This window comes from Cupressus sempervirens, chromosome 1, assembly GCF_028749045.1.
Source record: "Cupressus sempervirens isolate cs-2001-9-10 chromosome 1, ASM2874904v1, whole genome shotgun sequence".
Taxonomy (NCBI): Eukaryota; Viridiplantae; Streptophyta; class Pinopsida; order Cupressales; family Cupressaceae; genus Cupressus; species Cupressus sempervirens.
The window spans coordinates 838412637-838484725 of record NC_143118.1 but is presented as its reverse complement, the minus strand read 5'-3'; positions in this window follow the sequence as shown (position 1 = coordinate 838484725).

The window sequence follows — 72089 nt, the reverse complement described above, 5'->3', positions numbered from 1 at the left end:
AATCTAGAAATGCCACCTTGTTAAAGGATTTGGAAAATAGCTGTTAAGCTAACTCTATTAGGAGATTTGATTCACTACTACAATTATTAGAGAGTAAAAATGATATGACTCGATTGCTGATGCAACTATATTTTCTAATTTTAGCTCAGTATTCTGGCTTGAACACTTGATCCTTCTCGATCAGAATGTTCTTTGTAGTTCAGCCAACTCCTAATTCACTTCCTTGATTTATCTTTTCAATCTTCTACAATGCAATCCTCAACTTTAACTTATGCTTATAAGTTTTACCTTGTCAATTTGTATTGAATACAATTTCAAATAAATGAAATTCATCCCATGAATCGGCTAGAACTAACCAACAAAATCGATACAAGAAAATCCTTCGTTAGGCAACCCAACTTGGTCAAAACTAAGTTAGAAATAATTTCCTTTAGACTTCCTTTGGTAACCAAGTGAGATCGATTAAAACTCATTCCATGCCAACTTTTCTTTGGTAACCGAGTGAACTCTGTAGACATTTTCTTTTGAAAACTCCATTTGGTAGCCGAGTGAGCTCAGTTAGCATTGGCACTAAACTTGGTTAATACTAAAACACTCATCATACACTACAACTTCCTTTAACTCTCAAATGAGCTTGGAATACACTAATTTCTCATTATATACTTGACATTTGTGTAACATCAAAGAAAACATATAATTGAATTATTATTTCCAACAATCTCACTCTTTGGAATTCATGGCAACACAACATGTCATGATACATAGAAATTCCATAAAAAAATAGAAGGATAATATCCTTAGTTTCATTCTAATTGTTATCCATGAGAAATCCCTCTATTAGTATGAACTCCCTCTATCATCAATCTCTAATTCTAATGACTTTAATAGAAAACTCTTCCTCTTTGATATCAACTCAAAATTTATGATATGACAAATTCTCCCTCTTTGACATCTCTAACATTCAAAAAAATTTCTCTGATGTATGATAGAAAACTCTCCCTCTTTGAAATCTTATGCCAAATACAAAAATCAATGTAGTTTCCATGTACTTGATGTATAGTTTCATATGCAATCTACTCTGACAATACTGCATCAATTTGTTTGATCTTCAACATGCTTTATTGATGCATCACTAAAATCTAATTAGTGAGCTTGAGATAGGGGAATGATCCTTAGCTCACCTCTTAGATACAAAAATGAATCCTTAGGAAATGGCTTAGTCAATACATCTACAATATGTTCTTTTGTATTCACATATTCCAATCTCACCTCTTTGTCTTACACCAATTCTCTCAAGAAATGATATTTTATTGCAATGTGCTTGGTCTTGGTATGCATCACTAGATTCTTGGATATGTTGATTGCAATAGTGTTATCATAGAAGATAACAACTAGGTCCTTGATCTCCTCCTTCATACATGACAACAATTTCTTGAACCAAAAAATGTTGGAATAATTGACTACTATAGCAACACATTATGCTTTTGCTATAGATTGAGAGATACAATTATGCTTCTTTCTTGTCCAAGATACTAGCCTCTTTCCAAGAAAAAGTACTTCACCACTAGTGCTCTTCCTATCATCAACACTTCCTGCCCAATCTGCATCAGTGAATGCCTTCAATTCAAATTTTCCTCCTTTTGTATACCACAAACCATAATCTTTAGTACCTTTTAGATACCTCATGATTCTTTTGATTTCCATCATATTATTTTCTTGTAGGATTAGCAGAGAATCTAACGACCATACCAACTCCTAATGCTATATTAGGTTTTGTGTGTACTACATACTAAAGTTTTCCAATCATTGATCTTTATGTAGTCTAATCCACCTCTTTGGAATCATCATTTTTGGAAAGCTTATGTCCAGTAGACATAGGTGTTACTTCTGGTCTAAAATCCTCCATTCCAAATTTCTTTAGTATCTCCTTGATGTATTTTGATTGAGTAATGTAGATACCATCCTTCATCTGTTGAATTTGTAAGCCAACAAAGAATTTGATTTCCCCAAACATTGACATTTCAAATTCCTTACTCATTTCCACAAAAAATATTTTCACAAATCACCATTTCCAATAAATAATGTATCATCCACAAAGATTTATGTCAATACAATCTTCTTATCTATTCCTTCTTTGATGTATAGGCTGATGTTATCATTAGTTCTTTGAAAACAAATCTTTATGACATAATTATGTAACCTTTCATACTAGGTTATAGGGGCTTGTTTGAGACCATACAAATCTTTGTGTAGTCTGCAAACCATGTCCCTTTTGCTAGGATGAATAAAACCTTGTGGTTGTTCAATGTAGACTTCCTCTTCTAAGATTCCATTCAAGAATGCTGATTTCACATCTATCTGATATACTTTGAATCCTTTTTCTAGTCTAGCAATAGGAGCAAAAGTTTCTCCATAGTCAATAACTTCTTCTTGTGCATAACCCTTGAAAACTAATCTTGCCTTGTTTCTTGAAACTTCTCCATTCTCATTTAGCTTATTTTTGAATACCCATTTTGTGCCAATTACATTCTTGTCCTTGGGTCTAGGAACAAGAGTCCAAGTTTTATTCCTTTCAATTTGTTCAATCTCTTCATTCATTAACTCTATCCAACTTTCATTTTCTAATGTATCTTTGACATTTCTAGGTTTAAACTCAGTAAGTAAACATGCACTTTTTAATTTGTTCCTTGTCATTATATCATCTGTTTGATCTCTAATGATTTTCTTGAGTGCACGATTCCTTCTAACATATCCAACAAGTTTTGGATCCTTCTTTTTGAATTCACTAGGTTCACCATGATCTTATGAATCATGCTCAAGTCCCACTGTCTATGACTTGTGTCCATTAGATGACTCAGTTTGCACTTGCTAAAAGTTAGGTCCTTTTGACTATGACTCAGGTCCTTCAAAATGTGACTCGGGTTGCATTGGCTAACACTCAGGTTGAACTAGGGATTTTGAGGATTCAAGTGGTGAAGAATATTGATTGCCATTTTCTTGAACTTCTGATAAAGTATTAGGCTCGTAGAAATTTTTTTTTCTATAGTCTTTAGGTTCTTTTCCTACTTTTTTCTTCAAACTCTTTTGCAAACTCATCAATCTTTACATGTGCACTTTTTATAACTTTGTGAGTAGATAGATTCAAACATTTGTATGCTTTACTCTTATTGGGGTATCCCAAGAATATTACTTCATCACTTTTCACATCAAATTTTCCTTTTCTTGACTCCTTCAGAATATAATATTTGCTTCCAAATATTTTGAAACAACACACGTAAGGTTTATAGCTATACCATAACTCAAAAGGTGTTTGATTTGAGTTCTTCTTCAACTAAACTTAGTTCAAGGTATGAACTGCAATGTTGATTTCTACCTTCTAGTATTTGATAGCAACACTCTTCTCTATTGTAAATGCTCTTGCACAATCCATGATTGATCTATTCCTTCTCTCAACAATGCTATTCTATTGAGGTGTACTAGGTGTAGATACCTATCTTTTAATCCCTCTCTCATTGCATAGGGATGAATTCTCCTATGTTTGATCTAACATTTTCATTGATTTCTTGTTTCTTTCTCAACTCTAGCCAGATACCATTTGAACTTTTGAAAAGCTTATGATTTATCCTTTAAATACATAACTATCATCATCTTAGAATAGCCATAAAAAATAAATAAAGTACTTATCTCCAGTGTAGCTTTGTATGCCAATAGGTCCATAAAGGTCTATATGAACCAACTCCTAGACTTCTTTAGAATGATAGTTCTTTCTTTTAAAACTTGTCTTTCCCATCTTTCCAATTTGACAATTCTTGCACATCCCCATATCAGGTTTCTTCTAGCTTGGAATGCCTCTAACCCTTTTATTCTGGCTTATGTTGACCAAGTTATCAAAATTCACATGACACAACCTTTTATGTCATAACCAACTTTCTTCTACTTGAGCTATGAAACATGAGTTTACACTTAGATCTAGGTAGAATATATTACCTCTTGTTTGATTACCAGTCCCAACTAGATTTCCATCTCCATCCAACAAATTATCTTTTCTATTCATGAATTCTACCTTAAATCCAATGTTATTCAATTGTGCCACACTAAGTAAATTATTCTTCAATCCTTCAACCTAATAAGCATTGTCACATCTAAGATCACTGGTTAGTGCAATACAACATTTTCTCTTCACATAACAAGGTTCATCATTTCCAAATCTAACACTCCCACCATCATAGTGTTCCAAGTGATCAAATTTATATTTATCACCAATCAAAAGGTAAGAACAACCATTATTAGTAATCTATGTATCATTCTTACTAACATGAGAAATTAGAGACATCTTATCATTCTCATCATCTAATTCATCTTTAACAACAATGAAAACCATTTCATCTTCTTCATTACTATCAGAATCTTTTTCCATGTGATAATATTTCTTACCTTTATCCTTGTAGTCTTTGTAGATTTCTAAATCCTTCTCTTTCCTTTGTACTTGTCATGCTTCTTTTCTTCTTTTCCTTCTTTGTTTGGACACCTTGCAACAATGCGACCAACTTCTTCATAAGAAAAGCAGAGCAAAGGAATTTTTCCTTTTTACTTTCCTTTTCCTTTGGGAAATATTCTTGAAAGAAATACTTCAATGACTTCAAGATAATCATTAGAACCATCTTCATCTTCACTATTAGACTTGTTTCTTTTAGACTTTGCAAATTTCTTCTTGAGTGATAGCTTGGCTTGGAATGCTGACTGAAGGTTATCGGAGTTAGGAACATAATTATCAAAATTATCTAACTCAAATGCTGTCAACCTTCCCACTAGTGCATCCAAGGTTATATCATTCTTAGGATCACATCTCATTTCTTGAATAACTGACACTTTGATTGCATAAATAGGAAGAAGGGTTCTGAGTACCTTTCTTACCACTATTACATGATCAATTTTCCTACTTGAGGCTCTAATTGCACACACACTAGCTTTGATTATTTCACTATACTATGCAACATTCTCATCATCTCTTCTCTTCATCTGATCAAATTGACCACTAAGAATGTAGGAGTACAAACTAAAAGGAATATTAGAGCAAGTAAATATTTCATTTTTGAATTTCAGCTTAGAATGGTGAAAGAAGCTTTTGTTGACAATTGGCTAATAGTGATATGTAATTATTGTCATTAATGGAAACACATGATGTACATGTTGATAGGAAACCTAGGAAATAAAGATATTGAGTCTTTGGCTATCAGAAAATTGTCTAAGTATAGAATTTGGTTTACAACAATGTATTATTTTGTTTATAACATGTTGCAGACATCATATTATGTCAAGAAAAGTTACATGGAGATAGTATACATGTTGGCGATGACATGTATAACCTCAAAAGTTTGTATAGACTATATAGAAAAAAGTTAATCATGTTTTAATGAAGCAGGATATCAAAATTGAAGGAAAGAATTATTTTGATTACAAAAAAATTACTTGTCCAATTAGGGCCAACATCCTAGATGTTTACTCTAACTTGGAAAAGTGAATTCTAGTCTGATCTGAGCAAGCAATATTTTATGTAAGGGCATGGTATTTATGCAAAGGACTTCTTGCAATAAGTATGCAATCTTAGTGTATTAGTGCTATCTTGTAAGATTGTGAAGTGAGCAAACTTTTGTGAAAGTGATATATGTGAAGTTTTATCAAGTGATTTGAGATTGAGTTAAAGATCAGAGATTAGATAAAGAAGGAAAATAATAGTAAATTACTTGTTTAAGTAGTGAGCTCTTCTTGTAGTTGAAATTGCATGTTTGTGTAGTGGGATTTTCTTGCATACATTATACTACAACTCCTAATAGGGTTAGAATCTTCTAACATGGATTCAAAGTCTCGTAACAGGATCTGGTTATACTGAATTTTCTCATTGGCTCCTAACATGGTCCATCCTCTAATAAGGAACATATATATCAGTATATTATTTAGTGGGTATCATCCCTAATTGGGTTTTTCCTTGGCTAGGGTTTCCCTAGTTAAAAAAATATGGTGTCATGAGTTATCTTTGTGTATTGTTACTATTACTATTCAACATTACTTTATTGCTTTGTTATGCATGGTTTAAAGTAAGTAATAATATCTAGTTGGCAACTAAAGTTTGTAGATTACTGATTCACCCTCCCCTCTCAGTAATCCTTATTTCTAACAATTGGTATCATAACACAGTTACTTTGAAGAGGCTTAACAACTTAATTAAGATCCCTATGGATATAGAACAATTGATGTACCTCAAATAAGCTCTTGAAAAAATTGATCTCCTTATTGAAGAAAGAGACAAGCTAAAAGGATAAATATGAAGACTCCAAAGTATACATTGGTTAGTTGAAGGAAAATATTGAACATCTAACATCAAAGCCTGAATCTACTGAATCTAGAACTATTGATGATGACTATTCAAAGTTGAAGATAGATTACAAGATCTTGAAGCATGAATTGGAGATTACAAATCTGAAGTTGACTTTGAGAAATGATTCTAGCAAAGTTGAATCTAATTTGAAGATTGAAAATATAGATCTGAGAGCAAGTCAGTAGAGAAAACATCTGAGTTTGAAGCATTGAAAGAAGATCATGAACAACTCCATAAGTACAATACTATTGTGAAAGGTGAATTGACATAGTGCAAAAAACAACTTGGGATGCTTTATTCTATCAGAGAAAAACTCGATGATTCTATGTCTATACAAAGACCTTCTTATGACAAGATTGGTCTTGGTTATTTGATTAACATGTTTACAAAGAAACTTGAGATTAGATTAGATTCAAAAGAAAAAGACAAATCTAATGATAAGACCGAATCTAGTTAATCTTATGAGAAACCTAAAGAAATTGAGCAAATCAATGAAGTTGAAATCTTGGATGAACCAAAGCAAGTGGAGAAAACTAAGACAACTAGGTATGAATTTAGAGGTAAGTGCTTTTTATGTAATGAAATAGGTCATATGAAAAGAGATTGTACTAATAAGTCATTTAATCATTTTAAGGACTTTTATTGTCATAATTGTCATGGTATGGGTCATAATGAAATTGATTGTAGGAAACCTAAGTATGATAATGATAGAAGAAGTAGTAGAATGTCTAGAAATACTAACCCTATAGATAGAAGAAGATCTAATGAAAGGACATCGAGAAAAAGAAGATCTTATGATGACAAAAAATAGATCATGTGTTATAAGTGTAACAACTTAGAACATTAGTCAAAGACTGAATTAGAGGTAGTGAAGTTGGGAAAAGGTGTATTCACTCATGCTTAGATGGTACCTAATCTCACTTGTGACTTGGAGCTCATCTAAACAAGTTATGATGAAATTTAGAGTTACTAGTACTTTGGTAAAAGTTGATTCTGTAATAGAAGATGAAAAGTATATTTTTGTAGAGAATTTCATGATGCAAAGTTTTAAGAAGGTTCAGTCAATCATGAAGAAGGAATTATCTAAGGCTAGAATGATAGAAAGTGAATTTGAGGCCATGAGATAGACAATGAAACAAGGTATATTGAACATACAACCCTTGTCATTTTTAGTTGCTAAGATAACTTTGGGATAGAGAATTCCTTATGCAGTAGTATCCAATATTCAGCTTAGTGAATACAAGAGAAAATCAAAGAGATTGGTTGAAGTAGTGTCAACAAAGACTAAGAGAGTTAAACAGATGGCTATAGGATATAGCAAGAAGTAGAAAGTATTGTTGACAATTGAATGTAGTGATGATGAAGAGGTTGAGGAATAGGAAAACAAGCAAGCTGAAAAGGTGACTCCACCTAAACAAGCAACAGGAAAATCTTGGCAACCATGGAAGCCGCAATTGAAAATGAGGAAAAATTTGTTTAGATGAGCAAGTTTTATGATCTATGCAATAATTTTGAGAAATATCAAATTGATATATCTATTGTGAGACATATCATTGAAAATGATCTAAGTATGAAGGATATCAAAGGAGTAGTGAACCTAAAAGTCTATGAGAGACTCATAGAAAAGAAGACTTCAACAAGAGAAGAAGACCTTGAACTTTAGAAGTCTATTCCAAGAACAATTTGCAAGACTGACGATGAAGATGAGATTAAGAGATTGCTGAATAACCTCACACCATAGCTAAGGAATAAGTTGAAGCCATTCTTATTTATGGTTGGTGAGAAGGACAAGTTGAGAAAGGAGACTACAAAAACTATTAGCAAGATATTACTAGAGTCACAGGCAACATCTCCTCCAACTCCTAGAAACTTAGAGGTGTCAGTTAGTGGTGACACTATGAAGATTGATCAAACCAATGTTACTCTTAACATTGATGACACCAATCCATTTGGTGGTTCCAAAACAAATGTAATAGACACCAAATATGTTGAGGAAAATTTGAAACAAATTAAGGAAGAGAAGAGGCTAATAGAAGTTAAAAAGTAGAAGATAGAGGACGCCAAGCAAAAATTTCTTGAGGAAGATAGAAAAAGGAAGGAAGATGAAGATAAGAGAAGGATTGTAGAAGAAATAAAGAAAAAGAAAACAGAGGAGGAAGAAAGAAAAAGCTCAGAGGAGAATAAAGAAAGAGAGGAAAAGGAAAATAAAGAAGAGGAAGAGAAGAAAGCTAAGGAAGCGAAAAAAAAAAGGAGGATGAGACTAAACCATCTAGTTCATCTACTCCACTCTCTCTTGCAAGTTTGGCTACTGATGATGATGATCAGACTAATCTGATTTCATCCTTATCCAAAATTTTAAAAAAGAATAAGATAGTTAAGAGTTTGCAAAGATCACTAATGGAAGTAATTGATAGATTGCATAGTACTTTGATAGCACAAAATGATGAGCTAGATCCCAAACTGAGAGCACAGGCAGTGCTAAAGCGTTTTGATGAAAAATTTGCTAATTTTCTAAATGTTGCAGAGGTGAAGGCTCAAATTTCCCATGATGCTAGCCTATTTAGCACCATCTACCAAAACATCAAGAATGACTTAGTCAATCTTGATACATGCATAAAAGAACTTCAAAAATGTTAGAAGGAAGGGAAAACTTTGTATGTTAAGTGTGCTTTATCATACAAAATCGACTAAGGATTTGGATAGTCAGATAGAGGCAAAAATGAATGAGCTAGAGGCTTTATCTAGCTTAATCTAGCATACATCTAGCAAAGTTGATGATATTGAGAGTCAATTTGTGAGTGTTCACAGTAGTATCAAGAAATTGGAACTTCAGAAAGAGTAGATATTAAGAAGAACATCTAATTTTAGAGAATCCATTTCTTTGAAGTTATCATTTGTTGAGAAGCAGCTAGAAGAATGTGTCAAGGTCAAGGACACATATAAAAACTTTTTGTATTCAGATATCAATGCAGTTGAGATTGCATCATATGCATTATGTGCAATTCTCACATCAGTAGAGTCTACCAAAGAGACATGGAACAAAGGTATGGATAGCCTAAAGATTATTTTTGATGATTTTATGAAGATAATATCAACATAAAGGAAGACAATAGTTTCAATAGTTTTTGATAGTTTTGGATTGAATCTTGACATTTTGACCTTTGTCATTGATGTCAAAGGGGGAGAGATTCATGTGAAAATTATATACATGTCATTATTGGGAAAGATACAAAGGGGAGAGATACATGTGGAGATTGTAAAAGTGTATAGTATATTTTAAGGGGGAGCATATGTAAAAACTTAACTATTAGATGTAAGGTGGTGTTTACTTTTGTTTTTTTCACTTAGCCAATTTTTCTTATTTTGTTGCCATTAATGCCAAAGGGGGAGATTGTTGAAAATTAGCTAATAGTGATATGTGATTATTGTCATTAATGGCAACACATGATGTACATGTTGATAGGAAGCCTCAAAAATAAAGATACTTACTATTTGGCTATCAAAAAATTGTCTAAGTATAGAATTTGGTTTACAACAACTACTTACTATTTGGCTATCAAAAAATTGTCTAAGTATAGAATTTGGTTTACAACAGTGTATTGTTTTGTTTATAACATGTTGTAGACATCATATTATGTCAAGTAAAGTTACATGGAGATAGTATACATGTTGTTGATGATGTGTATAACCTTAAAATTTTGTATGGACTATACTAAATAGAGATAATCATGTTTTGATGAAGTATGAAAGTGGAATTTAAGGGAAAAATTGTTTTGATTGCAAAACAATTACTTGTCCAATTAGGGCCAATATTCTATATGTTTACTCTAACTTGAAAAAATGAATTGTGGTCTTAGCCAAACTAGTAGTATTTTATGTAAAGGCATGGTATATATGAAAAAGACTTCTTGCCATAATAAGTATTCAATCTTGGTGTATTAGTGCTATCTTGTAAGATTACGAAGTGAGAAAACTTTTGTGAAAGTGATATATGCAAAGTTTTATCTGGTGATCCAAGATCAAGATGAAGATAAGAGATCAAATAAGGAAGGAAAATAATAGTAAATTACTTGTTTGAGAAGTGAGCTCTTCTTGTAGTCATGTTTGGGCAGTGGGCTCTTCTTGCATACATTATACTACAACTCCTAATAGGGTTGGAATCTCCTAACAAGGATTCAAAGTCTTCTAACAGGGACTAGCTATACTTAATTTTCTCATTGACTCCTAATAGGGTCCATCCTCTAACAAGGAACATACATATCAATATATTATCTAGTGGGTATCATCCCCACTGGGGTTTTCCCTTGGCTAGGGTTTCCCTAGTTAACAAAATATGGTGTCATGAGTTATGTTTGTGTATTGTTACTATTACTATTCAACACCACCTTATTGCTTTGTTATGCATGGTTTAAAGTAAGTAATAATATCCAATTGGTGACTAAAGTTTGTAGATTGTTGATTCACCCCCGCCCCCCCTCGCCCCCCAGTAATCCCTATTTCTAACAGCTTTGAAAAGTGATGATTGGGTCAAGGAAAAGGAACTTAATTAGATTGACAATAATGATATTTGGACTTTATTTCCTAGACTAGAGAAGAAGAATGTGATTGGTACAAAGTGGGTCTTCAAGAATAAATTGAAAGAAGATGTTACAATTGTTAGGAACAGAAAAAGATTGGTGCAAAGGATATGCTCAAGAAGAAGGCTTGGATTATGGTGAGGCTTTTTCACTAGTAGATAGAATTGAAGGTGATAGAATGTTGTATTCATATGGTAGTTATAAAAAGTTTAAATTATTGTATATGGATGTTAAATCTTCCTTTCTAAATGGTATGTTGGAACAATAAGTCTACATTTAACAACGAGGTGACTTTTCTTTATCAAAATACAAAGACATGATTTTCAAATTGATAAAAGATTTATATAGTTTAAAGCAAGCACTGAGAGCATGTTATGAAGGTCACATTCATTTATGTTTAAGATTGGTTTCAAAATAACAAGTGAAGATATAAATATTCATTTGAATTTGAAAGTTGATAGATTGTTTATTATTGAAGTGTTTTTGGCTGATATTATCTTTGGCAGAGATGATGATATGATCATGAATTTTGTTGAAGAGATGAAGAAAGAATTTGAAATGCCTATGATTGGTGAGATTAAATTATTTATTGGGTTTCCAGTGATACAAATTGAAGATGGAACTTTCATTTGTCACTCCAAATATGTCAAGGAACTGTTGAAAACTTTTGTTATGGAAGATTAAAATATAGTAGGTATACCTATGGTCATAGGATGTAAGCTATATAAGGATGAAACTTTAAGTTCAATTAATGAAACACTTTACAAATCTATGATTGGTAAGTTGCATTATATTATACAAATTAGACCTAATATAGCTCATGTAGTTGATATATTTTCTAGATTCCATTCAAATCAAAAGGAAACAAATATGGTGGACGTGGAGAGAAAATTTTGTGTACCATATTAAGTGTTGGTATCTCTAACCATTATTTTTTATTAGTGTTAAACACTTAGTTATTTACAAGGTAGAGTCAGACAGTCATCAATGCGACCAAGATACTCTATGTAGGCCAAGTCATGTACATAACTATGTATGTATTGAGCTCTATAGGAGTTGAGTAAGTGTATGGTCATTGAGTATTTTCTATTCAAGTCAAGCTCATCATCGACCGAGCATTATAAATCATACAAGTGATGAGTTACATAATACATGCCAAGAACAATACAAACTAAACAATATCAATGCTAAGTATCAAAAATAGTAAAGGCCAAGCAATGCAGAGTTCACATAAAAGTCAGGAATGGTAAAATTTTTGAGGTAAATCATTTTCAAGACAGCTTGGATGGAAAATTTAATATATATAGAGGTTATTATAGAGATTTTTATGTGTTTATGAAATGGATCACAGATCCCTATGTTTTGTGATCAATGACTTAGATGAAGAGTCTAATTATGGAAACATCTAGAAAAATCTTTATGGAACTATTTAAATAGAGAAGATCTTAACCTAGATCATATATGTGTGATAGTGGCGATGAGATAAGAGAGAAATATGTGATTGATGAAGTAAAATATCGAGATTATATCAAAAGTCAGTGAATGTGTTTTGTAATCTCTTAATAGAGAAAGTGACCTATACAGAGAAGTGAAAGGGAAATAAAAGTATTATCAGATTAGAGGAGAGGATTAGTTAGCAAGGAGAATACTCAAAATTAGCTTACAGAGCATATTAAGAGTTAGGTATTGAATCAATTTTAACCAACTTGAATCAGGGTAAATCTATTAATAGAGTGGTCTTAATAGATCTTTTTAAATCTCCTAACAGAGTCTTTACTTCATTGTAAGTGTTAAATCCTCTAAAAAGGTGAGATCTTGTAGTCTCAAACACTTTTAATAGGATAGACCCCTTACGGGTAGATAATATACTACAGTAGTGAAGCTTTGTGGGTGTCATCCCCACCTTAGTTTTACCTTCACCTTGGAGGGTTTTTTGGTAACAAATATTATGTTATGTGTTTATTTTCATGCATGCGATAAATTAGATTTGTATGTTACAACAAGCTTATTATTACAAGTTTTACATGCACAATTTAACTAATGAATGATAATGAATTGGTGAAAAGTAAAAGTGCTTAATATTATGATTCACCCCCCCTCTCAGTATCTTGTTATCCTATTTATAATTCCATCAATAAAAAATTATTATTAGAGTATTGGTTCTTTAAGAGAAGCTTAATCACTTAGAGATTAGATCTTGGAGATGGAGGCTTTTAAAATAGACAAGGTTATTGACAACCAGGTGATTGACATCCAACTCATACTAAAAAAACTTAAGAAATAATTACAATAATTGAAGAAATTCTTAAAAAGAAGAAAGGAATTGGCTATCCAGGATAAACAAATTTCCTATAAAGAATTTGAGACTAAAGGGCTATTTGAATCAATTAATCCAAACGACAAGGCATCTGCAAATCTACTCAAAAAGAACAAACTCCTAAATGGAGAAATAAGAGGACTGAAAAGAGAACATGAAATCCAATCAATAAAATTATGTGATTTGACTAAACAAAAGAAGAAAGCTAAATAAAATAGCACTATGGTTGAAGAAAACAAAAGGGTAATGACTACTAGACCTGAAGTAAGGATATCAGATGTGTAGAAGCTCACATACACTCAATTGGACATGATGAATCAACTAATGCTTTCAAATCAGGAATTGAATCATAAGGATGTGGAAATTACAAATCTCAAATCACAAAAGGACATGTTAATCTCAAATTGGTGTTGACATATGAGTGACAATATACTTAAGTCATTTACTTAGTTCATGCCAAACAAGTAATACATGCCAAGCAAGAGATATTTAGTATGTGCCAAGAAACTAGTAAGTGTCGAGTCACTCGAGTACCAAGTTATTCAGATGCTGAGTGATCAATGGATGTCTAGTCATTAAGAGGCCAAGTTACAACATTGAAATTGTAGTTGATGTCAAGCATCAAAGACTTCAAGTGTCAACTAGTACAATTTTGACATAGTTATTTGTAATGGCACAATCTACTATGTAAACCATTTTTGAGCTGACTTGAGGATTGTTTTACGATCCTAGATGATAAGGACAAATATTTATTAAGAATCCCTATGCAGTACATGCAGCCAATTAGAAAAAGGGAAGGATTAAGCGACAATATGGGTGAATCATAATCATTGATTCATACCTATCCCTAGGTCACCTAGGTCTTCTTAGGGAGGAAAAACATTAAATTTTTTATGAATGTATAAGGAGAAAAGAGAGAAGTTTTCATGTGCAAACAAAGCATTTATGGTGACTAAGGAATTGTGAATTGAGATACATTGTAGAATCAATTAGAGGAGAACAGAGGAAAGGAATTAGAAGATGATAGAGATACATCTATTTGGAAGGATCAAGTACACATCATGAAAGAGCTAATCTGTCATCAAGCAACAAAGTGCTAACTAAAGGATCATTGCTGAGATATTCTAAGAGGTGAATCAGTTAAAGCTCTTAATAGAGTAGTCTTAACAAGTTGTTGTTGATCCTTTAACAGGGTGCTTACTTCATTGTAAGTCAAAGTCCTTTTACTAGGCACACTTTTAACAGAGTGTTGAAATCCTTTAATAGGGTAAGATCTAACAATATTGTAAAGCCTTTAATATGGTAGACCTTTCACAGGGTAGATCATGTTTCATGATCAAAAAATTGTAACCTTCATTGGATACACTTTATTACTACAGTAGTGGAGATTTGTGAGTGTAATCCCCACCCGAGTTTTACCTTCTCCTTAGAGGGTTTCTGAGTAACGAAATATCTTGTGTCATACAAGTGTTGAATGTTTATTTACTTTCATGCTATGAATGCATATGCTTAATTTGGTATTTCAGTTTACATATATAGATTGTGAGATGGATGTGTGGTGAATGATTTTAAGGTTGAGGTTTTATCTGCTGATTCACCCCCTCCTCTTAGAGTTTACTTTCCCTATTATATTTACAACAAGATATGGTGAAGAATAAACTAAAAAATGGGAAAGAATCTATGGAGAGATTCAACAAACCAAAAGAAGCAATGAAATACTTTGAAGAACTCATAAAGTCATATAGTTGCACTGATGGGTTAGGAAATTCATACACTAAGAAAGGAGAATCATCCAAGAATGGAGAGCTAAGGAATGCAAAGTCAAACGACAAATTAACATGATATCAATGTGGAAAACTTGGTCATATTGCAAACATTTGTCAAAGAAAACATGGTATGCAAAATCCTAAACCTATGTTTAATAGTTACTATTTTTACTGCAAGAAACAAGAACACCAAATACATGAGTGTAGGTCAATAATGAGGAATGCATCTACTACACCTAGATTTGAAGTATATTGCTATAACTATCAAAAGTATGGGTATAGTGCTGGAAATATATGAGGGCCTAGGTGTTTAGGTGGGTAATCAAGAACCAATAAGACTTTAACTTCTATTCACCAATTAATCCTTCATAAGTTATTATGATCTAATTTCATGTATGAAAGATTGGAAGCAATAGAACATTCATAACACTTGACACAATATTTGGTAACCCAAAAACCTTCCAAATAGAAAGTAAAACTGGGGTGGGGATGATACCTGTTATCACAAAAGATTGCACCCTTTTCCAAACTTTTTACTTAAGGAAAACCTTGTGAAACATGGAAACAACCTCCAAGTTGTGGGACTTGAACAATGAGGCTAAGTCTCCAAAGAAGGCTGACTTCCTTTGCTATCAGGATGCACCTAGACTACACTTAGAGAGAAAAAGGGGGGAGGAATTGTTAGTGTAGTTTTTTATTTTTCCTATTTTGATAGGTTTTTCCTACACTTTTAATAATCTCACTTAGGTTAATAAAGCATGTCTTATTAGGTGAATGGTTGTGAGGTGTCACCTTCCTACATGTGAGCATCCATTATCTATCTTAGGAAGATACTTTGCTATCTTTAGTCCAACAGATGGTTGCTCCTCATTGGTTGGTGTTGCCACCTCCTCCCTCTTCCTATCCTATATAAGCATGCTACCTGGCTTGTATTTGCATCTCTTATTTTTGCATCCTCTTAATGCTATTTTGCTTCCAGCATTTGCATTACTCTCTTGGAGACTAACTCTATGATGCTATTTTGATTTTGTATCATTTGCATTCATAGTTTAGATATTTACTCTTTGCACTAGTTTTTTGGGTTATTAATCTTTTCAGATTCTAACATGGTATCAGAGCTTTTCTATGTGCAAGAGTAGATTTTAGTTTTCTTATTTGAGGGGGGGGGGGGGGGGGTGCAAATAAACTTTATTGTAGTTTTTTGAAAAATGAAGTATGCTCTTCTCTTGCATCTTTGGATGATCCTGAGAATCAGAAAAGTTTTGACAAAAACGGTTTTTCTCTGGGGTTTCAATCTCAAATTTGACAACCAACTTGCATATTTGGAGTTTTCAATCAGTTTTGCAGGTTCCAGCATGCCATTGATGGACTTAGGAAGCTGATCCAACATTTGCATGTCATATTCTGGTTGTTGGGGTCATTTTTTAATTTTTGGAGCCATTTTTTACTGTTAAAAGCGTCTGATTTACACTACAGAAACATCTTCTGTACATCAGCAAGAAAAACACTTTTTTGGGTTCTGTTCGCAGCCCTAAAAAACCATCTGGGTATCTTTTAGATTTTGCATGCAAGCCGTATATTTTGTAGAATCGAGCATGCAAAGCTACAGCCATAGCCCTCTCCATTGGCAGTCGCAGATTTGAACGCAGTTTTCAAATCTCTCATTCTTTCTCATATGGACTCCGATTTTGATGATTCTTGTTATGAACTTGGCTATTTTTTTGTGCTTTATCCACTAATGGAGTTGTTTTTTGATTTTCATGCATGAATTCTTCAGAAATTGTAGATTCTCAATCGTGATTGTGCACAGTTCTCGTTTTGGAAACTTTGGAGGATCATAACTTTCTCATATGACCTCGTATCGAGGTGATTCTTTTTTTGAAAGTGCATATTTTTCGAGTAGATCGCAGTGGTGCTATTTGTTTCCTTGATTATTGTGCCCAAGTTTCACTTTTAGCATATGCTCTTCATGAGGGTTTGTAATGCATTGAAATCAAGACCACTAAGTATTTCTTTCTAGTGGTAGTTGTAAACGCACTAAAATAAAGTGCCAAATCATATTTCTTTGGGGGGGGGTTCTTTGATTGAGTAAAGAGGGGGGGGGGCATTGTTTTGGCTGGGTTCTCTTCTTTTTAACATTTCTTTGCATTTCTTCATCATGGATCAAACAAATATGCCCATCCTAACTCCATACAATTACTTTGAGTGGAAATCACGTATGACAATTCACTTAAAGAAAGCTGGATTAAATAGGATAACTATGGGACTTGAAATTGAACCTGCTAAAGATGAAGATAAGCCTAAGTGGTTTAACAAATGTGATGAGGCATTTGGAACATTGTGTTTGTCTCATTCTCCTGACTTTTTATTTCACATTGAGTCTTTGGATACACCAAATGAAGTATGGACAAAGCTAGAAACACTATTTGGCACACAAGATTCAATGAGGGGTCATATGTTGGAAAATGAATTAATTAGTTTGAGTCCAGGCAATTTCAACACAATCCAAGATTTCTTCACCAAATTGAAATCACTAAGGCTGTAGTTAAAACAATGTGGAATTGAAAAGAAAGATGAACAACTGATTCTTAGTATTCTCTCTAAGCTAAGTGCAGAATATTCTGTGTTTGTCTCTACATTCTATGCTACTAAGGGTGCACTTGGTACTCAATTCACCATGCCATCTTTAGATGATTTTGTTGTCAATCTCACTCAAGAATAGGACAAGCTAATCCAGATGGGCATTCTTAAGTCCTCTAAGTCACATGCCTTGGCCGCCAACCAAGGCACAAAAGAACAACAAGGACAAAGTAGTAACAACAATAGTAAGGACAAGAAACAAAAGAATAGCGAGGAGAAGAAGGATCAGATGTTGGTTTCTTCAAAAGAAACTATTAATACACCATCTTCCAAGGGCGATAAGCCTAAGAAAGAAAAGGTCAAATGTGTCTATTGTAAAAGACTTGGTCATGATGAACATAAATGTTTGCAGAAACAACTTGATCACTTGAGAAACATTCTTGAGAAGAATAATATCAGTGTTCCTGAGTCTATCAAACAAAGTTCTACTGAAGGATCTAACAAAGAAAAAGAAAATAACAAGGGGAAAGGAAAAGGCAAGGCTCTTTTTGCAGTTGCTTCCTCACCATCCACTTGGGTTCTTGATTCAGGTACTTCACACCACATGGCTTCATCTAAGGAAGAAATTGCATCCTTAGAGCCATGTACTATGCCTTCTATGTTGATGGGTGATAACACTCCTGTTGAGGTGTGTGGGAGAGGGTTTGTTGATGTGGGGGATGGGACATTCCATGATGTTCCTTGTGTACCCTCAATGTCAACTAATCTCCTATCGGTATACCAAATCACTCACACAAGTTTAGGCAAGCAGGTTGAGTTCACTCCTAGTTTAGTGGAGATATGTGAGGTTCACAATGATTCTATAGTTGCAGTTGGGAGAGCAGATCATCAGTCACAACTCTATATGTTTTCTCACTTTGTTCCTAATCCTCCTTTGATTGTTTCACTCACTCACTCTAATGATGTGATCAGATTATGGCATGAGCAATTTGGCCATCTTAACTTCCACTACTTGCATCAGCTTAACCAGCAGAGCATGGTCACAGGGTTGCCTTCTACTTTGACATTGGAGTCACTTGGAATACATGATAGATCTTCTAATGGGTTAGATTCACTTGAGCAATCTTCTACCTCCACTTTTGATGTAGAGAGTGATTCAGAGGACTCACCTCCTTCCTCTCCTAGTCATCATTTACAGGTTGATGATTCTTCTCTAGATTCTCCATCTTCTGGTCCACTTTGGGCTAGACAGACCTTGCAGTTTGCAGGTGATTGGGTTGGAGATCCATCAGACACCAAGCAAACTCGTTCACAATTCCAAGATGCTCTATATATCTTCATTGCTACTACCTCAAATCCACAGTCCTTTCATGAGGCTTTCGGTATTTCTAAGTGGGATACAGCTATGCAGGAAGAGTATAGTTCCTTGATGAGGAACCACACTTGGGATCTTGTCCCTTTTTCTAAGGGAAGAAAAATTGTTTGATGTAAGTGGATCTACTGGACAAAATTTGCAAGCTTTGCTAGGGGTATGGGATGCTTTATCTTTTGGGGGGGCCACTTCCTCTCACTTGGAGTCCTAATTTTCTTTGGGGAGTCTCTTTTCTCTCTCTTTTGGGGAAATTTTATGTACATGGGTACCTCATCAGGCTTGACTTGCCGGGACCCATTTCTACATCCACCTAAGCTTCGCTTATGGGGGGGTGTTAGTGTAGTTTTTTATTTTTCCTATTTTGATAGGTTTTTCCTACACTTTTAATAATCTCACTTAGGTTAATAAAGCATGTCTTATTAGGTGAATGGTTGTGAGGTGTCACCTTCCTACATGTGAGCATCCATTATCTATCTTGGGAAGATACTTTTCTATCTTTAGTCCAATAGATGGTTGCTCCTTATTGGTTGGTGTTGCCACCTCCTCCCTCTTCCTAGCCTATATAAGCATGCTACCTGGCTTGTATTTGCATCTCTTATTTTTGCATCCTCTTAATGCTATTTTGCTTCCAGCATTTGCATTACTCTCTTGGAGACTAACTCTATGATGCTATTTTGATTTTGTATCATTTGCATTCATAGTTTAGATATTTACTCTTTGCACTAGTTTTCTGGGTTATTAATCTTTTTAGATTCTAACAGGAATTGATGTAGAGACCTTTGTATTTACCTTCAAAGAATCTTAGTTCAACTCAAGGGATTCATAATAGGCTGGTACATCCTCAAAGAACCAAGAATATCTCAAATATCTCAATAGAGAACTTGAAATTTAGGTAACTAAGACAACATCTTCATTCACACAATTAGATTTCTATGTCTGATTACATTATTCATAAATTTTAATCCTTAACATTTCTTTCCAAAATATTTGGTGAAATTTTTCCACATTAGGAATACTAAAATATATCCAAATTAGAGCAAAAAAAAAAATCCATTATAATTTATTATCTCTGCACTTAGACCCATTTTCTTTGTCATAAATCAGAAGTAAAACTAGTAACCTTGCCTAGGGCATCCAATAACTTCTTCAAAATGACTTCAAATAAAACAAAAACAATTTAACATTGATCATCTACGAATCTAGTTTCATAATATACAATCCATTAATTCTTCCAATTTATAAATCATTCTACAAGCACAAATCATTGTTTGCAACTTAAATGGAGATCCTTAAAAACCAGTCTTTACTCAATTATACCTAAAGTACACAAATATGAACAAAAACAACTAGAACTAATTGGAGATGAAAGATAGTTCCAATATATTTCCAATTAATATAAATATAGGTCCTATTTCATCCACATGTGTTTGTACCAAACATTTCAATCCGATTGTAGTTAGGCATCCTCAAATATGAAAATAACCACTTTTACCAAAAATTGCATAACTTCTTCAAAAATTAACAAAATTGCTCCAAAAATAAATGAGAAAGAATATTATTGATCCTACTATTTAAATATATAGAATATACATGGGTTCTAGGCTTTAAAGGGCTGTACAAGAACTGGAACCAACACAAACAATTAACACCAATCCAAATGATAATTTCTTAATAAACCAAATGAAATAATGTCTTCTTTTTCTCATTCATTCATCTCTATTTGAAATGACCAATACAATGATTTTTATAGTGGTTTTGGTGATTTACAACTTCCCAACCACCTTTTAAACCAACCCATTACATTCTTTTAGCCCTTTTGCATTTTTGACAACATTTCATGTAGTTTATGCACTTTTGCATTAGAACTTTCACATAAACCCAACCTAGACCAAAATTATGACTCAAATGACTTTAGATGGATACAAATAGATCCATTCACCTATTAAATAAAATTTTTGACATTATTGATCATATTAAGATCTCCTTTTACAATTTTGACAACTTATTACAAATGGCTTCTCTAACCTTTACATCTTTACTCAAAAGACTCAAATATATAATAAATGGATCACATTAATTCATCATATGAATGAAAGACTCTAAAAATACTTGTTCTGTTAAAATCTTGGTTCCTCTACACCATGCTTCCAACCTTGAAAAGTTTCCAAGTCCCTTGGAAACATGGAACTAATTACTTGCAAGAAAAAATAGACCAAAAATATTCATCTTTACCTTTTCCTCATCGTGCCTTTATCACTGTCATCTTTACCTTTAAGGACACACAATTGTCCTAAAAATTAGATTCTCAAATACTACTTTTAGTGAAGTATTAATGGCTGCATCTCCATAGTTCTTTTATCAGTCAAAGATCCATCTTTACCTTGCTACTTCAAAGTCACCATAAACAACTGTCCCATATGCCTAACCTAGGAGACCTTCTCTTTGCCTCTCTCCTTAGTCTGTTGGCATCCACTAGGCCTTCCCATAGCCCTTGAAAGGACTTCCATATCTATTAATACAACAACACAACATCCTCCTTTTGTAGCAAGATGGATGAGCATCTGCAACTAAAAACTCATCAACGAATCAAAACCAAATCTTCAAGATCCTGGTGTGGATTACCTCCTTTGGCGCTATACCCACACACTCAAGACCTTCAAACTCTGATAACAATTTGATGTAGAGACCTCTATATTTACCTTCAAGGAATATTAGTTAAACTCAAGGGATTACAAAATATTGATACACCCTCAAGGAACTAAGAACATCTCATAGATTTCAACAAAGAACCTGACATTTAGGCAACTAAGACAACATTTTCATTCACACAATCAGATTTCTATGTTTGATTACATTATTCATACATTTAATCCTTAATGTTACTTTCCAAAACTCATTCATAACTTTTAATCCTTAATGTTACTAACACTATAGATAGAAGATCTAATGAAAAGACATCGAGAGGAGGAAGATCTTATGAAGAAAAAAGGCAAATTGTGTGTTACAAGTGGAATAACTTAGGACACATTGCTTGGAATTGTCATGCACCTGATGCTCAATAGAATCCTAGAAGTAGAGCACCAATATGTCAGTTATGCAACAACTGCAGACTCACAACAAAGTACTGTAGAATGAATAAAAATTCAGAGATAAAAGGAACAATGGAAGAAACTTTGGAAATAGAAGGAATGATGGAAATAATAGAAGTAACTCTAGAACTAATAGAGACAATGAGGAAGAAAGAAACATTGTTAGTGAACTTTGAGAAGAGCAAAATGAAACATTTGTGAAATGAATAGATATCTCAAAAGAAAAAATAGATGTTGATGAGATAGGAAGATCAAAGTTAGTTGTTGAGTTTGATTCAATTAAGTTGAATTAAGCTTATTCACAATATTAGAATTTGAGAACTTCATTTAGAGATCAAATTAGAGGTAGCAAGGTTAGGAAAATGTGTATCCAGTTAACTTTAGATAGTACCTAAGCTCACTTGTAACTTAGAGCTCATCTAAACAAGTTATGAAGGAATTTAGAGTTACTAGTATTACATTAAAGGCTAATTCTATAGTAGAAGATGGAAAATACATTTTTTTAGAGAATTTTGTGATGTGAAGTCTTGTACAAGTTTATCATGATAAAAGGAGGCTATAGTAAACCTTGAGTGACATCCAAAGATTGGATAGATGATCTTGAGCAGTTATTTAATTACAAAATGTAATTGACAGCTTTTTTGTGTTTGCAAAGTATGCTATTAATGCAAGTTCAAGTTGATGGAATTAACAGAGTACATAATTGATTTTCAGTTCATTACAAACACATCCAAAGAAAAGAGCACTCAAAAGAAACTTATCAGAGTGATTTCAAAGCAAACCCTAATTCTAAAAAGAGGCATTTTATCATTTTTACAAATTTGTTTAGTAAAAAGTTCATAATTGATAGAATCATGGATATATCAGTAGTGCACAGTGTTGAGAACAAAGATAGACCTAAGTTAAAGAGTGTTTTCATAAAATGTACTAAAGGAAACCCTAACTTAGTATTTCCTATCACTCTAAACAACGTAGTATATCTTGAAGATGTAGGAAGTTATTTGATTAGTAAGTTTGAATTGATTGGTAGTGAATTCATGAACAAAGATATGGAATTGGTTTTCAATCATGACATGATTGTGAAGCCTAGATTTTAACATCTAAGGGAATTAGACTTTTTAAAATATCACTTCTACCATGAGTTAGACATAGATGAGTGGACACAGATCATATTAAGTAAGATACATGATGGTAAATTATGGATGCAAGACAATTTAGTTGATATTTTTTCTAACCTTATTCATGATGTAATTGTTCTTAGTAAACAAGGTAGTGTACCTATAGGTGAGAAATTGGTCAAGAAGAAAGTTGAAAGTTATACTAAAGTAGTGTAGAATGGAAAGGCTATGGTGATCAACACCATAAATAAATATGATGTAATATTTTGAAGTAGAATTATTTCTTATTCTATTTGTGCAAGTTCTAAGATTGATGAACTTTCAGTGGGATTCATATATGTAGCATATAAGATATATGTAATGAAAGAACAAGTGAATCTTAGTGAAATACTAAGAATGCAACTCTTAGAGAACCTAGAAAAGATCAAGAGGACAAGGAATGACATGTTTAGATTCTAGTCATTGATCAACCACATAGTCTCGTATGTACTTAAAAGATTTCATTATCTATTAGTCATAGACATCATGAGTAGTGATAGATGCACAATGAAGAAGATTACAAAGGTATGCAAAAGGCATCCTACAGATAAGATATTAGACAATGGTAACCTAATAATGAGGCCATTTCAGAATGAAATGAAATAGAGATTTAGAATTGCACCTATAATTATGGATAGATTTAATGAAGACATTTCTATTTTGGTTGATATAGATCATACTTATATTCAAGTAGTGGAACCTCGAGAAACATTTCTTGATCCCTTGAGCTATGAATTAAATAATGATATACCAATTGGTTATATAGATTTGTTGCTAAATTCAGATAGAGACAAATTAGAGTATAGATTTGGCGCATATGATGAGATCACACAATCAAATCATCAAGAAACCTTAGAGAAGGCATCACACAAGAAGGTACAATCTATAATGAAGAAGGCACTATTAGAGGCTAAAATGACAAAGAGTGAATCTAAGGTTGTAAGAAAAATATTGAAGTAAGGAATATTGGAAATTCAACCTTTGTTAGTATTAGTTGCTAAGACATCTTCAGAATAGAGCATTTCGTATGTAGTAGTGTTTGACATTCAACCTAGTGAGCCAAATATATAGTCTGAAAGAATGGCGGAAGCAATGTCTTGTAAGAAAAAGAGAGTCAAAAAATAGGCCATCGAACGAGGAAAGAGATAGAAAACATTGTTGACAATTGATTATAGTGATGTAGAAGATGAGGAACATGAGACAAAACAAGTAGAAAAAGTGACTCCATCTAAGCAAGCAGCAGGCAAAGCTCGACAACCTTGGAAGCCAAAGATAGAAAAGATCAATACAACTATTGCTAATGAAGGTAATTTTGTTTAGATGAACAAATTTTACAGTTTGTATAATAGTTTTGAGAAAGATGAGATTGATATATCTACTATGAGATATATCATAGAAAATAATCTAAAACTAAAGGATCTTGAGATCATAATAAACTAGAAAGTTTATGAGAGACTCATTTAGAAGAAGGCTCCTGCAAGAGAAGAAGATCAAGAGCTTCAAAAGTCTATACTTAGAACTATGTGTAAGATCGATGATGAAAAAGGAATTAAAATACTATTGAATAACCTTGCACCATACTTGAGGAATAAATTGAGACCATTTCTAGTCATGGTTGGTGAAAAGGAGAAGCTGAGAAGTGAGACTGCAACATCAATTAGTCAAATGATGATAAAGTCAAAGGAAACATCTCCTCTAGCTCCTAGAACCTTAAAAGTGTCAGTGAGTGGTGACACCATGCAAATTGATCAAACCAATGTTACCATTAACATTGACGATACCAATCCATTTGCTAGTTCCAAACCTAATGAACTAGACATCGAGGATATTGAGGATAAGTTGAGATAGATTGAAGAAGAGAAAAGGACATTTGAAGAAGAAAAGAAGAAAATAGAGGAAGCCAAGTAGAAATTTCTAGAGGAAGATAATAAAATAAAGGAAGAGGAGGAAAATAGAAGAATTGTAGAAAAAGAGATGAAAAAGAAAATCGAGGAAGATGAAAAGAAGATATTGGAAGAGAAGAGAGAAAGAGAGGAAAAGGAAAAGAAAGAAGAAGAAGAGAGAAGAACAAAAGAAGCAGTAAAGAAAAAGAGGGGAGATGATACTAAACCATCTATTTTATCCACTCTGCTCTCTCTTGCTAGTTTAGCTACTGATGATGATGATTAAATGGATTTGATCTCATCCTTATCCAAACTTGTATAGAAGAACAAGATAGTGAAAATTTTACATAAAGCTTTAATGGAATTGACTAGCAGATTGCACAATACCTTGGTAGTACAACACACTAAACTGGATCCTAAACAAAGAGCACAAGTAGTGCTAAAATCATTTGATGAATAGTTTACTAATTTGTTGAATGTTGTAGAGGAAAATGTTTGAATTTCCCATGATGCAACTTGTTTAGCACCATCTGTCAGAATATCAAGAATGAATTAGTTAATCTTGATACTTGTATAAAAGAACTTTAGAAATGCCTACAAGATGGGAAAAATTTGTATATTAAGTGCACCTTATCATACAAATTGACTAAAGACATTGATAGTTAGATAGAAGTAGAGATGAGTGAGCTAGAGGCTTTATCCAACCAAAACCAATACCCATTTTGCAAAGTAGATGATTTTGAAACACAAGTGTCTAGTATTCACAGTGACATCAGGAAACTAGAACTTTGGAAGGAATAGATATTGAAGAGGATATCAGATTTCAGAGAATCTATTGCTCTAAAATTACCTTTTGTTTAGAAACAATTAGAGGAATGTGTCAAGACCAAAGATACATATTCCAACATTTTGTATTTAGATCTTAATGTAATTGAGATTGCATCATATGCTTTATGTGCAATTCTCACCTCAGTTGAGTCCACCAAGAAGACATGGACTAAGGGTATTGATAGTTTGAAGGCTAATTTTGATGATTGCATGAAGATCATTCAACATAAGAAAGGACAACATTTTTGGACAGTTTTTGGATAGATCTTAACATTTTGACCTTTATCATTGATGTCAAAGGGGGAGAAATACATGTAAAAAATGTAAGTCAGGTAAAGAGAAGAGAAAAATCTTAAGTATATTGTAAGGGGAGCATATTTAAAAACTTAACACCATAATAGATTAGATATAGTTTGTTTTTGTCACTTAACCAAATTTCCCTATTTTGTTGCCATCAATGCCAAAGGGGGAGATTGTTGACAATTGGCTAATAGTGATATGTAATTGTTTTCATTTATGGGAACACATGATGTACATGTTCATAGGAACCTTAGAAATATAGATACTCAGTATTTGGTAATCAGAAAATTGTCTAAGTATGGAATTTGGTTTGTAGTAGTATATTATCTTGTTTATAACCTGTTACTGACATCATATTATGACTAGCAAAGTTACGTAGAGATATTATACATGTTGATGATGATGTGTATAACCTCAAAAGTTAGTACAAACTATATAGAATAGATATATTCATGTTTTGATGGAACATGATAGTGGAATTGAAGGAAATAATTATTTTGTTTACAAGATAATTACCTGTCCAATTAGGGCCAACATCCTAGATGTTTACTCTAGTTGGAAAAGTGGTTTTTGGTCTTAGCCAACCTAGCAACAATTTATGAAAAGGCATGGTATTTATGCAAATGATATTTTGTGATAAGAAGTGTGAAAAAGTAAGTGCAAGTGTGAATTGTAAGATTTTGATTATATGCAAAGTTTTTCAAAAGTGATATATGAAGTTCTATATGAGCTATTTGATGATTCAAGATCAACTTGAAGATCAAAGATCAGTCAAGGAAGAAGATACGGTACCTATTCTTGAAGTGTGATTACATGTTTGGGAAGTGAGCTCTTCTTGTAATTGGAAATGCATGTTTGGGTAGTGGGCTCATCTTGCATCTACTATACCACAACTCCTAACAGGGTTGGAATCTCCTAATAGGGATTCAAAGTCTCCTAACAGGGACTCCTTATACTAAATTTTCTCATTGCTCCTAATAGGGTCCATCCTCTAACAAGAAACTTATATATCAGTATATTATCTAGTGGGTATCATCCCCACTGGGGTTTCACCTTGGATAGGGTTTCCCTAGTTAACAAAATATGGTGTTATGAGTTATCTTTGTGCATTGTTACTATTACTATTCAAGATTACTTTATTGCTTTGTTATGCATGGTCTAAAGTAAGTAATAATATCTGGTTGGTGTTTAAAGTTTGTAGATTACTGATTCATCCCCGCTTTTAGTAATCCCTATTTCTAATAGCTAGTATGCCAAGTTAGATAAAAAACATGGGTCAACCATATTCAATTGCCACCTTGTAACTTTCTTGCTACTAGATTGCTCGAGGACTCCTCTTTTTCTAGCTAGGTAGTTGAAGCCCCTAATATTTTTTGGTAATATTGGAACTCATGATCCTATGATCATCAATTGTGATCAAAACCCTTCATGTCACCTTTTGTTCAACCTTTTGTTCATAACCCTAACCTCTACGATCTTATGATCACCTATACCTTGTAGCATTGAGCCCATCCTTTGTTCTCCTTATGATCCTTCATAGCAACAAGACCTACGATCTCATGATAGAATGATGGCACGATAATGCTCTTGGCATAAGCTCATGGTACCATCAATATCCTCTTGCAATGTTACAGGTAAAGTTGATTTAACCTTCACAATCTTATGATCGCAGTCTATTGTAACATTGATAGCTGTAGTAATAACCCCTACAATCATATATCTTGGTTAACTAACTTTCTGTCATAAAGTTGACGGTCTCCTTATTTGTACTTGTGACCTTATGAAAAGGGAAAATCATAAGATTAGAACTCTTGATGTTCATCTAAAACTTGCCTCCATCCCTTTGTAGCATCAACAACCTAAGAAGTCAATTCTAAGATCCTACAAAATCTCCAATTTCAAGACAACCTAAGGCTATGCCAATCATTACCTCATATACTCAGAAGATAGTCTTGTTGTGCTTACAATCTCACAATCATTCATTGTCATAACATCAGGTAAGACCCTTCTTTAGCTTATGATCCTTTGACTATTTGTGATGTTACAACAACTCGTCTACTCGACCAACAAGAGCCTTGTATCATCTTACCACTATTTGATTTTCTCGATGATCCTTCGATACAAGGGTTATCATAAGATCAGGACTAGATTACCTTGTCACGACTCCAGGGCTTAAAATATAACATGAAATGGCTCAAAACTTGGGGTAAAAGATAACCTAAAGTTATAATGTGCACTTATGCACTATTCAAATGTTAGATCTTTGAATCTTGTGACCTTTAGTTGGGTTTTAATATTTGACTTCAATCTTTTGGTGGGAGGGCACTTTAGGCCAACATTTTTGTCAACTCAAGGGGAATGCAAGCCTACTTGGCATATGACAGTGACCATTAAAAAATCCATTGGGCTATAGAGTCTTTGAAACCATGGAAACTTATCTATTTCATCACCTCTATTGCATTGTGGTCCACAAAATAAACCCATTCCACCTTTGCAACTCTACAAAACTCCTCAAAACTAAGGAACAACACAATGTGCACCCAAAATTTCTGTGAAAATAGGAAGGAATAGAAAAAAAATTACTCTAACTATATACATGAAACAACATCTTTCTCAGAAGTAGGGTTTAAGATATATTCCATTCATTAGAATAGGTAATATTTCACCATTAGGCTTGCTTAACTGGAAAGTATTGGCCTGTTTACAACTGATAATCACATAGGGACCACTCCATAAGGCATCAAATTTTTAGTTTCTCCCTACCTTTTCTTTTTCTGTGTCCCATTTGAGAACAAGATCACCTTCCTTGAAAATTCTAACCTTAGCCTTTTTATCAAAGCTTCTCTTCATCTATTGATGTGCCTCCAAGGTCTACACGACTTGATTTCTTTTCTCCTCTAGCTCCATCAACTCCTCTAGCTCCATAAACTTTTCTATTCTTATAGACATATCATAATTTTCAATTAGTTCCAACTAGTGAGCTAATTCTAATGATGGAAACTCCAATGAAGTAGGAAGTCTAGCTTCCCTGCCATACATTAGCATGAATGGAAAATTTCCAATAGCCCTCTTAGGCATTATGCTGTCATCCCATAGGGATGTTCTTAATTTCTACTACCCACACCTTTGATTATCTTCAATAGTCATTTTCATAATCCTAATCAGGTTATTGTTAGATAATTTAGCCAATTCATTACCCTGAGGATAGTAGTTTGAGGATGTGCTCAAGTATATATTATGGTCAATGCCCATGCACAAATTTGAGCTCCTATAAAATACTTTAAATTATCTAAAATAATGGTTGAAGGGGTACCAAATGTGGTCAAAATTCTATCAAGGAATTCAAAAACTAAAGATTCTATGGCATCCTTCAATGCAACTTCCTCTGTCCATCTAGTGAAGTAATCTATAGTAGCTAGGATCCATTTAATGACTAGAGCTAGAAGGAGGATTGATGGGGCCTATGAAATCTAATCCCCACTAAGCAAGAGGCTGATCAACTTGGATAGGATGAATTGGAAGAGCTATGAGCCTTTGTTTAGTAGAAAAGAAAGCACATTTTTCACACTCTTTGACATATCTATGGGAATCATTGAACAAGGATGACTAGTAATTACTAGTTCTCATTTTCATCATAATAGTTGTTCTTGCTAAAAAGAGGCCACCATCAGGACCACCATGAAGCTCCTTAATCAGCCCATTAGCTTGATTTGTATCAATGAACCTTAACAAGGCTCCATTGAAGTCCGTTCTATATAGAATACCATCAAATATGGCATAAGGAATGGACTACAAGCTGAACTATCTTCTTTTTTCCTTACCAATCCTTGAGGATATCAATTGCCTGATAAGAAGGTCTTCATTTTATCCTTCCAATTCCTTGTATTATCATCTCCTATTTCTTGTTGCTCTATTGATACTAAAGAAACCTCCTCATTTGATTCTTGGAATGAGACCATCTGTCTGCATAGTCCTTTCCCTCTTACCAACATGGTAATCTGGATGTCCACATCATACTCCACCACTTTGGTGATCCAATTAGCTCTTTTCTCATTAATGTCTCCATTGAAAAGGAAGTCCTTGACCCTAGCATAAGGTCCTAGCAAGTGAATCTTATTGTGGGACAATAGATGTCTTAATTTCTTCAAAGATCTTATGACTACAAGGGCCTACTTTTCCACATAGCTATACTTGTCTTCATGCTCCTTAAACCTTCCACTAAAGAAGGGAATGTGATGTTCTTAATTCTCATCATTTTCTTGAGTAAAGACAATAGAAATACTTGACTAACCTCCTAAAGTGTAAAGAATGAAGTCCTTATAAAAATTGGGGTTGATAAGGGTAGGAGTTAAAACTACGACTGCCTTGATCTCTTCAAAACTTGTCTTCCCTTCTTTTGTCCATATGAAGACCATGTTTTTATTAAGCATAGCTATAAGAGGTTTTACCATGGTAGTAAGATTAGCAATAAATCCTCTTACAAAATTAATGCTACCAAGGAAACTTTGCAGCCCCTTCTTGTGACTAGGAAGAGAGAGAACAAGTATTGCTTTTGTTCTCTCTAGATCAATGGTTAGACCCTTTTTGGATATAATGTGTCATATCAATTTCCCTTTATTAGTGGAAAAGATACACTTGCCTAGATTCAAGGATACTCCATACTCTATACATCTTATGAATACTTGTTTGAGATGGCTAAAATGATCTGCTACATTCTTTGAATACATGATGATATCATCAAGGTAGACCAACACAAACCTTTCAATCATGTTCTTTAAAGCCATCTCCATTTCTTTTTGAAATGTGGAACTTGCATTTTTTTGTCTAAAAAGAATTTTACTATAGGCATAGGTGCCCCACTTGATGGTGAATGCAGTCTTATGTCTGTTAGATTCCTTGACCAATACCTGATTGTAACTAGAGAATCCATTCAAGAAAGAGAATCTCTTTGAACCACTAACCTTAGACAATATCTACTTCATGGAAGGGAGGGGATGATGATCCTTAAGGGCAGCTAGGTTAAGATCCCCAAAGTCTATACATAGTATGATTTATCCACTCTACTTCCTAACAAGGATGAGGTTAGCTACCTATGATGAGTGCTTGATAGGGAAAATGATATTGGACTTAATAAACTTAGATATCTCTTTTCTCATTAATGGCTCAATCTTGGGATTAATTGGTCTCTACTTTTTCCTAACTAGTTTAACATTATCCACTAAATCTATGGTATGTTGAAACAAACTTGGGTCAAAACCCTTTAAATCATCATATGTCCAAGCAAATATATAATCAAATTCTTGATATAGATAAAAAAAACTCTCTTGCTTAGTTTTAGAACATACCTTTCTCATATTAAGAATTCTCCTATTAGCAACAGTGATAGGAATGTAATCATCCTTGTAGCGAGATTCATGCTTCTATCTCTTGCTTTTTCATTAGGAGTGAAAGAAATTTCTAAGGTAATTATACCCTTAGGAAACTTGTTAGAGCTGAGCTTGATGATTTGATCCCTAAACTAATTATGTAGCCTTGACTGGTTTCTCTCTAAGAACTTTGCATCATTCTAAAAGAAACTTACAATTTGTGCATCAAATTCTATTAGTGTAAATAATTAATTATTATTACACTTTACTTAAGTTTACTTTGGTTAAATACATTATTTTAATATTTATCATATAGACACCTAGAAGTATGCATAGTTAGATGAGTTGTCTTGTTGACAACATAGAAGTTTGCATAATCATCTGAGTTGTCATGTAGACAACATAGTTGTTTGCACTCTAAAAGAACATTGTTTCTACAACATCTCTTAATGAGATATACCTCAGTATTCTTATCCTCTCATCATCGCACTAACATTTTTGCTCAATGGAGGATAATCCACTCTTGGTGGACATGTGCTTAGTTGTGAGGCTTATCACTTTGCTAACTCCTAGTCAGTCTAGAGGCCTTTGTATACAAGCACTTCTAGTGTGTATGTACACATATGATATTCTCATTATTGTTATTCTGATCATCCATTATTGGTCCATATTGTGCTATTATTTTTGCTTATTGATCTTGGTGTTATTTTTCCCTAAGGAAAATTCTTACATGGTATCAGAGATGAGGGATCTTCTCTTCACATAGTCATTAGAGACCATTTTTTGTTCACCTCTCAGAGGACCACGATTTAGATTTGGAGTATTTGCAGTTATTGAGAGCGTCTAGAGCCAAAGAAAACCTCACCATTGCATCCAAAGGATCGATTCAATAAATTTTGACTATAAATTTGCCTACCCTAGGCCATAGTCAAATCTAAGGCAAATATTTTTGCAAACTGAAACCTAAAGGCCCAATTTGTGAAATTGGTATGATCTCTTTAGATCTATGTAATTAATTTTTTAGATCTAAATATTTTTGCATCTCTGCATTTTTTCTTTTTGGATTTGCATTCTATTTTTGAAATTTTGCAACAAAATTGGCCTTTTAGGCTAGTAGGAGAGATTTTTTCCAAGACAAGATTGGAGCTTGCTAGTGCAAATCATATATTGACACCATATTTAGAAGGTCAAAAAAAAACTCAAATCAATTTTTGTTTCATCAAAATTAGACATCTGAGGTGAAATCTATAGTCAATTGATTTTTGAAGGTGCAACGATAGTGATTCAGGAAAAATAATTGTAGAGGTAATTTTTAGACAACGATATCTCCCTCATACAAACTCCTTTTTTTGAGCAATTGTTTTTGTTTTAGGGTAGAATTTTTGATCTACATATTGGTGCAAGATGTTTGAGATCTCCATTCTTGAATTTTTTTGCAAATCACAAATCCCAATTTTTGCAACTTCAAAGGCTTAGTTTAGGTTCATCTAGACACATATTTAGGTTCCATTTTTTTTTGAAAGTGCTTAATTTTTTGTCTACTTTCTAGATCTACAATCAAGCTGTAGTCTTGTTTGGATAGAAATACCACTTTAAAAAATAGATCCTTTTTTTGCATTGTGTTGCTTTGAAAAAACTTCAAAATTGTTGTATATCTAAGCTACATTGCTAAGTACTAGATTTTAACTCCAAGAGGAAGTTATAAACAACAAAATCAAAAGTCCACTTTTGTCCATTTTGACAAGTGGCCTATTTTAAATGCACTACATATAAAGTGCCTAAAGCATTCATTTGGGGGGTGGGGGGGTTCTTTGATTGAGTGAAAAGGGGGGTGTGTCTTGTGTTTTTGTGTCTCCTTGATATTGTGCTCTTTCTATTGCATTATGGGTTCTTTCTCTAAGTTAACACCACATAATTATGCTACTTGGAAAGAAAAGATAAAGGAACCATTGGTTGAAAAAGGTTTATTGTGTTATGGAACTGGTGTAGCAAAGAAACTTGATGATGATGGTGATGAGTCTTGTAAAGAAGACTAGGCATCAAAACAAGAAATGGCCCTAAGAAACTTGTTAAAGAATATATTAGATCTTGTCAAATATCACATAAGGAACCTTAACAATCCAATAGTAGTCTAGGATAAACTTGAAGCATTGTATGGGATAGTAGATGAGGATATGGCCTACACCATTGAGGACAATCTTCTCAAATTTGATTCTAGGAATTTTGAAACCATCAAAGATTATCTTACCCAAGTAAACATGTATAGGGCACAACTTAAGGGTCATGGTGACCCCATCAAGGATGGAAAGTTGATCAAACATGTGATGACTCATCTTCCTCCTGAATACATAGCTTTTGTTTCTAGTTATAATACTCACAAGTTAACAATTGGTAGTGCCTTCACTAAGCCTTCATTCAAGTCATTTTCAGTAATGTTGGTCTTAGAACATGAAAAGTTAGTGAGTATGGGAATTCTCTAGTCTTCCAAGACCAAAGCCTTGGTAGCTAATCAAGGGAATCAAGGTGGTAAAAATTTCAACAAGAAGCAAAAGTAGTGAAAGGCCAGGCCACAAGATGACACATAAGAATCTTCCTTCACAAAATAATTTTCTTCACAAGAAGGAAAGTTTTTTTCCAAAAAATATAAGAAGGGAAACAACTTGAACAAAAGGGAGAAGAAAAATTGTGCCTATTGTAAGAAGAATGGTCATGATGAACATGAGTGTAAGGATAAGCAGATTGATGAGTTACTAGACTTAATGAGGAAACATAAAAATGATGTACCAAATGCCTATAAGGATAAGGGATCTTCACCCACTTCAAAAGGTAAGGGACAAGCTTTGGTAGCAAGTATAAACAATTCTAAGGAATGGGTTCTTGATTCAAGAGCTACACATCATATGGGTGCTTCAAGGGAGCATTTTTCCTCTTTGAAACCATCAAATATACCTTACATCTATGTGGGAAATCACACTTAAGTGGAAGTTGAAGGAAAAGGAAATGTTGATTTGGACAATGGAGTTTTCAAGGATGTTCTTCATGTTCCCAACCTTAACACTGACCTTCTTTCAATCTACCAAATAGCTTACTATAGATGTGGCAACAAAGTGGAATTCCTTTTTGATTCAGTTGTAGTGAAAAATCTAAATGATGATTCTATGGTGACAATTAGAAAGGCTAATCATGAGACAAGACTTTATTCTTTTTCTCATTTTGTGCCTAAGTCCACTTCCCTTGCCTTGTTGACCCACTCAAACTCACAAGATAAACTATGGAATGAGAGATTTGGACATCTTAATTAAAACTACCTTCAACAACTTAGCAATAAGGATATGATCATAGGTCTACCTCAAGTCAAGTATTTAGAGGGTGTATGTACTAGTTGTGAAGTAGGCAAGCATCCCAAAGAGAAATTTGACAAGGGGAATTTTTTGAGAGCTACTTTTGTTCTTGAATTGGTTCATAGTGATGTAGCTGGCCCATTTATAGTACCATCATTTGGAAAGGCTTGCTATGTTCTCACCTTCATTGATGACTTTTCACGCTACACTTGGGTCTTCTTTCTATCTCATAAGAGTGAAGTGTTTGATAAGTTTATCACCTTCAAAGCTCAATTTGAGAAGCAATCAAGGAAAGCCATCAAGATTCTTTGAACAGATAATGGAATGGAATATGTGAACTCAAGGCTTATAGAATTTTTTACTCATGAGGGCATTGATCTTCAACATTCAGTTGCATACAATCTACAACAAAATGGTGTTGCTGAACAGAAGAATAGAACCCTTCAGGAGATGAACACTTGTATGCTTCAACATAAGTCTCTCGATCAAGTTTTTTGGGCAAAAGCCATGAATTGTGATAATTACATCCAAAATAGAAGTCCCCATAAGGCCTTAGATGGATTTACACCTTTTGAGGCTTGGTGTGGAAAAAAATCAATTGTAAAACACTTTAAAGTTTTTGGTTGTTTGGCATGGGCAAGGATACCTCCACAAAGATGGAAGGCATTAGAACCTCAAAGAAAACCTTGTATATTTGTTGGATATCTTGACCACATTAAGGTATACAAACTCATGGATCCAGAGACACATGAAATCTTCTTTGAGAGGAGAGTTCACTTTTAAGAAACTTGTCCAATTTTTTCTTTTTCAACTCCTCCTTCATGGAAAGTGATAATAGTGATGATAGTAACTTGGAAGATGATATTCCTTCAACATTGACTCACATGACTCCACCTTCCTAGGGTCCACAAATAGTTGATGATATTCCTTCTTCTTCTTCCACTAAACCTCATTCGACACAAAAACTAATTGATTCAATAGGTTCATTGGTGGGGAATCCTTTAGAAACTTAGAGGACATAGTCACAACATCAAAAATTTTTGCATGCATACATTGCTACAGTGATAGGTCCATGTAACTCAATATAGTTGGGTACACCTTGTCTTCTAGTTCCAGCATCGGGGGATGACTACTCAATAGATATTTTAGTTTCATTTGTAGAGTCCCACATTATAGATTTGGTAGACATTATTGATGATATACATCTTATCTTTGATGAAGATGATCCTTCTTCAGTTTTTGTGAGGGAACACTCTGACCCTCTTGTCCATTCTCTACATGACCAGTCTTTCACGATTGATATGATTATGGATCCTTATGTACAACAATTGTAGGAGGTCTCTTTATCATTTAAGGATATATTTGGTTCTTTGGGATATGTTTTTCATGCATCCTTTCTCGATTAAAACTTGTTCTTTTTAGCAATTTTGGAAAGGGCGACTCTCAATACCAACATAGGGGCAGTTGAGTAGTTTTTAGAGACACCATTCATCTTCAGGATTCTTTCTAAACATTGGAGAAGCATCTCAATGTACCTATGATATTGTTTCTTCCTAAGGGGAGGAATATTATTTTGAAGTCTACATTCATCTTGGAGGAGCTATCACTGATGGGCATTCTGTATTGTGGGGGGGGGGGGGGAGAACTATCTTGTCTCCTTTCTTCTTCTACTTCTTCTCTCATATAGGGGGGAACTTTTCCTCTTATGAGGTTTTTTCCTTCTCATACTTCTTTATTGTACTTATCAATTTTTTTGGGAGAGGGTTTTTCCCATGAGGTTTTCCCTCTTTCTCCATTTTCAGAGAGATTGCATTGCATCACATTGTATGTAGAGCATTGCATTTGTACATGGGTACCTAACTCAGCCTAGTAGCTAGGACCCATCATGCATTTTTATCATAGCTTTTGTGAGCTTAAGTGTATTCCACTAAGTTGAACTTGAGGGGGGTGTTAGTGTAAATAATTAATTATTATTAGACTTTACTTAAGTTTACCTAGGTTAAATGCATTATTTTATTATTTATCATATAGACACCTAGAAGTGTGCATAAGTAGATGAGTTTTCTTGTTGACAATATAGGAGTTTGCATAATCATCTAAGTTATTATGTAGAAAACACAATTATTCACAATCTAATTAAGCACATGGTGTCTATAACATCTCTTTATAAGATATACCTTGGTATTCTTATCCTCTCATCATCACACTAACTTTTTTACTCAATGGAGGATAATCCACTCTTGGTGGACATGTGCTTAATTCTTAGGCTTATCACTTTGCTAAATCCTAGTCAGTCTAGAGGTCTTATGTAAGCACTTCTAGTGTGTATTTATGTATATGATATTCTCATTATTGTTATTCTGATAATCCATTATTGGTCATATTGTGCTTGTGTTTGAGCTTCTTGATCTTAGTGTTGGTTTTCCCTAAGGAAAATTCTTACAGATTCAAATACCTTCCAATTAACATTGCTATTAGGGATAATAGGTCTAACCACCATCTTAATCTGCCATCCTCTCTCATCTTCAATACTAATTGGTACATCATAAGATGCACCAAATATTGCAATTCTATCAGCATGTCTATTTTCTTTCCTAGGAATGCTTTGAATATTAATTGCATTGAAACTTTCAAGAAAATCCCACACTCTATGTTTATAAGGCTTGAGAAAACCATTCTTAGTGACATTCTGATTTCTCACCTAATGAACAATCAACTCACTATCTCCATATACACTTATGGCTTGAATTACTCTTTTTTGAGAAAGCAAGAGGCCTTGAATCAATGCCTCATACTTTGCTACATTATTAGTACAACTAAATTGAAGCCTAAATTAGAAGTAGTACCTTTCCAGTATAGGGGAGGCCAAAATCACATCAACCCCTAATCCATTATTCCTTGATCCATCAAAGTACATGCTCTATAGTCCACTAGTATCTTCCTTGATTTTCATTAGGTTGGGAACAAGAGAATCCTTTTTTGATATGTAATATGTGCCAAGGCTTATCTAAATGGCTTTTGATATAGGGTCAAGCTAATATGCATTAGCCCATGTATCTAAGAGGAAATTAGGTATCTCTATTAGGGAAGTTGCAAACTCATCTACTATGTTTCCTTCCTCTTCTTCATGAACAATGCAATTCATATTGATTGGACTGTGGGTATAGGGCTTAGTATGATGGAGGGATAGAGGCTCTACTCTGACCAAAGATTTAGTTCCATATATTGTTCTAAAAAACATGTATGACCAATCAGAGGAGATATAGCCACCTATTTGGGCAATAAAGTCTCTAGAAAGATGGATAGCAAAGCGTGGTTTGACCTCAGCAACTGATATATCTTGGACTATAGTACAACCAAGGCATGCTTGTAGGGCCATTTCAACATTCCTAAAAATTCCTCCAGTCTTGAAAATACTACCATCTAGATACAATACATCCTTAATAATGGGCTCATATTTCATTTTTAGGATATTAGCAACACCCTTAGGCATCACTGAACTACTAGCCCCTAAATCTATCATGCAATTTGTGGACTATTTTATCTCCTATAATTAAAGAGACATAAAAGGGATGAGGATTAGTTTTTTTACTTGTTTCTCCTTCTTTTCTTGGCTGCACTAGGCTTGTTATACTTTCTTCTCCAAATAGCTGATCTTTGAGTTCAATGCTTTCCAATTCTTGCTGCAACAGCCTCTTCTGTGATGGTATGGTAGAAAAAACACCCCACATAGAACTTTTCACATTCGTCTTCTTCATTTGATCTACCAAACTGAATGATGTGTTAGGTTCTTTGGTATAAACTTTAGGAGCTGCATGTGTAGAAGGTCAAGACAGAATAGCTTGAGGAACATCCACATCTTTCCTACTATCATTTTGCCTTTGTTGTTGAGAAGCATTAAAAATTTGACTAGCATTGTGTTGCTGTTCAACTACTTGTACATGAGGTATTACACTCAATATTGAGGCTTGATTAGAAGGAAGAGGGGCACCATCTTCTATAACTCTTCTTTTGCTCCTAGTATTGTAAGCATAGGAATCCTAGTTTACATTAAAAGGCTCCTCCACCTGATGGTTCATGAAAGAGTAACTACCTTGTAGAGGAGCATCAATAGGTTGATTAGTATTATGTTGCTGGTCAACTACTTGATCTGGTATAGTTAATGCCAAGTAAGATTTTTCCTTTTGACACATACAATATCTGTAGGAGTAGTTACAAGAAGGGCATAAATCTTGATCTTGAGCAAGATTGTTCTAAGGGAGTAAAGCCCTATTTAGGTTAGTATTCATAGCATGGGAACTATTGATAGGTCTATTCTAATTGTAAGGGGCATGAATTTGGTTTTGGGATCTATTATGAATGGGACCTTGATACTGGAGTTGAGGAGGCTTATTATTTTGAGCTTGATACCTCTTCATAGTCACCAACTCATTTCCCATCTTCTACATCACTGCATCATTGTCCTCCATCTTCCTTTCTTGATCTTGCAACCTCTTGTCTATGTTTTGCATCAATGTTTGCATCATGGCATCAATCTTATCAATCCCATTAGATGAGGTGGATGTTATTGGGATCATAGTAAGGGGCTAATTTTTAGAGGGAGTAGGCATAGGGGCTATAATAGGCCAATGATTGGGTATGTCATGGAAGAAGGGCTTTAGGGGCCTTGGAGCTAACTTCCCTCCCTATATTAAGATATTTTCTACTCTTATAGCTACCTCATATGCATTTGCTAAAGTATCCCCTCCTATAGGTTGCAAAGTGGTAGCAATATCACTGTTAAAGGCTTTGAGGTAGTACAAGATTTCATTAGCAAAGGAGGGCTTTACTACAGTAAGTATTCTATGCCATGTCTTTTGAAACTTATAATTTAAACTAGTCATACATTCATGGGGTTCCCTCTTGATGGTTGTCAGCTACTCTAAAAGTGAAAGATAATTACTTTTATCCTCAAAATGTTTGCATAGGGCCACTCCTAACTCATCCCAATCAACTATAGAGTAATGAGGCAACCCTCTATACCATTGTAATGCCTTCCCCTTTAAGGATGAAGCTAGAAGCTTGATTGCTACATTAGCTTTAGTGATTCCATGAATATTGTAGTTGTTAGACACCTCTTGAATATGCTCAATAGGGGAAATGGAGGTTTCACTAGTAAAATCAGGTATACTTTTGAGGGATGATACTAGAATATCATGTCTTTAAGCCAAAAGGAGAGAGCTTCCACTATTGAAGGTGGTAAAAGCATGTGCTCTAGTCATATAAATGAGCGGCCTATTGATATGAGCAGATGGTATCCTAGGTTGAGATCTATCAACAAGAGGGGTAGAGATGGATCTTGTAGGTGTATGAACTTCCTCTGTACTCCTAACTAGTGATAGAGACAATCTAGCCTTCTTTCTTGTAGGATTTGCAAATGAGAGCTCTAAATACTAAAAATTACCTCCAAAAGATGCCCTTGTGTGTGCTTTGGGCATGAATTGCAACAAATTTGGTTTGGAGACTAGATATGTTTGAAGCCTAGAGTTGCCAAGTACTTGAACAAATGAGACTCTTGAAGGCTTTAATACTGACAGAAATACTATCTCCTTAGCACAAACATGAAATCTTTCTTTGATGCTAGTGAACTTATAATATTTAATGTGTAAGTCCCACCGAGCATGCTAAAAACTATTGTCACAAAAGCTTGCACCCTTGTCCAAATTTTTTACCTAAGGACAACCTTGTGAGACACAAAAATAACCTCCAAGCTATGGGACTTGAACATTGAGGCTGAGTCTCTAGAGAAGGTCAACTTCCTTTTCTATCTGGATGCACCTAGACTACACTTGGAGAGAAAAAGGTGGGACAAATATATAAAATCAAGCTACCTAATCTATTCTAAGTAGGTGATGCACTGAAATAGAGTGTTTACACCAATCTCCACCTATATGTGCATAACACAAGTATCACGACAATTCAAAGATATACAGATTTAGACTTGTTTTAACCCAATAGCCACATGTGGATCTCACAACCAAATGAGTGACACAAGGAAGAAGATATTCACTTTATATCATTTGTACGCTAGAATAGATATAGACATGTAGGTTACAAATATCCACAATACATCGAAGAGGGACAAATAAAGCTTGCACAATACATCAATGGCTGAAAGAGATAGGATAGAGTGCCATATAATTCAAAGGCAAAAAGGGAATTTACAATAGTGATAAAGGGCCACACCACCCTTACCAACTCACAACCAAGATCAAAAGAATATGGAGACAAAGAGGTAATTTTTTTTTCACAAAATATGCTTTTATTATACTTGAAAATCCTTACAATATTCTCCAAATCCTTACAATATAAGAGAGCTTGCACACTAAGAGCTTCCAACTAGCATGCACACCAAGAGCTTCTATAAGAAGAGCTTACAATAAAAGAGCTTAAAGAGCTTATCCTTGAAGAGCTTGATTAAAAATGCTCATAAGCCTTTCTTATATAGGCACTTACCACCCAAGATATTACAAACACAACCAATGTGGGATAAAAGGTAAATATAAGTATCTTAAAATAAATATTATAATTCCCACCCAAATACAACTAAGTACCAACATGTGGACCAATTAGAAAATTACATTTCCTTTGTGGATTAGAAAAAATATTAAATGCATGATTTAAGGAACTTTCCACAAACTTTTGAGATGCCACCTGCACACTTCGATGATAACTATTTTTCTATTTATGCCGCTTATGCACCTTGAAAACAAAAATTCCTCTTTTCTCCTTTTTTTCTATTTTTTATTTTTAAAAAAAAAATTTCCTCTAATTTTCCTCACTTCCTCTCTCCTCCCCTTTATTATTATTATTTTTTTTAAATTTATAATTTTGATTACACCCCTTTTTCATGACGCAAGATGCTCCTGCATGAGACACCCATGGAAGGAAAATTTTGTGGTTATGAATTCACAAATTGAAGTAACTGACAACGACATTTTTTTTTGTTCTCTTCCAACACCTAGCTAGAACAAGTATCCATTGCCAATATATTTCCTTCTTTCTTCTTTTCCAACACCTAGCTGGAACAAGTGTCTGTTGCTAAAAATTCTCCTCGCAATGAACTCTGTCCAAATATAACTTTCATCCTCCTCCAATATTGTTGAATTAAATACACCTGTAGTAAACTCAACAATGCCATACCAATCTTCCTTTCCATACCACACATCACTAACAAGATCCTCATGCAAACCATCATCATTATCTTTTAAATTTACCTCAAATTTAGCATTCCATAATTTGTAAGAATTTACCTCTTTGACATATTCATCTTCACTTGCCTCTTTTATGTCATCAATAATGCATGTAACTACTTCACTTTCTTGATCTTCAACTAAGGCACTGTACTCTTCCTCAATTGTTGCAGTCTTTAAATAATCTTCATCTGCTTCAAGCTCACAAATATTTTCATCTTGATTCTCTTCATCTTATTCAAATTTAGGTTCACAAATATTTTCCTCTTCATCCTTTTTCTCTTCTTTTGTATCACATTTTTGATACTCTACTAGATCTTCTTTCTTTTTTTCATCCAAGGAATTGTTAACATCTCTATTCTTATGACATGCTCTTCTTCACCACAACTTAGCTTCTAATTTGTTCACTTTCTTCTACAAATCAAAGAATACAACTTACAATTCCTCTTGATTTCTTGCTCTAATATTCTCAAGTCTAAGAATTTGTAGAATCCATCCAATCATACAAGTCATCTTCTTATTTCTTTCTCCATAATCAAGTTTTCATAAGAAAAATATCAGCCAACAAAAGTACCTCATGCAAATTTCCTCTCAATCAGTGATCTATCTACACATTTAGCTAAAATCACAATCCTCATGCAAATTGCCTCACAATCAACAATCTATCTATACACTCAAGAATTTCTTCCTGAAAAACTTCACCCAACCCATGGTCCTAGTGCAAACTACCTCATGTTTGGTGATCTATCCACATGCTCAGGAACTCTCACTCTGATACCACTGATGAAGGGCCACACCACCCTTACCAACTCACAACCAAGATTAAAACAATATGGAGACAAAGAGATGAAAAAAATGCTTCTCAAATCATGCTTTTATTATACTTGAAAATCCTTACAATATTCTCCAAATTAGAGAACTCCAAATTCTTGCAATATAAGAGAGCTTCCACACTAAGAGCTTCCAACTAGCTTTCACACCAAGAGCTTCTACAAGAAGAGCTTACAACAAAAGAGCTTGACGAGCTTCTACTTGAAGTTCTTACACTTGAAGAGCTTCTACTTGAAGAGCTTATCCTCGAAGAGCTTGATTACAAATGTTTATAAGCCTTGCTTATATAGGCACTTACCACCCAAGATATTGTAAACACAACCAATGTGGTATAAAAGGTAAATATAACTACCTTAAAATAAATATTAAATTCCCACCCAAATACAACTAAGCACCACCATGTGGACCAATTAGAAAATTACATTTCCTTTGTGGATTGCAACAAATATTAAATGCATGATTTAGGGAACTTTCCACAAACTTCTAAGATGCCACCTACACACTTCAATAAATGGAATGATAATTATTTTTCTATTTATGCCATCTATGCAACTTGAAAATAGAAATTTTCCTTTTCTCCTTTTTTTCTATTTTTTAATTTTTAATTTTAATTTTTTCCTCTAATTTTTGTCACTTTCTCTCTCCTCTTAAAAAAGTTTTAATTTATAATTTTGATCACAACCCTTTTTCATGATTCAAGATGCTCCTACATCAAGTAGTATGCTAGAGCAATACCAGAGAAATAGAGAAGATTTGACCCTAAGAAAGATTACAAAATCTACTTTTATGGTGTAAGCATAATTTAGATAGCTTGTACCCTAAGATAGAACTTTAAAAACTACATTTAAGCTTGTAGAGAATAATTACTGCAAAATTGTAAAAGATATGATCATAGCACAAATCTAGATGTAGGAAGATCACTTATTCACCAAAAAAATCACTGAGAGGACATGAAAGGTGACCATTAACCTTCTAGCTAAGTAGATAGATCAATAGGTAGTGATGGAGTTTTCCTCATACTTATTAGGTTTGGGGAACGATGAAAGTGGTTGTAGGAGATTGAAAGATTAGATTCGCCATCAAAGAGCTGCCTATTCCTTGTTACCAACACACCAAGTCAGATAAAAAATGTGGGTCAACCTTATTCAACTATCACTCTATAGCTTTCCTACTACTTGATTGGTCGAGGACTCCTCTTTTTCTAGTTTGATAGGGGAAGCTCCTTATATTTTTTGGTCATACCAGAACTCACGATCCTATGATCGTCAACTATGGTCAAAACCCTTCATGTCACCTTTTATTCATAACCCTAACATCTACGATCTTACAATCACCTATACCTCATAGCATCAAGTTCATCATTCATTCTCCTTATGATCATTCAATAACAACAAGATCTATGATGTCATGACATAATGATGACACAATAATGCTCTTGGTGTAAGGTTGTAGTACCATCAATCTCCTCTCGTGATGTTATAGGTGCAATTGATTTTGTTAGAAGATTGGTTGCAAGCATGAATGCCGATGATATTCCTATGGGGGAGTATGGTAGATATATTACTATGATGATATGTCACATTCATGACTGAGTTCATCATTGATGTCAACATAGTAGTTTTCTATGGTATCTAACAAAAGAACAATGGAAATATCAAGTTGGTACAAATAGCTAGTTGAGTATTTACACTATCTAAGGTTATAGGAGATACTTCTAAGTACTAGCATATGTAGTTAATGTCAAAAGATGAAAGGACAAGTCTAGAATAAGTTATTTAAGTTTTGGTGATGTCTATTTTGAGATAGAGTTTATAGAGGTATGTTCTTGCAAACTTGTTATATCTCTTAGCATAATTGATATTCTAAGGATTGAGGTTGAGGACATGAATAAGACATGTTGATAATGATGTATCTAAGTTTGCTCATCACAATATAACACGTATGAAAAGTTATTCAAGTTGCAAGGTAGAAGATTAATGTTATCGCTAAGTGTAACATGTTCTTAGTATGGTCCTATAATAATTAATTGAGAAGGTCTAATAGCCAACTCAAGGAATTGTTCTGTGGACTCAGTATAAAGGAAGGACATTTTCCTTTATTATTAGAGTGGATTTGAATGGAACTGATTTTTTTTTGGTTTCAATTGTGTGTGTAATTTTTAGCATCAATCGATGCTAAAAATTACACACACAATCAAAACGAGAAACAAATTAGTTGTAAAAATGGATTGTGGAAACCTAATAAAATTCATGGATTTGAATGATTAAAAAGTAGAAGTAAGAGGGAACGCAAAGTTGAGTAGAGCAGTGCGGAAGTGAAGGAAACTTCATTGGAAAGGTTTTGTTGAGTGATCCGAGGTTTGATATTTGGATCTACGGTTTGTGACTTGGTCTAAAATGTCATATATTGATTGGTCTAGTTGACAGGATAGAGGAAAGAGAAATATAATAGTAAATTACTTATTTGAGTAGTGAGCTCTTCTTATTTTTTAAATTGCATGTTTGGGAAGTGGGCTCATCTTTCATACATTGTACTTCAACTCCTAACAAGGTTGGCACAACTCCTAATAGGGTTGGAATCTCCTAATAGGGGTTCAAAGTCTCCTAATAGGGACTCTATGTACTAAATGTTGTAATAGACTCCTAACAGGGTCCATCCTCTAACAAGGAATATTTATATTAGTACGTCATCTTGTGGGCATCGTTCCCACCAAGGTTTTCCCTTTGATCAAGGGTTTCCTTAGTCAACATATCTGGTGTAATTGTCTATATGTACATTTTATTAGGGTTGTTGTTTACTATGGTTGAATGGTTAAGTTTGTTTAAAGAAGATAAATATTTTAATTGTTAGATAACTGATTCACCTCCCCTCTCAGTTATCTTGGTGGACTATTGTTTCTAACATATTTGACCTTCACGGCCTTATGATGGTAGTCTATCATAACATCAACAACTGTAATAATAACCCCTATGATCCTATGATCATGGTTAACTAACTTTCTATCATGACCTCGACGGTCTCCTCTTTTTCACTTTCGACCTTACAACAAGGGAAAATCATAAGATTAGAACTCTCGATGTCCATCTGAAAGTTTCCTCCACCCCTTCGTAACATTGGCAATCTAGGAAATCAATCCCATAATCCTATGAAATCTTTGATGTCACAACAACTTGATGCTACACCAATCATTACCTTGTGTCCTTAGAAGATATCCTTGCTATGTCTACAATCTCACAATTGTTGTTTTCTGTAACATCAAGAAAGACCCTTTTTTAGCTTATAATCCTTTGAATATTTATGATGCTACGAAAAAACAACCACTTGACCAACAAGAGCCTCATAGCATCTTACGACTGTTTGATTCACCTGACAATCCTTTGATAAAAGGGTTATTATAAGATCATAACCAGATTACCTTGTTGCGGTTTTGGGGCTTAAAATGTAACATGAAATGGCTTGGAACTTGGGGTAAAAGATAACCTAATGTTATAATGTGCACATGTGCACTATTCAAATGTTGGATCTTTCAATCTTGCTACCTTTGGGTGGGTTTAAATATTTGATTTCAAACTTTTGGTAGGAGGGCACTTTTGGCCAACAATATCCACAAGCTTTATGACTACAATATAAAGTTGGCTTGTTAAGGCTTACAATGATCATTTATGGTGATCTTCCCTATTAGGAGAAATAAGGATTGTTAGGTTCACCTTGTGAAAGGATTTATACAATACAATGAAGTATGCACTCAGTTAGGAGATTTAGCATAAGCTTGTTAAGTCCACCTTATTAGAGGATTTGATTGATGCACCTGTTAGGATGAACTAGTAGTAGATCTCTAATTTGCAACTTGGTTTTCTATATGAGATTCCTTTGTTGTAAAATTGATCACCTTGTTGTGATAGATGAGACTCTACTTTCCTTATATTGCTTGTAGCCTTTATCTTCGAATTTGCATTCATTTTTCTTCTTACTTGTTACTCATTCATATATTTTAATATAATAAGATATATTACATATATATCAATCTAATTAATTACCTTCTTGAGTTGGCTTCAACATCAAATTCAAATAATCTTCACTAAGTCTTCTTACTACTCTAACTCAAAATATGAAGACAACTTAGGTGATATTCTAATACTCAACAACATTGTCAACTCAGTAGGCTTTGGTATTCATTTGACACTGGTGCTTGCTCCACACTGATCACTCAGTAGGCATAAACTTGTTTAGCATTGGGTGACTTGACCAATACTTAAGAACTCGGTAGATACTAAAGGGCTCGGTTGATACTGTAGCTCGGTCAATACTACCTTCATTTTTATTTTTTAACATTACCATCTTAGTAGACACTGATAAAAATGGTTAACACTACAGATCTTGATTAACACTACTTCACACATGGTTTTCAATGATGATCTTGATAGACTCTACAAAGCTTGATAGACACTACTATCTGAGGCTTGGTAGCAACTGTAAAGCTCTATAGCCATGTAGCCAATCAAACTAATTAAGTGTTTATTCACTAATTGACAATGATTTGACAATTAGGTTAACACATAGAGCATATGAATGCAAATCTTAGACAAAACCTTATTGGAAAAATCAAAGGAAAAATTAGGCGCCTAAGAATTGCAGGACTCAAGTACATTCAACAAATCAAACAAAAGACAAAGTTCAAGGCAAAGTAGAAATTGAGAATATTAAGAAGGATATGAATCAAAATAGAAAAAGAAAGCATAAGATGGAAATAGTGGAGAAAATAGAGTTGAGGTCATCCAATCTAATGGAGAAGGTGATCATGTCATCTAAAACTAAGCAAGAAAGACATGTATAGAATTGTATATTTAATTGAACTATCATACATCAATTCCTTACATGAAATGTTTCAAATTTAAAATTTGCATATATAAAGATGCATAAGAACATATTTATAGAATGTTTCCAAATGTTAGCAAAATTGTCTATGTTGAATGAACATTGCAACATGGACCGTGCACTTCTGAAATAAAATGGTAGAGATCGAGTGATATGGAAGAGACTGAGCTATAAAGAAAATATGGTTCAAAGGCACCAAAGTTGACCATGATACATGGATTTTACCTGCACAAGTATACAACATTAATGGAGACCCTAAATTGATCAAAAGAAGGTATATATTGAATTTTGAAGATATTATCTCATACCAAGCATGTAGATGTCAAGAGCACAGAGCGATTTGGTGATTTTAGTGACTAGTAAAATATTTCAAGAGTGATTTGGACGAGAATATTCAATGAGTAGAGCTCTCAACTGTGTCGAGTAATTCAAAAGATAAAGAAGAAACTTCAAACCTTAACAGAGAATATGGTAGGGTAAAAGTACAAAGTCGTATCACCTTTCAGGCTAACTTATTAGAATAACTGAATTTAAGTATTTCTATCTAAAAATTAATTTTGTTCATATATGATTTAGATAAATTTATTGTAGCTAAATTATATATGGTATCACACTTTTCTAATTGGAAATGTCTATTAAATGCATGTTTTATACTAGTTTGTATCCAATTACTAAAGAAATATAATTATTTCAAAAAAATGATGTTTCAATAACTCTTACTATTTGTTATGATATATTTTTAATAACTTATAAGCACCATTTTATAGAGCTCAAAGTCAAGAATATCCTCATATAGATTTTATAGTGTTTTAGTTAGATATAGTATATTATAATTAAAAAAATCTACAAGCACATATTTTAACATTCATAAAGATGTCAATTTTGAGAAAAAAAATAAAATTAAATCATATCAAAAAAAAAAAAAAAAAAACTTATATGACATTCTAGAGGAGAGAGTCCTCTTCTAGAATGTATAATTTTTATTCTAGTTAGAGTATGTTTTTTTTGAAAAATGTGGTGGGAGATGAAAACTATTGATTTGAGGTGAGTTGAACATTGAATGATTATAAAAGTTAAAATATAAGTCTAAATCCAATTTTTATATTTGAATGTTCTAGATATTTATGTTATCTATAACATAGTCTTAGATCAAAGGGAAATAAGTTTATTTCCATATAGTTTTGTGGTGGGAACTAGACCCCTAATTTTCAGCATTTTTCAACAACTAAAAAATTATCTTAAAAATCTATTAAAATGTATCAATTCTCATTCCAAATAATTGTTAAAAATTATAATCCCAAACTTGATCAATTTATACACATTTCATTAATTTACTTTATTTTCAAATTCTAAATAATAATACTAGTTTTATATCATTGAAGTTCAATAGTTATATTTTTGTTAGCCTTTTCTTTTACAAAAGGGTGACACAGGGTTGTGCTTTGACTCAAAAACTTCATCTATTGTTGGAATGAGCCAAGATGGTTATTCAATTCAACTAGTGAAGACTAATGCTTGTCCTCTAGCAAAGTTTTGTGCTATTCTAGAAATTGCAATGAAAGTAGATTCATTGGGTGCACTATCCTCGATACTGTCCAAAGTTATCATGATGTGATATCCCCATTTTAGTATATAAATTAATTATACATAAAGAGTATATAATATTAATAATCGATAATATTATAATTATATTAAGATATAATTTATAATATTATAATAATCATATATTATATTATATAATTTATAATTAAATATTATATAATTGTAAGTATTAATTATACATATAAATATATCTATGAATATTATTATATATTAGATATTTATATGCCATAGATAATTAGTACATATCCGTATGACAATAATATGTGATATTATATCCTTGTTCTATATTAAAATAATATTTAATTAAAAAGATTCATTTATTGTTATAATCTTATATATAATTAATATTAATATATAATCATATCTAATTAATATTAATCTATATATAATAAATAGTTATTAATATAATAAACCTTATTAATATATAATATAATTATTAGTATACTATAACTATTATTATGAAAAGAGGCGACCCTTTGAAAATCCATATATATATATATATATTGAATATCACACAATCAAAAGGATATCATATAGAAACATAAGAAATATTATCAAATTATAAAATAAGAATGTTAAATCTGAAGATGCCCCAAAAATGGGGCATTACAAGTGGTATCAGAGCATTTGTCCTGCCAGCCTGTGGAAAGAAGTAAAAATACCAAAAGACATCAAAAGCAAAATGTACTGCAATATCTAATTTATACTTATCCTAAAATTTGAAAGGATGTAGTTAACAGTCCAATTTAAATATTCGTGCAAATATTGGAAAACACTCTTCGAATATATGATAGAGACACATGTTGCAAATTGAGATTATGTAAACCTGAATATAAAAAAATGACATAAAGACCACAAGAGGGAGAAATATATATGGAACCAAAACATATATTTGGACAAGGATCGCAAAAACTCTATTGTATTATAATCTTCTTCAACTTCTCTTTTTGGACACACTCTTCATCCTTCATTACAAGCATTCAATTACCATATTTTGATTGGCAAGCATTGACGTGCATCCAGAATAGAACAAGCAAGACATCAAATCTAGTAATGTTTTGTTAAATTTTAAAAAATTCAATGCAAAGCTAGGAAACTTTGGGATTGCTCATCTATATGAGCATAGAGGAGACCCACAAACTACTCATTTTGTGTGTACGCTTGGATACATTGCATCGAAGCTGCTAAATATGAGAATGTCATCCAAGAGTTTCTTAAGAGAAGATCTGAATGGGATCGTCCTAAATTGAAAAGAATTTTGTTTGTTTCATGTAATAGTTGATGCAATATGCTTTTCCTCACAATATAAGAATATAAGAAGCCTTCTCTTCGAGGTGTAATTGTGGTCTATGTCTACATATATTCCTTTGCTTGCGCAAAGATTAATATGAGAAAACATTACGCTAAAAATGGAGAATGTCTAGAGATGGGTCATCACATATTGTAGAAGGAAATAAAAAACACTAGTTGTCATTTGAGGGGTTTTGAGAGCTCTACAAAGGATGAACAGGTTACATTTGAGGAGCTTGATGAGAGAGTTTGTACCAGATATTGTTATGGTCGTAGTTGTAATGAAGTAGTTTTGCAGTATCTGGGATTTGACTTTTTGCCAAATGATACTTCAAAACCACAAATAAAGTGAAGATTTGCTTGATATTAACAAAAATTGACTCTTTAAATTTTATGATTGCTACAATTCTACGGTTGCAATCCTGAGTCATCACATGATATGTCATTCCAGATCATTGTAGAGTTCGAAGTTCAAAGAGATGTTAAAGAAACTATGATACTTGTTGCCAGCATACACAATAAGAAACATATCGAAGATCTTAGATTGATTATCATTGAGGGATTAAGAATTAAAATTGGAAATGTTTACCATTGATTATCATTGGAGGGTCTGACTGAATAGCTTCATCATTGAACAACAAGCAGTGGTACAGTATGGGTGATCGGGTAGTGAGATGACATACTAAATTGCTTATAAAACTATAAACACTTGAAAGAAAACATTTTTGAGGACTCATTATAAGTCAGGTTGAGGGACCCACCAAACTTAAACGTAGCTTGTCCAATTAATTCCATAGACCACGATGAAATGCTCAGAAAAACTACGCACTCGGACCACTCTACTTGGGCTGCTGACTCTCTTACAAGGCAAAACTCACAACACAAAATCTCTCAATAACCATCTTGTCCAAACCCCTGTTTGTTTCTCCATTGAAACCCCCTGGATTGCCAGCAGACTCTCTACTAGGGTTCCAACCAGTTAAAGAGGAGCACACTTTAAGTTTTGGCCCACTATAATATGGGACTACACAGCTAAGCTTCCAGGCTACCCTTATAAATGTATTTTGACTTCCAAAGTTGGTTGGGTTGATTCCTGTGAGTGCAATGAGTGTTGATTATTAATGTCGGGGTTCTATTTGCATCGATCTATCACAATGGAGTAAAAAAAAATAATTTCCAAACCATGTTGCTAAGAAGACTACCCAACTCAAATCAAGTTAGAGGTAAAGTATTTAAGCGGCATGTATTGGGTTACAAACCCTATTGTAATTAAAAGGTATGCTTTTTCTTCTTCACTCTTATAAAATGTTGGAAAGTCTAAATTTCATAATTGTAATTTATATATATGAACATGTAAGTATTCTAAATGCTAATTTGTTCATTAATTAAAGGAAGTTATAAATATATAATTTTATTATTATATGTTTTATATATAATTGAAAAAGCTTTGTGAGTACTTGGGTGTAAATCAAGTGGGAGTCTAATATTCCATAAGAGGAGTTTCATTGGCTCGACTAAATTAAGAGACTTTAATATGGGAAATAGATATGAAGGTTACTTTATGCTTTTAAATGGCCACTCAACACATAAAGATGAAGAGGTAAATTATATGTTTTCTTCATATATTATGAAATAATTGTTACTGTCTTGTTATTATTGACACATTTGGATATTTTGATGAATATTAAATAGTATATTTATTATCAATAATTCTAACCAAATAAGGAATTGACATTGATTTTCAAGTTGATAATAATCAAAGAATGTTGTTAAAAGGTCATCATCTTCCAAGATAAGATAAGGCCTACGGTGGAATGGGTTGGGTGACACCATGCAAGGTATCGGATAAAGCCTATGGGTCCCGGGTAAGGCATCAGTGACGAGATATCTCAGGGTACATCATACAAGGGCGCTATCTTAGAGATGATGGTCATAGAGATATAACAATAATGAGGGAGAATGGTGAGGCCCACTGATTGGGTAACAAGGCACCCCATTATGGTTTCTCCTCCTATAAGTGAATGATAAGATTAACTATCTGATGTTTCAAAAATTATACTTTAAAAGACTTCTTATTGGAAAATAGTTGATAGAATCACCTTAGGATCATGATTCTCCAAGTCAAGATAAGGCCTACGGTGGAATGGACTGGGGGACATCACGCGAGGTACCAGATAAAGCCTACGGGTATTGGGTAAGGTCTTAGTGATGGGACATCTCAGGGTACATCATACAAAGGCACCTTCTTGGCACCCTATTATGGTTCCTCCTCCCATATTTAGAAAATGATGAGTTAATAAATGGATTAAGACTATAAACACCCTATCAGGAGATTGATTTATATATAATGTGTACTAATGATTTTTCTTGGTTGCAGGTTCACAACTAAAGAAATGCATAATGTGTGTCTTATGTGTTTGCATCATGTTTGCTCCGTGTCTTCATCTGTCTACATCGTGTTTGCTTCGTGTTTTCATTCATTGAGATGTATATTTCATAAATATTTTAGGACTTTGGTATACGAATATGTTTGTATCTATGAAGGAGTTTGTATGTGAATGATTTTGTTTGAGGACAAGCAAATTCGAGAGGGGATGGCTGTGATATCCCCATTTTAGTATATGAATTAATTATACATAAAGAGTATATAATATTAATAATTGATAATATTATAATTATATTAAGATATAATTTATAATATTATAATAATCATATATTATATTATATAATTTATAATTAAATATTATATAATTGTAAGTATTAATTATACATATAAATATATCTATGAATATTATTATATATTAGATATTTATATGCCATAGATAATTAGTACATATCCGTATGACAATAATATGTGATATTATATCCTTGTTCTATATTAAAATAATATTTAATTAAAAAGATTCATAATTTGTTATAATCTTATATATAATTAATATTAATATATAATCATATATAATTAATATTAATCTAGATATAATAAATAGTTATTAATATAATAAACCTTATTAATATATAATGTAATTATTAATATACTATAACTATTATTATGAAAAGAGGCGACCCTTTGAAAATCCATATATATATATATTGAATATCATACAATCAAAAGGATATCATATAGAAACATAAGAAATATTATCAAATTATAAAATAAGAATGTTAAATCTGAAGATGCCCCAAAAATGGGACATTACACATGATTCATGATGTTAAGAGCTATTATATGTGTAAGATTGGAGAAGTAGGAGATTATGAGATTACAAAAACATATGAGAAGTTATGTAATGAGGGAATCTTGAAAGATGAATTTAAAGTTGTTGAAAAGAAAGGGTTAACTCATGCCCTAGAGTTTCCAAGAAATTTCAAGATTGAATGGATTAAAATTGTTTTAAGCAGAATCTATGATATGAAGTATTGGTTACAGAATAGATCCATGGAGATCAAAAAGAAAATAATTCATAGATTTATAGGCTATCCAACCTTGGATAAGACAAAAACCATGTGATGCCTGTGTCGAGGGGAAATTGAAGCAAACATAGGTGTCGAGTTGAATGGACGAGTTCTATCTATTACAAAGATTGTTGATCCACTAATCAAATTTTATATGAGGGTTATAGCTCACAAATTTTACCATTCAAGAAGATTGAACAAAATGTTGTGTATGGTAGTGGATCAAGGATATAAGATAATGATGAAAGATAGTGATGAATGATCATGAATATGATCTTGCCAAGCTACAAAGACTACAACTAGTAGAGAAACTGTCATCTATCAAAAAAGAAAAGAATTCAATGTATAAGTTTAGATCCATCATTATATGTATTTCATTTTATATTTAGAAATATTTTCTTGGTGTTGGTGATGTTGTTTGGGAACATAAAAAACCAGTGACTAAACATTTAAGTGAATACATTACTCAATTAGGAGCAAACTTTGAGAATTTCATGGATGCTTACTTTGAGGAATTCAAGCAAAGAATGAAGATAAGGATGAGGATACCTGAAGAATTGGTCACAAGGTATTATAATGACATATATTTTCTTGTAGATACAAACAATACATTTGTGCAGGTAATAAAGTTGATGAAGTCTTGGTTACAAAGTTTTGATTTTGAAATTGATAGTTTAGTGAATGCAAACATTATTACACTATTGAAAGAAGAAATAGACACTGAGGATGAATCTTTTGGAATATATTAGGAAGCTAAGGCTAGAATAGTTGTATATCTCAAGATAGATTCTAAGGAGAAGAAAAGGAAAATAATGACTGAAGACCTAGAAGCAAAAATGGGCACCCTAGGAAAGGGAAAGGAAGCATTGCAAATAATACAAGGTCTTGGAGAGGATGAAGAAAAAATAGTGCTAATGAGGAAGAGGAAGAAGAATAAGGTGACAAGGGTAAAGCCCTATTTTTTGTCACTCCACTAATGAAGAAGGCTCAAGGAACTAAGAATAAGCTAGTAGTGACACCCCTCTCTCCTCCACCACCATCTATGTTTGGTGCCCCTAAACTTAAGAGAAGGAGATTGGTTAGATGACCACCCATAAGGGAAAAAAAGGTCTATTGAAGAGGTGTGTTAAGATTTAAGAAGATCTATAGGATTTTAAAACTTTAGATTTGTAAAATATGATACAGTAGATAATACTGACAAAACCAAAGTTGAGGAGGCTGTGGTAGACATGATTGCCAATCAGAAGTTGGCTCCTAGTGAAATTGGGAAAAAGATACCCAAAGATTTATATGAAAGACTAGAAAGAAGATGGTAGAAGGTAGAGGAAGAAGGGAAAAAGATATAGATTGAAATGTTAGTCAGAGTTATGCCTAATCTATCTTAGGATCAACATGAAACATTTTGATAGGGTATAGGAGCATATTAGTTCCTAAGTATAGAATGTTTTTGATTTTATAGAATCAAATGGAAGCTATAGCACAACATGATGAATTTATTTGGAAAAGAATTTTTGGGATATCAACCAAGCGAGGTGCTGAAACTATGACCATTGAAAATGACCACAACAACAGAGAAAGTTAAGGTATGCCAAGTCTACAAGGAAACATGTCACCAATATATGCTAACATCCCTAACACTCCAAAGGCCAAGAAATTAAGGCTCATAGATACAAAGATAGAAATCAAGGTGAAAGACACAAGTATAGTTAGTCAGATGATTTGAGCAACTTATATTGAGGAAAATAAATAGATAAGTAGAGGTAAACTAAGTGTGACCATTGTTGTCTTGAGCACTAAAGCACAAGTACAATCGAGTGGTGAAATTTTTAGAATATATAGTCTACTTATATAACTAAGAGGGGGGGGGGTTGAATCAATTATCCAACTATTATCACAATTATCAAACTTAAACAATCTTAACTATATGAGTAATATAAACCACACAAGATACTTATACACAATAACACTAGATATGTTATCTAGGGAAACCCTTGATCAGAGGGAAAACCCTAATGGGGATGGTACCCACAAGATGATGTACTAATATAAATTTTCCTTGTTAGAGGATGGACCCTATTAGGAGTCTATGAATACATATGAATCCCTGTTAGGAAATTCTGACCTTGCTAGAAGTCGTGCCATTCCTATTAGGAGTTGTGGAAAACAACTGGACCCACTACTCAAAAAACTTCAAGGGAAAGACCAATGTACCCACTATCCAAATGATTTATGTATTATTCCTTGTAGAATAATAGAATGGTACTATACTATTCCTTCCTCTTTCTCTGTCTTATCAACTAGACCTCTACTTCTTCTGATCTTGTAACTAGATCATAAATCTCACATCCAATAATCCCTTTGATCACTTACATGCATTCAATAAGCACTCTACTCCTTTTTGCATTTCACACTACATATAATGATCACAATGCTTGAATACACTTTACAATCAAGGAAAACATCTTTCTTTTATACCATATCTTCATAATAATTCCTTGAATCGGCCTTGTCGCTTTCCCAATTAATTATAATAACATAATTAATGAATTATAATTACAATAGTATTTTAAGCTCACTGTCTATACAAAACTTCACATGTGTGACACAAAGGATTGCATACTCACTGACATCATTAGCTAATTTTCCTCTATCACTACCTGATTATGCATCTCTTCATTACATCTCAGATGTAAGATAGCCAATGAACATTAGGAACTACTTTTCCAATACTCTATCTTTGAATTTATCTCTATAAATTAGGTACATCTTTCGTACATCTCTAACTCAAAAAAAACACACTTGACCATATCATCAAGACACTATGCCAAACATTTTCATAGCTATACATCACTAGATAATAAAACCATTGCCTGTACCATCAAGACCTCTATTCACTACTTAGCCAATCTTTATAGAAAACATGCTATATTGACATCAATGACAAAAATAGTCATGATTGCAACATGTCAATACTCTCCAATGCCCAAGATACTCCCCAAATATAGTATCATCAACATTCATGCTAATAGAAAACCCCTCACTAGCGTCCAAAGTAGTGTTGAGCAGAAACACTCCTTCACTAAGTAGAGGAAAAATAATAAAGGACACTTCACCAGATATTAAAGTCATTCTAGATGAAATAATTGAGATGTTGCAAATGGATTTGGAAAATCTCACCTTGGAACAAACAATTCTATTACAAGATATTTTGGTGAAAAAGAAATGACAAGAAGAGTTAAGGAGAGAGAATAAGCAAACTAAGGTACTTTATGATGTGATTTTTTTTGATGCTTTTGATATTGAAAATTTTGATGAAGAAGCCCCTATTATTACCCAACTATAAATATTGTTGAACAAGTGTATACTGGTAATATAGAATCAAATGAAAAGTTGATGGATTGGTCAACAAGAAGACTTGATAATAAGGTTTTAGATAAAATATCCATAACCATTGCTGAGCAGAAAGTGCAATTGCAAGAGTATGTACAGGTTATGACATAACTTATATTTAAAGCACAACATTTTTTCAGATGTGCCAATATTCACAATTGATATTTAGGCACAAATACATTGGATTCAAGCTAAGATCAAGGGATCCAACATGATTATTTCACAATCAATAGGATCTAGTATTGATCATTACAATAATTTACTAAATAGTCAAGGTACATTGGTCAAGCTTCAAATAGCTAACAAAAACATGAGATCTAAATTGATCTCTATTCAAGTGATGTTGATACCTCACCTAGAGGTCATGCAAATGGAGATGCAATCAACCTTGGATCTTATCAAAGAATATTATAGTCTTTCAGTGGCTAACAACATAATTGACTTGGCTGCAAGATTACAATTTTAAAATCACATTTTGGAAGCAATAAGAACCACATGGGATCATGTACTATCCATGATCACTTGAATTCATCACACATTTATTGATAGTAGTCATGACATAAGTGTTAAAAAACAAGGGGGAAATAGAATTGTTAAAAGGGGAAATGAATGAATTTTTTGTTATAGAGAAGAGTATGTGGATATGTATTCTTTTCTTTTTTGGCATAAGACTTAGGGAGGAGAACTCAATATCAAATTGTATTTTAAATGATGTAAATATGAGTTTTTTTTTCCACTAATGTCAAAGAGGGAGGTTGTTGGTATCTCTATCCATTTTTTCCTATTAGTGTTAAACACTTAGTCATTTACAAGCTAGAGTTAGATAGTCATCACTACAACTGAGCTATTCTATATAGGTCAAGTTATGTACATAAGGATGTATGTATCAAGCTATATAGGAGCTAACTAAGTGTATGGTCACTGAGTATCTTATATATGAGCTAAGCTTATCATCAACCAAAAATTACAAAGCATACAAGTGTTGAGTCACATAGTACAATCCAAGTACGATACATATTGAGTAGCAACAATGTTGAGTATAAAAGTCAAGAATGGTAAATTTTGTGAGGTAAATCATTTTCAAGCCAACTTGGATGGAATATTTAATCTACATAGAGGTTTTTATAGAGAGTTTTATTTTTTTATAACAAGGATCAAAGATCCTTATGTTTTGTGATCATTGACTCAGATGAAGAGGCTAGTTATGGAATCATCTAGAAAAATATTTATAGAACTCTTTAAATAGAGAAGATCTTAACCTAGATTATATATGTGTGATAGTGGTGATGATATGAGAGAGAAGAGTGTGAATGCAAACAAGGATAAATATGTTAATGATGAAGCAAAAGATCAAGATCAAAACAAAAGTTAGTGAAAGTGTTCTGTTATCTCTTTACAGAGAAAGTGACCTATACAGAGAAGTGAAAGGGAAAGAAAAGTATTATCAAATTAGAGGAGAGGATTAATTATCAAGGAGAAGAATCCAATTCATCTTACAAAGCATAACAAGATTTAGGTATTGAATCAATTTTAACCAACTTTAATTAGGGTAAATCTCTTAGCAGAGTGGTCTTAAGAGATCTTTGTAAATCTCTTAACAGAGTCCTTACTTCATTATAAGTGTTAAATCCTCTAATAAGGTGAGACCTAGAAATCTCAATGCTTTTAGTAAGATAGGCCCCTAATAAGGTAGATCATATATTATGATCTAACATTAACAGGTTAACTTTATTACTGTAATAGTGAAGATTTGTGGGTGTCATCCCCAACTCAATTTTACCTTAACTTTGGAGGGTTTTTGGGTAAAAAATATTGTGTTATGTGTTTATTTTCATGCATATGATAGATCAGATTTGTAGATTCTTTTGGAGCAAGTAGTGTAAAGTACAGATCTCCCAGCTTCCCTTTGCTTGGTTTCTTATGTAACAACTATATATGCTTCTTTAGTAGCGGGTTCTTCTATTGCTAAGTAGTTGATTCTTATGATTTTGTAGTTTATCTAGTGAAAGTAGCAAAACCTATTGGGTGAGCACTAGGAATACCTACAATAGGGCATATATGTTACAAAAAGCTTATAATTACAAGTTTTACATGCACAAGTTAACTGATGAATGTGAATGAATTGGTGAAAAGTAAAAGTGCTTAAGATTCCAATTTGCCTCCCTCCCTCTCAGTATCTTGTTATCCTATTTATACTTCCATTAATCAAAAATTAAAATGGAACAAACCATCATTAAAGAAATTTTAGTTGCCTTCCTTTAGTTACTGTATGGAACATAGAAGGATTATTTCTCAATAATCTCTTTCTCCTATTCATTTTTCTCTTAAATCCCGTTGGACCAATGAAATTTTTGAGATCTTCGAGGCTCTCCTTCTTTGAGATAACCCTAGAATAGGTCAACTTGGGAGGAATAGGTCAACTTTAGGGGATTAGGTTGAGTTTGGAGGAATATGTTGACCCAACCCAACCTATTCCCCAAGGAGTTTTAGTCCTAGGGTTAGTTTTGTCTTGTGGAGTTGATTTTCAAAATTGGGTGACTCTATCAACTTGCTTTTCTTTAAGGCCAAAAAATAGTATAAATAGAAGCATAGGAACCTCATTTTAACATTAATTATAAAATAATACATCATTAAAAACACAAGGATACTCAAGTAAACATATTTCCTAAGGAATTTCAAGCTATCATTAGGCATTCAAGATTCAAGGATCCTTTGTGAGCATTTCCTCTTCAAGATCAAACATTTTATTGGAAATTAAGGGAGGAGATCTATCTTTAGGCATTCATCATTTTGTTAATACATGAAAATTTACATCCATGGATCCATGATGTGGTTTTTGTAGATCCATTACATTTTTGGAGATTTCCTACATCCTTTATTAAAAAGTCAACATATGCAACTCACAAGCATTGAAAAATCTATATTGACAAGGGTTTTGTCAAGCAAGGTGAATATTTAAATTTTAATTTCTTCCTTTAATATCTTACTTTTTAATTTCAAGGTTTATTCCTCAATCTAGGGCTTGACCAAGGAAATCCATCATCTAACAAAAATCAAAGCCAAGTTTTAATAAATATAGGAGTAGGCTAGGTAAGTTATGACCACAAATCTAGAAACTAATCACTGATAAATTTATAAAGAAGTTAGGTCAACTTTTCTAATTTGTTCTAGAAACATGCACATCTTCCCATAAAGTGTCTAGATAATTTACCACTATGTAAACTTCTTCTTTGAGGCCTAAGAAAAATAACCTTATTTTGGGTTTCTGTTGTGATTGCTAATTTGTAGTTGAAAGTTCAGTCATAGGTTTAGAACCATGATTTTTGGAGTGAAAAGGAACATTTTCTTGCATATTTTGAGGTGAATATTTTATTATTCATTTCATCTTATCTTCTAGACCAATTTCCATATTTTAATTGGGTTGATTTTATATATTTAGCACCTATATCTATCTTACTCTTCTCAATTTAAATCAACTAGTCCAATTTCATATTTACAATTACACATCTTTAAATAAATTTACGTTGCATGAAAGAGGAATTTATTTCTTACTTCCTTGATATAATTTGGGGTTAACATTGGTATCCCTTCATCTATTTGAGTTTTTTCTAATCTAAATTGGGTTATATTGAGAGTTATGCTTAGAAGCCTCTCTTTCTCTTGTATTCAATGTTAGTGAAAAGTGGAAGTGTTATATTTACATATCCTATTAAGGAATTCCATCCCCCCCTAAACATTTAGATATCTTAAAGGAAAAATTGACTATACTCTTTGGTATCCTCACATTGATGATTTTGTTTTGAAAGTGTTTATCAATGCAAGTTGGGAAGGTAATGATGATGACAAGAAGAGCACAAGTGGTGGATCATTATTTTTAGAAGGAAGACTTATCTCATGGATAAGTAAGAATTTTTTTTGTATATCTTAGTCAATAGCTAAATCTGAATATGTAACTTCTTGAAGTAATTATTCACAAGCAATTTGTATCAAGCAAGTCTTTGAAGGAATAAATGTGAAGGTAATAAGACTGGTTACTATCTATTGTGATAATACAAGTGATATTTGTTAGCATTATTTTAGAATAAATGAGAGGGAGGTGAATCATTTATCCAAGGTCCAAATGTACAAATAAAACTTTTTAGTACTTAAAAAATAGTTGTGAATGCATTGACCATCCAAAATCTCAAACCATAGTATATTACTATCCTAGATCAAATGAACTTTGCAAAAATATAAACATGAAATAACACAAAATCATTCACACAATTTGACACAAGGATTTTATGTGGAAACCCAATTTGGGAAAAACTACCAGTAACATGCTACCAATTTTCATTCTTCTAAAGTGAACTCTATGAGGAGCCAACCCTGTTAATGGTTAGAATACACACTATTAAATGTGACCTTGATTAAAGGATTTCAATTACCCTACTAGGAGTGAGCCTTGTTAGAGGAATTTAGAACATTCCATTAGAATGTCACCCTGTTAAAGGATTTACTCATGACTATTAGGTTAACCTTAATCCAAAGGATTTATTTAGATTGATACAGTTGTTAGAAAGTAACAATAAGAATTGATTTGATAAAAAAAAAACTCACTTGTAGATTACCAACCACTTATTCAATCCTCCATACTACTTGGCATTCAATATCCTTCAACTTTGACAACTTTTTTCACCCTTCAAGCCTTCACCACCTTAAGCCTTCTTGCTTAGTATGACAACTGTGGATTCATCCCTTTGGCCACCAAATGAAGTAACCCCTCAAGACACCTTGTCTCTCTCTGATTTGCACTATGACACTTTTCTTTTGGCTTGTTATCTCCTTAAATAGAGAATTTAGATCTTTTTCTATTTAACCACAATCATCCATCTTAGGGTTAGGTTAGATTCATTAAATCTACTGTCTTTTCCATTTTATTCCCTTCAAGAAACTTTTCTTACAATCCTCTTCAAATTTTTCTTCAAACATTTTATCTTCCACATTCTTTACAAAACTTAAGAAATCAACTTTGTCAACTCAAAATTGTCAAATCTTTGACCAAACTCATTTTACTGGCACTTGAAAATAACATGTTGTTTTCTCGGCAATCACTATCTCCTAATGCTTGGTCAACACTAGGTTACCCGACGTACAACAAGTTTTTACTGGTGCTTAGCACACATTAAACTTCCTTCACTTGGAACCTACTAGATTTCTCTTTGCTCAACACATACTAAACTTACTTCGCTCGGCTTCAACTAACTTTCTGCTCGACCTGCATTGACTTGCTTGAATTCTACTTTTTGTCAAGCTTGGTAGATACATTTCTTTTCTTAGTCTTCTTCTTTTCTTAGCTCAAGTATCCTTTCATTATAGCCTTAAGTAGATAAATGATACACTATATCATCAAAGTATTATTTGGTCTTAGTTCTTCTTTTATACACCATATAACTCAACCTTTCTCTAGGTACTCTTGTTATCCTTTCTTTTCAAATCCTCTTCATCAATCAAACAAATGATAACATTCAAACCAAATTAGCAATTGTCTCACCAAAAAGTAGTAGGTTTGAAATCAGTGACAAAATAATGATTATTGCATGATAGGGTTCATCAATCTTCTCATTCCTATACTACAACAATCTCTCTCTTTGGCATTGATGGAAAACCAATACCAATAAGAAAATTAATACATTGTATTGAAGTCTCTCCTTCTATCAATATCTATCCTTCTTTTGTATAGGATACAATCTCTCTTCTTCCTTATATATTTATTGTAACTCTTCCTCTTTCTGTTTGTTATTCTCCCTCTTTTAGATCTCTCTTTTCTGCTACTAATTCCCTCATACTTTTAGTAAAATCTCCCTGAATATTTTCTCCCTCTTTGACAATACCACAAGTTTAGCAATTTATTCCTTCATTCCTTTGAGTAACTATTTGATCCACACCACATTTGTGCAATTCACTACAACACCCACATATTTAGCTTTAGCAACATATTGTGATACAACTTTGTTTATTTCTGGTTCAAGTAACCTATCTTTTTCCTAAGAAAAATGCTCCCCTACTTGTACTTTTTTTGTCATCAATGTTTTCAGCCCAATCAACATCTATATAGGCTCTCAAATCAAACTTGTCATTTTTCTTGTAGTATAGACCGTAGTCTTCTATATCTTTCTAGTTCAAGTAACCAATCTTTTTCCTAAGAAAATGCTCCCCTACTTGTACTTTTTCTATCATCAATGTTTCCAGCCCAATCAACATCTATATAGGCTTTCAAATCAAACTTGTCATTTTTCTTGTAGTATAGACCATAGTTTTCTATACCTTTGAAGTATCTTATTATCCTTTTAACAACCATTAAGTGATTCTCCTTAGGATTTACAAAAAATATTTCTACAATCCCAACAGCTAGTGCAATGTTAAGTCTACTATGAACTACATATTACAATTTGCCAATCACATGCCTATACAATGTTTGATTTGCTTCAGTAGAATCATTAGTTTTGGATAGTTTATGTCATGTCACCATAGGAATAATAAATAGTCTTGAATATTTTATACCAAAGTTTTCAAGATTTTCTTTACATACTTGGACTGAGTGATGTAAATACCATATTTCATCTGATAAAATTGTAATCCATTAAAGAAATTTATTTCTCTAAACATTGACATCTCAAATTCTTTCATCATTTGATTTGCAAATGTCTTACACAATGAATATTTTCCTCCAAATATGATATCATCAAAAATTTATAAGCATGAATTCTAATGATACTACATTGATGGAGTATCCTAAGCATTGGAGAGTATTGACATGTTGCATTCATCATCATGTTTGTTATGGATGTCAACATAGGAGTAAGTTTGTGAAGACTAGAAGAATAAAAGAGATAGATCTTAGTTGTACAAATAAGGTTTTACTTGTCTAGTGATGCACAATCATGGACATGTTCAATACAATGTCTTGATATGTGGTTCAATACAAAACATGTGAGTCAAAGACATACAAACATTGTACTTGATTTATAGAGAGTAGTATAGAGACATAGTGCTTGAAAAGTAGTTTCTGATGTTTATATTATATCTTTCATCTGAGATGTAATAAAGAGATGCATGGTCAGAAAATGATAGAGGACAATCAGATGATGACATCAATAGATTTCCAAGCCCTAGTATCACACATGTGAAGTTTTGTATAGAGAGTGAGCCAACAGTGCTATTGTAATTAATTAATTATCTTATTATAATTAATTGGGAAAACCTCAAGGCTGAATCAAGGAAAGAATTTTTCCTTGTTTGCAAAATGTATCTAGTAATTGTATGAAATGTGAAGTGTGAAAAGGAGCAAAGTATTTATTGAATGTGAGTAAGAGACCAGAGGGATTATCGGATGCAAGTTTTGTGATATGGTTACAAGATTAGAAGGAGAAGAAGTTTGGTTGACAAGAAAAAGAAAGAAAAAGGAAGTACAATTTATTTTTATTATTCTACAATGAATAATACAAAGATCATTTGCATAGTGTGTTCATTGGTCTTTCCCTTGAAGTTGTTTGGGTAGTGGATCCAGGTGTCTTCCACAACTCCTAACAGGTTTGGAATCTCCCAACATGTATTCAAAGTCTCCTAACAGGGACTGATATGTACTAAATGCTGTTATAGAATCCTAACAAGGTCCATCCTCTAACATGGAATAATTATATTGGTACATCATCTTGTGGGTACCATCCCCACTAGGGTTTTCCCTCTGATCAAGGGTTTCCCTAGTTAACATATCTGGTGTTATTGTGTATGAGTATCTTGTTGTGATTTTTGATTATATTTTTCATATAGTTAAGTTTGTTTAATATTTATAATTGTGATAATAGTTGGATAACCAATTCATTCCCCCCTCTTAGTTATATTGGTGGACTATATAATCTAACAATTACTATTAAAGCATTAGGTCCTTGAAGGGAAAGCTTAACAACTTTGGAAGATCTGTGGTGAGTCATTTTAGAAAAGATAGTCCAAAGCCTGATAGAGGAAATTTTGACACCCAAAAGATAGAGATTCTTGGTGAATTATCAATTATGTGTAATGAATTGAGCATTGAGTTTCCAGATCTAGAGTCCTTTTGTTGCTTACAAAAGAATAGAGGCATAAGTAAAGACAGATCTAGACTTGAAGAAGACAAGAAGATCAAAGAAGGCATTGACCTACTTATGAAAAGAGAGGCAAAAGGTATGGAGATTTTGTTTTGTTGGACATGTAAAGAGTTTGGTCATTTTACATCTATATGTCCTGAGAGAGTAAGAAAATCTAGAAAGAGTTTAAAGTAAGGAAAGATTTTTGAATGACTATGATGATAAGGATAATGAGCTTGAATTGGTTAAGAAAGAGGAAGTAGTAGAAGAGATAACTTTGGTAGCTATTGTTGATCCAAAGTATAACCATGAAAATGTGGAAATTCTCATTAAGACTAACAATGATTTGTAGAATGGGAAACAAATTGAAGAGAAATAATCTAAGCCTAGAGAAGAAGAAAGAATTTCAAGTTGGAAACTCCTAGCAAAAGTATATCAAAAAAGATGAATGAGCAAGGTGAAGTTGTAAGGAAGAAGGCTAGACTTGTGTGCAAAGGATATTCACAACAAGAAGGCATAGACTATGAGGAGACATATGTCCCTATAGCCAGAATGGAAGCAATAAGAATGTTCTTGTCTTATGCAGTAAATAATAAGCTCAAAGTATATCAGATGGATGTTAAATCATCCTTCCTAAATGAAAAACTTGAAGAAGAGGTATATATTGAGTAGCCTGAAGGTTTTCCTTTGACAAAAGACAATTATATGGTATGCAAACTAAAGAAAGCTCTATATGTTATGAAGGAAGCACCTAGAACTTGGTATGCAAGGTTGGACAATTGTTTGGAAAAACTTGGATTTGCTAAAGGTACAAAATATAGTAACTTATAGTTGAAATAAATTGAGAATGGTTTATTGATAATAGTAGTATTTGTTGATAACATCATATTTGGAGGTAATTATGAAGCAAGTGATAAGTTTTATGAAGAAACGAAGAATACGCTTGAAATGAGCATGATAGGAGATAAGAAGTTTTTCCTAGGATTACAAATAGTGTAGAACAATGATGTCATTTTCATCTCGTAAGCTAAGTACTTGAAAGATTTGTTGAAAAGGTTTAGATTAGAAAGTTGTAAGCCTATTGGTACACCTATGGTAACTAGTCACAAGTTATCTAGAAAAGATGAAAAACCTATAGTTGAGTAAAAGAAGTATAAATTCATGATTGGAGGTTTACAATATCTAACACACACTAGACTAGATATAGCAAATGTAATTGGGATTGTAGCTAGATTTCAATATGATCCTAAGGAGTATTATTATGCAATAGTAAAGAGGATATTCAGATACTTGAAAGGAACATCTAACTATGGAATTTGGTATGATAGATCAAGTGATTTCACTCCATGTGCATATACTAATGTAGATTGGGCAGGTAGTATAAATGATAGAAAAAACACTAGTGGTGGAGAATTATTTATTGGAGGAAGATTAGTTTCTTGGCTAACCAAGAAAAAATATTGTATTTCTTAGAGTATAGCTGAGGCAGAGAATGTTGCAATAAAAAATAACTATTTTCAAGTGATGTGGATAAAACAAATGCTAAAGGATATCAGAATTGAGTTTGTAGAACATGTTATCATATACTATGATAACACAAGTACAATGAGTATATCTAAGAATCATATATTGAATTCTAAGACTAAGCATATATCTATTAAATATCATGTGTTGAGAGAGAAAGTAACAAAAAGAGAGATAAGATCAGAGAATGTGAGTACTAAAGAGTAGATTATAGATATCTCTACGAAGCCTTTACCTAAAGACACATTTGAGTACTTGAGAGGTATGATTAGGTTATGACCTTGCCTACTTCTGAGTAGGTGATGCAATAAATGCATTAGTCTAGTGGTGTAGAGTACTATTACTAGATTGGATTGAATGTTGAGTCATTGAGGATTCCTGGTATTTAGTCTTGAATAGTGTCTTTGGACACTTGAGCTAGTTAAGGATTTGAAGTAGTAAATTGACATAATGAGGCCTTTGGCATTGATGTCAATGGAGGAGAGAATATGCATGAAAAAAATCTCCTAAGTATGTACGGGGAGAGTGCATGGAAATCTCTACCTTATTACAGCGATGTAGAAAAATTCATATAAGAAAGAAGGAGGAATATCTCTATGGGGGAGATATGTATTGCAAGTTTTTTACTATGAACAACTATGCCAATCCTAAAGAAGAAGAAGAATAAAGTATTGTGATGAAGGATTTTAGATTTGATTGATGAAGAAGATTTGGGAAGATAAGTACAACAACAATAGTAACAAAGTATTGTTTTGGTGTTTGTGGATCTTAGATATTTTCATCTATGTTTCCATCAATGCCAAAGGGGGAGATTGTTAGCATGAATGATGATGATACTACATTGAGGGAGTATCCTAACCATTAGAGAGTATTGAAATGTTACATTCATCACTATGTTTGTTATTGATGTCAAAATAGCAAGAAGTCTTTGAAGACAAACATAATGACAAAGAGAGATCTTAGTTGTACGAACAAGGTTTTACTTGTTTGGTGATGTGTGGTCATGGACATGTTAAAAAAAGTATCATGATGACATGGTTTGATGTGACACATGTAATTCAAAGACCTACGAAAGTTGTACCTAATTTATAAAGAGAAATATAGAGACAGAGTGCTTGGAAAACAATTTTTGATGTTTCTATTATATCTTTCATCTAAGATGTAATAAAGAGATGCATAGTCAGATAGTGATAGAGGATAGTCAGATGATGATGTCAATGAATGTACAAGCCCTAGTATCATACATATGAATTTTTTTATAGAATGTGAGCCAACATGCTATTGTAATTGTAATTAATTAGTTTTCTTATTATAATTAATTGGGAAATCTTCAAGGTTCACTCAAAGAATAATTTTGAAGATATAGTATAAAGGAAAGATTTTTTCCTTGCTTGTAAAGGGTATCTAGTAATTGTATGAAGTGTGAAGTGAAAAAAAGAGAAGAGTGTTTATTGAATGTGAGTAAGCAATCCAAAGGATTAGTGGATGCAATTATTGTGATTTGGTTACAAGACCAGAAGGAGCAGAAGTATGGTTGACAAGAAAAAGAAAGAGGAAGTACAATTCATTTCTATTATTTTACAAGGAATAATATAGAGATCATTTAAAAAATGGGTTCATTGGTCTTTCCCTTGAAGCTATTTGGGTAGTGGACCCGACTATCTTCTACAACTCTTAACAAGGTTGGCTCAACTCCTAATAGGTTTGGTATCTCCTAAGAAGAATTCAAAGTCTCCTAATAGGACTGATATGTATTGAATGTTGTTATAAACTCCTATGAGGGTCCATCCTCTAACTAGGAATATTTATATTAGTACATCATCTTGTGGGTACCATCCCCATCGAGGTTTTCTCTCTAATCAAGGATTTCTCTAGTTAACATATTTGGTGTTATTGTGTATGAGTATCTTGTTGTGATTTTTGATTATATTTCTCATATGGTTAGGTTTGTTTAAGTTTTATAATTGTGATAATAGTTGGATAAATGATTCACCTCCCCTCTTAATTATATTAGTGGACTATATATTCTAACACAAATATTTTAGCTAGTAGAATTCCTCTACCTCCTTCTATCTTCAAGTATAGATTGCTATTGTCATCAATCTTCTCAAAACCAATCTTCACAAGATAATAATCTAATCTTTCATACTATGTTATGGGAGCTTTCTTTAAACCATACAAAACTTTTTGCAATCTAAACACCATGCTCATATTGTTTGGATCAAGAAATCCTTTAGGTTGTTGAATATAAACCTCCTCTTCTAGTATACTATTCAAAAATGATGACTTAACATCCATTTGATAAACTTTGAATCCTTTATAGGTAGAATAAGCAAGAAGAGTTCTTTCTCCTTCCAATCTTGGAACTGGGGAAAATGTATCTCCATAGTCAATTCCCTCTTCTTGTGCATATCCTTTGTAGACTAATCTTTCCTTATTCCTTGTTACTTCACCATTCTCATCAAGTTTGTTTTTGTAGACCCACTTGGTTCCAATAACATTCTTTTTCTTTGGCCTTCATACTAATGTCCATTTTTTTTCCTTCTTAATATGATCAATTTCCTCTTTCATGGCTTGACTCTAATCTTCATTCTCTAATGCATCCTTCACTGATTTAGGTTCATGCATGCTTAAAAAACATATCTTATTACTTAATCTATTCCTTGTCATTGGTCTAACCTCTTTTTCTCCAATGATTTGTTTAGCAAGATGATGTTTCTTGACATATTTTGATAATCTTGGCTCTATTCTTCTTTCAACAATAGGTTATTCATTAAGTTCAATCTTAGGTTCATTGTGTACTTCTTTTTCAAGTAACTTGACATTCCTCTCTTAGATCTCGATATCATAATATACCTCAACATCCATTGTATGTGACTCAATAGTCACCAATTATTGTATGTAACTTGGCTCTTGAATGCAACTCAAAATCCATTATATGTGACTCAATAGTCACTGATTCTTGTTGACTAGAAACTAAAGTATCATCAACATTAGCAGGCATGCCTTCATGGCAATACATAAAGGCTTTTTAATTCTTAGGTTCCTCCTTTTGTTCATCTTTATGTATTTTTGTATATACATCAAATTTTACATTTGTACTTTCCACAATTTTGTGTGTGTTAGTATTTAAACACTTATAAGCTTTACTTCTTGTGGAATAACCTAGGAATATACCTTCTTTACTTTTTGCATCAACTTTACCATTTTTTTTGTCATTAAGAATGTAACACTTGCTTTGAAATACCTTAAAATATTTGACATTAGGCAAGTATCCATACCATAATTTATAAGGTATAAAATTTGTAGCTTTCTTGACTTGTACTTAGTTCAAGGTGTAGATAGCTATATTGACAAATTCTCTCCAATATTTTAAAGCAACATTCTTCTCCATCATTAGTATTCTAGAATAATCCATCATAGATCTACTCCTCATTTTAGCTATCCCATTTTCTTGAGGGGCTAAGTGCATAATTTTGTGTCTTGATTCCTCTGTCATTACAGAAGTTATTGAATTCATTTTATGAAAACTCTCCACCTCTATCAAATCTCAACCATTTCAAGCTTTTACTAGTCTCTTGTTAAAATTTACCTAGATAGCACTTAAACATTTGAAAAGCATCAAAATTTTCTCTGAAAAACATAATTGTCATCATTCTTGAGTAATAATCAACAAATAGAATAAAATACATGTCACCTTTGTAGCTTTTCACATCAATTGGTCCACATATATTAGTATGAACTAATTCAAAAATTTCTTTTGAAGTATGAGTCTTACTCTTAAAACTAGACTTTTTCATCTTGCCTAACTAATATTATTTGCAAATCACATTATTAGGTTTCTTAAGTTTAGGCAAACCTCTAACTCTCTTCATCTTACTGATACCACCAAGTTGTCAAAAATTGCATGACTTAATCATTTGTTCCATAGCCACACATCATCACATTGTAAAACAAGACAAGTAGCTTCATTCATGTCAACATAAAATAGATTACCTCTTTTTTGATCTCCACTCCTAATAAGTTCTCCATCAACATCATAGATCTTAGCTTTCTTGTGTTCAAATTCAACCTTATATCCTAAACTATTCAATTGTGACATACTCAACAAATTATAGCTAAGTCCTTCTACATAGCAAGCATTGTCACACATAATCTTGTTTGTCAATTTTATTGATCCTTTACCTTTCATTGGATAGAGTGCATCATTACCAAATATTACACTATTTCCATTATAATTTTCAAGGGTAATGAACTTAATTTTGTCACCAGTCATGTGATAAGAATATCCATAATGATCTACCTTTCACCTTTGGTTACATAGGATACCAATGTAGTTGTATGCACCCTAAAATGGTCACCTAGACTATGGGCCCAAATTTATCAATTGCCTGAATCAATGCCTTGCAATATTTTATCAAATCAATTCAAATCAATTTTCTTGATTTATTAACAATTAATTAAATTATTTTAATATTTCCTAAGGTTTGACCATTTTATCCTAAGTCATATTGAATAAAAGAAAACTTCTCTTTTAATAAAATAAAATAATCTCATTTAATTAAAAGAAAATATCCCTTTTAATAAAATAAAATAAATCCCATTTTAATTAAAAGAAAATCACTCTTTTAATTAAATAAATAAATCCTCACTTAAATATCTCTTTGTGATGAAAAAAGGAAAAAAATAAAAATAAAAATCCTTTTTCTCTACACTTAAATGCACATATTTCAAAGTGGGATTCTTTTTCGCTCTTTCCACTTTCTTGTCAAACACTCCTCTTTTCTCATTGGTGGAATTTTGTCTCACATGGATCAAACCCTATTATCCCATAT